Source organism: Leucopleurus acutus (assembly GCF_964270905.1).
Source record: "Leucopleurus acutus genome assembly, chromosome: 2".
Lineage (NCBI taxonomy): Eukaryota > Metazoa > Chordata > Mammalia > Artiodactyla > Delphinidae > Leucopleurus > Leucopleurus acutus.
In genome coordinates this window covers 97,298,755-97,366,306 of record NC_139143.1, presented here as the reverse complement: position 1 = coordinate 97,366,306, position 67,552 = coordinate 97,298,755, and the positions used below count along the sequence as shown (strand labels likewise).

The 67,552-nt window shown below is 41.2% G+C and overlaps 3 protein-coding genes across 3 annotated transcripts in view; 2 read left to right on the top strand and 1 right to left on the bottom strand.

Annotated features, from left to right (window-relative positions):
* Positions 1–10,745: 10,745 nt before the first annotated feature.
* Positions 10,746–12,101, top strand: GPR61 (G protein-coupled receptor 61; the record flags this gene model as incomplete). The annotated part of the gene is made up of 1 exon (XM_082834634.1): positions 10,746–12,101. The coding sequence occupies one exon, from the start codon at positions 10,746–10,748 to the stop codon at positions 12,099–12,101; it is 1,356 nt and encodes a 451-aa protein (XP_082690760.1).
* Positions 12,102–16,318: 4,217 nt separating this feature from the next.
* GNAI3 (G protein subunit alpha i3) lies at positions 16,319–54,379 on the top strand. Its single transcript, XM_082862728.1, has 9 exons — positions 16,319–16,542; positions 37,460–37,502; positions 37,615–37,756; positions 42,404–42,561; positions 44,586–44,714; positions 47,846–47,975; positions 48,541–48,694; positions 53,627–53,840; positions 53,931–54,379. The coding sequence occupies exons 1-8, from the start codon at positions 16,425–16,427 to the stop codon at positions 53,815–53,817; spliced, it is 1,065 nt and encodes a 354-aa protein (XP_082718854.1). The 5' UTR covers positions 16,319–16,424; the 3' UTR covers positions 53,818–53,840; positions 53,931–54,379.
* A 9,010-nt stretch (positions 54,380–63,389) lies between these two features.
* GNAT2 (G protein subunit alpha transducin 2) overlaps positions 63,390–67,552 on the bottom strand; it is a gene marked incomplete at its 5' end in the record, with an annotated part of 8,217 nt that continues 4,054 nt past the window's right edge. Inside the window, 4 exons of the mRNA XM_082832572.1 lie at positions 63,390–63,621; positions 64,160–64,313; positions 65,997–66,126; positions 66,358–66,486. Coding sequence (XP_082688698.1) covers positions 63,431–63,621; positions 64,160–64,313; positions 65,997–66,126; positions 66,358–66,486 — 604 coding nt within the window. The 3' untranslated portion in view covers positions 63,390–63,430. The remainder of the gene's footprint in view (positions 63,622–64,159; positions 64,314–65,996; positions 66,127–66,357; positions 66,487–67,552) is intronic.

Here is a 67,552-nt window from a genome sequence, read left to right as displayed (position 1 = left end):
GTGGCCTAGAGGCCCTGAAATGTAGCAGTTGGTGTCTTCTCTCCGGCCCAGGGTCCCCCGCCCCCAGGGCTGATTTTGACCCTCCAGGCCTACCCTTCCAGGCTAGGGCATCTGAAGGACTAAGCTTTCACACACCATTCTGCAACAGAGACCTCAGGTGGGTGATCGAGGGCTGACCATCGGCCCCACCCCCACCCCAAGGGGCCACTCACAGTCCATCTCTCCATCCTTAAGGAGCACTGGGTCTGGGAGTCTGGACCTTCCTTGGCCGTGGGGGCATGAGAGTTGGATGGGTTGGGGGGGGGTCCTGTGGGTCACGAATGCAGGGAGAGGACTTTGGAGGAAAGAACACTGTCTGGCAAAGAGGCCATAGGGCCCGTATCCCTGTGCTCAGCTGTGCCCAGCCTGGAGAAGGAAGGGTCAGGTTACCCTAGGGCTCAGTTGGGCGGGCGGGGCTGAGTACACGTTGCTTAGGGGGACTGTCCCAGAGATGTAGAGCAGGGGCGCCCCCTAGAGTCAGAGACCAGGCACTGCTGGGAGTGCTTTGTGGACCCCAGGTTGGGAAACCCAGCTCAACTCTTTGGTCTTAGGTCAGAGCCCAGGGCCTGACAATGAGCTGGACAGCTGGGCAGCCCGCTTCGGAATGAGCCGCTGGGTGGTCCAGGGTGCCCTGTCCCTGCAGATCAGGCTGGGCAGCTTCTTATGACACCATGAATCTAGAAGGGAGAATTTCCAGGCACTCAAGTTACCGCTCCATCCTTCACCTCCCCCACAGAATGGACATGCAGGTCACGAGGGAGAGCCCCACCTGGGACTCATGGGTATCATTTGGTCTCTACATCACTTCATCTCTGACGGCCCTGAGTTCACTCTGTCATATGGTCACAGGCACTATCTCCTTGATGACCTATGTGTTTTTTCTCCTCTCTCTAGGCCTGAATGATAAGGAAAATTCCCAGCCTTGAGTTCATCCCCTCACTCTGGAACTTGTGGATTCAGTAAATACTTGTCCACTGACTCACTAAAAGACCAGAGATGGGCACATCTGTGGCCCTATGTTTCCCTGATTGTTTTTCAGTCAAACCGGACAACTTATCGTGCCCTGTCTCCATAAACCTGCCTGTCTCCACGTTTTTGCTAGACCTGCTCCTTCCACCTGAACTGCTCTCCTCCTCTCCTCTTTCAACTACTCACAGTTTAAATCCTACCCCTCCTTTAAGACCCATGCCACTTCCTTCAGGAAGCCTTCCCATATTTCCTGAGGGAGTGGGTTCACTTTTTCCTTTGAATCTCCATGGCACTTTGACTCTCCTTTGAAGGTTATAACCTGCTTCATCTCCATTCTAGATTGTAAGCACCAAGAGGGAAATGTTTATATTTGTTTCACCTTCGTACCATTTCTCTTACCCCCTAAACAGAGCTTTGCATATAGAAAGTGCTCAGTAAACATTCTTGAATCGAGTAACATGAATCCTGCAGTTTGGGCTGCTGGGAGCTGCAGGAGGTGGGAATGGGATGCTCTGAGGCTTCAGGCGATGACGGGAGTGTGCTCAGGACAGGGAGGCAAGGACTGTACAGGGAGGTGAGTGGGGTGTCTGGGCCTCCTTGGACCCTTGCCTGGGGAGGAGGAACACTTTAGTGAAGAGAACAGGCAGGTGGGGGGGCCTTGGAGATGTGGTAGGTTGAGGAAGGGAGCCTGGTATTGGGGAAAGTTCAGGTTTGCCCCAGCGCCAGGTATGACAGACCTCCAGCTATCCTGAGTGACAAGCAAAAAAAAGGGGGGATAGAAATCTGGAGGCTTAGATTCTGGTCATTTCTCCTTCACCCTCTAGCTGTGTAGCCTTGGGCAACTTACTTCCTGTCTCTGGGTCTAATCATCTGTAAAATAGTTACCTGACCTCCTATGACCCTTGCAGCTCTGCTCTTCTGACTCCAGCTGGGGGTTCTGAAGTAGAGGGGTAATGATTAGTGGGAATTTGTACATGACCCCCCTCAGGCCTAAGCACCATCTAGGTCCTGGACCAGAGAAGGTGACAGAGTGCAAAGCCATGAAGAAGGAGGCATGTGGACTGAGTCAGCTGTGGCCTGACTCAGAGGATGTGGAGGAGGGCAGCAGGGAGAGAAAACACTCCTGACTCAGGGTAAGTAAAGTGTCCGGTTATCAGCCTCCAGGGAAGGGTTTTCAGGGACCCCCACTTTCCTTTGCTGTGCTTCCCTGTCCTCTTCCTTTTCCTAACCCCAGACTCAGTAAATAGAGATCTGGGATTTAAATCCCAGCTGCCCAGCTGTGTGGCTCTGAGAAAGTCACTTAACCTCTCTGAGCCTCAGTTTCCACGTGTATAAGTGGAGTTGTTAAAACTAACTCAGAAAATTGTTGTGAAATTTCTCCTGTGAAAGTGCCTTGTTCTAGGGCTACTGCTAGATCTCCCTCCCTCCCCAAGTCTGGAAAAGGGCAACTGGTACAGATCGGCCCTCAAGCCACAGGGCAAACTGTTAATGGCGCTTTTTAGGTACACCGGGGGTGGGGTGGGGCATGTGGAGGAGCAGGCTGATGCTGAGGAGGTTGGATGGTAAGAACAGGCAGAGGGCTATTGCCCAAGCAGCCCCTGATGCTAGAGAGGAAGGGCCACTCTCCCTGGAGACCTATTTATTGTGCAATTATCAAAGGCCCAGCAGCTCACTGGGAATTTTTCTTTGGGGATCCAGCATTGAGGCCCAGCTGATGGATGGGGGTGTGTGGGCAGCATGGGGGAGACTCCCCCGTCTCATAGCAGGCCTGGCCTGCACATGCACTGTGGGTGTTCCTGTCACTCTTTTGAGCCTGGTTCATCCAAGGCCCCCAGTTTCTAATCTGGTTGGGAAAGATTTATTTTTGGGTCCCTGTAACCTAGCAATGGGCTCACATGACCAGTGGCAGCTGCAGGCTGAATATACTGTTGGATCTTGGCTCCTGGCAGGGGGTGTAGGCCAGACTGTGGGGGAATAAAGGGAATGGAAAGGCTTTCACCTCTGCTTTCCTCTGACTCCCTCCTCAGCCCCTCAGCTTGGTCACAGATGGTGGGCAGGGGGGTGGCTGCCTGGGGAGCAGGCGTGGCTGGAGCTGGCACAGGGGGCTCTGGACGGCCGGGTGCGGAGCTGCGGTGGGGAGGTCCCAGCTGTGAGCCTGCTCTCCACGTGGGGAGGGTTGGGTGTCCATGTGGATGGCGGTGGGTGCAGGGAGGGCGCCATGCTGGCGTCCTGGGGGGCGAGGCCAGTCTTTGTTGTGGGATCTCAGGGACACCCCTGGTCGATGCTGGAATCCCAACATCCGGCTTCTTTCCTTTGTTCCCTGTTAAATTGTTAATATTCCTGGGAGAGAGAACACATTAAGCTGCTATCAGTGTGAATGGATTTGTCAGCCTCTTTCCTGAGAGCAGCCTTTGACAGATGCAGAGAGAGCAGAGGAGGGCAGTGCGTGCTACTGAGCAGGCGAGGGGCTGCAGGGAGAAGGCTGTGGGCACATAAAGACCGTTCAAGAGACTATTGAATACATGGATGGGCGAATGAAAGATAAACTTGGTCCCCTTCAAGGTCTCATCTTGAGGAGGCAGGAAAGAGTGGGAGGGGACATAGCCCTGTCAAGAGGTGGGCAAGGGTAGGGCAGGGCTGCACGAAGGAGAAAGTTTGGGATGGAGAAATCAGACCTCAGCACCAAGGGCTCCACCATGATCCTGAGGAGAGGGGTACCCCTGCCCCCAACCTGTAACAGGAGCCCACTCCTGGGTATGCATGCAGTACGGTGGGCCATGGACCTCTGATGTGGCTTGTGGGACCACCTCCAGTTTCTCCACCTTGGCCTTCCCACCTCCTCCACTGTGCTAAGTTCTAGAAGGAGGGATTGGCAGGGTGGGGTGGGAGGATGTAATGTCAATAGCTACTCCAAACCCTGAGTTCATTTAATGAGATATTGCATAAAAAGTCCTCCCCAGATTGGGCCCTCAAGAACTAGTATCATCATCATCTTTGTTATTCTTGTTATTATTGTTACCAGCTGCCTCCAAGCCAGGATAGACAGTTTTTCCTCTCCTTCTGCCTCTTCTGAGCCAAGATGACCTCCAGCAACTGAGAAGATGCTCTAGGATCCACTGCCTCTTTGCAACCACCTTTCCCAAAGGCTCTCTGGGAGGGGCCTCAGGACCTGGAGACTGCCCGCTGGCCACCACACCAGTTGTTTGACCAGCCAGGGTACTAGCTCCCCCAAGCCGGAGAAGCAGGCTAAGTATTATAGGCTTCCTATCCCTATTAGGTAAGCTAGGAAGTGAAGAATGTTTGTCCATTTTATAGATAGAAAGATTAAGGCACAGATGGCCAACTCACAGGCTAAGGTCTTACTATAAACCAATAGAGTAGAGCCCAATTAGAACCAAGGATTCCTGACCAATCCAGTGCTTTTTCTTTTTCTTTTTTTCCTTTGGCCACGCTGCGCAGCTTGCGGGATCTTATTTCCCCGACCAGGGATCAAACCCAGGCCCCAGCCATGAGAGTGCTGAGTCCTAACCACTGGACTGCCTGGGAATTCCCTCCAGTGCTCTTTCTATAATCCTGTTCTGATGAGCCCGAATTCTCTCTGGTTCTTTGCGGATCTTTGGAAGGGGGCCATGTCAGTCTGAGCTGGGCTTCTGCAGGAATGATGTGGGTGCTGATCAGGGATAGACTTTACCTGATCACAGAGGGTTTGACTGATGCCAAGATGATCTTGCCGACATGATAGCACAAGGTTTGATAAAAATCACTTTGCTGTCTTCAGGTTCTCATTTGACATTTTAATTAGATTTCCCTGTATTCAGGTATATCTAATTTTGTTTTAGGCTGTTTCCTAGAAGGTAGTGGCCATTTCTATGGAATTGGCTTTAGGGCCTCAGCCCAGAGTCTCATGTCAGGCCTCCAGGGAAGCCATGGGGGCAGGGGGAAAGGAGTAAACGCTCTGGCTTCAAACAAACCTGGGTTCAAATATTGGCTCTGGTATTTACTAGCTATGTGACCTGGGCAAAGTCACTTCACCCGGGGTACCCATTTCCTCATCTGTAAAATAAGGTGAGTAATGGCTGCCTCATAGAACTGGATTGAAGGTCTCGTATGTAAAGGGGCTGGCACTCGTAAGAGCTCAAGAAAGGGTGGCTGGGATATTGGAGATCACAGGGTCGGGTCTGGGCTGGTCAGTGGCCTCTTTGTTGTTGACCTGGGGCAGCCACCTTGCCCCCTCTGAGTTTCCTGGGTGATTCATTGTTCTTATGGCTCTTTGGGTTGGGTCTGGTAAACAATTCCAGAATTCCCTTTCTTCCCTTTTAGAGACAGAGGGAGTTCCCGTATAGGTGAGTCTCAGGGAGGAGGGCTCTGGAGTAGATATTATGCCTGAGTTCCTTGTCTAGGCTCATGGCTCTGCCATGCGTGGCTTTGGGCAATCTCTTGACCTCTCTGGGTCTCACAAATATGGGTGCCTTGGCCTGTAGGATGTCTTACAGCTCTACAATGTTAGGATCCTATCCTTGGGTGTCAGTCCTAATCCTGGGGGAGCTTTTCTTTAAGATTTTTTTTTTTTGCGATACGTGGGCCTCTCACCGTTGTGGCCTCTCCCGTTGCGGAGCACAGGCTCCGGACGCGCAGGCTCAGCGGCCATGGCTCACAGGCCCAGCCGCTCCACGGCATGTGGGATCCTCCCGGACCGGGGCACGAACCCGTGTCCCCTGAATCGGCAGGCGGACTCTCAACCACTGCGCCACCAGGGAAGCCCGGAGCTGTTTTCTTCATAGTTGGTGGGAAGCTATGCCCCTTCATTTCACCTCCAAAGACTCATCACCTGGCCTTGGACCTTCTGCCGATAATGTTCCCCAGCTCTGCTCAGTTCCGCAGATCCCGCAGATCCCACAGATCCAGACCAATCAGAGCCTTCCTGAGTACCTGCCTCCCACTCTGCCTTCAGGGAGCAGTGCAGTGCTGGTACCACAAGGTGGCTTATGAGGATGTTGGATTCCCCCATCTCCACCAGCTGTCTCAGCCCCACACCACATAAACATACAATCTAAGAAGACAATAGGAAGGCACTTTTTGAGGGGCAAGTGCAGGGTTAGGACAAGGCCCTTAGCTCCTCTTCAAACCCGACAGCCACTCCTGAACCTGTCCTCTCTATACATGCGGCAGCTTCCGAAGGAGCCAAACCTTGGGCCACGCCCTCGAGCCACGGCCCCTGCCAGACCTGACCCTAGTGCCCTGTGCCTGTACTGACTGGCCTGCTACAAAAGCACCTTGGTTCTGATGTCACAGAACCATGCAATGTCAGGGCTGTCAGGAACCTTTAGGGGTCATCTGTCCTATATTCTTTTTGAATAGATAAGAAACTAAGATCAGAAATGGCAAGTGACTTGCCCAAGGTCACACAGTTAGTAACTGCCAGAGCCAGGCCTTAAACCTGGGTTTTCTGACTCTGAGTGCTCTTTTTATGTCATCAGGCTGGCCAGGAGGGTCTCCCCCACCTGCCATCACCTGACCCCAACAGGTTTTTGAGTTACCACTCCAGAAGCCTGAGAGGAGGGGGAGGGGCTGGGCCCACTCCTGGGCGCCTTGCCTGGGGGCACTGGTGCCTGGCTCCTGGCTGCAGAAGTGGCTCCAAGGGGCTGGGTGGGAAGCAGGAGGCCATTAGGACCCAGAAGCTCTCAGCGCATCCTGCTCTGCCGGCTGCCTCTCACTGATCACTGCAGTGGTTCAGGCTTCAGCAGCCTTGGAGAAGCATCAGCTGAGAGGAGCTATCACATGGGAGCCGGGAGCTGCTCAGCAAAGGTAGGAGTTGCCGACTAGGCCAGGAATGGGGGCCAGACCCAGGCCTGGTGGTGAATGCTGAGGTACTGTACAGAAGGGTACAGCCCATCCTACCTTACAGTGGGCAGATTTGTCAGGGGATGGGCCCCCAGGTATCCCGAAGGCAATATTGGGGTGTGGGTATCTCTGAAGCCTAGAGATGGGGATTGATCTGCTGCCAGCAGGAGTACCCACATCCTGCAGGCAGACAGGATTCCTCATCTATCTTGCTCTATGTCATAGAAATGGGTCCCCTTCATCCTAGGAATGAATCCTTTGGCATCCAGGCTGACGGGCAACTCTGTGTCCTGGGCGTCGGCAACTCTCCTAGGGAGAGGTGCTGTAGCCCCCTGAAAATATTTCCTGGCTTAGGAGGGGCACGCTCTTCTCTGAAGGGAGGCCAGTCTCGGGTCCTTGGGATGGAGGCTCTGCATCTAAGAAACAGGTGTATGTGAATCCCAACACCACTGTGGCCTTGGGCTGGGCACTTATGTACATCTTGCATCCTGAGACACGGCTGTTTGTAACTTGACCATACCCCTGCTAGAGGCCCAGACCCCAGATGCTCGGGTGGCAAAGCCTTCCAGGTACTGAGAAGTCCTAGAGGTGAGGGAAGGGTTGCTGGAAGGGAGCAGAGGGAGGACAAGAGTGTCCGAGAAGGCATGATGATATGAGCTAGGAATGGAGTGAGGCTCCCTGGGCTTCCCCTGTGAAACCGTTACCCACAGCCCTCTCAGGCTTTACCCTGGTCCATCAGTGAGGAAGTGCTGGGGAGCAGGTATATTGGCTCTTCTGTTAGGAGGTAAATGGGAATACTGGAATTTAGGGGTCAGTGCAGAGATACTGGCAAGGCTGAGAAGGTGAAAAGGAGAAATGTCCAATGCCTTCTTGCCTAGGGCTCCATCATGGCTGCACAGCACCCCTCCATCTCCACGTGGAAACCATGTCTGCTTCCCGCAGTCTGGGACCCTGGGTAAGCCCTGCTGGCAGACACTTGATGTCCATGCAGACATGGTGGGCCTTGACTCCTTTAGCTTCCAGGGCCTCAGAGTCACGTCTTCTGGGCCCCACTCCCAGGTAGAAGGAATGCGGGAGTCATGGCATAGAGAGTAAGGGGCAATGTTGCCTCCCCTGGTGTTTCGTTCCACATTTTTTTCTGGCAGATTGTCTTATGAGAAGGGTCTGCATTTCTGGGCCCTCTCTTCACCTTCTCTGGAGACCCAGTGGCTATGTGACATGTGCTGTCTCTTATCCCCGGGGAGAGGCACGTCTCTAGGTAGTTGTTCAAAGTTAGGGCTGCCTCAAGTCCAGGAGCCCGAGTTACTCGTTCCAGAAGACAGACCCCTGGCTGGCACACAACTGATGGACTGAGTGTTCTTGGAGTATGTCCTAGGGGGCAGAGATTCAACTGATCAATTTGAGTTTGATTCAGGTCACAAAATTGTACTGAGCACCTATCGTATGCATGGCATGCTGGAAGTTAAATTAGTGCAAGGTTGGTGGTAACGCCAAAAACCAAGGTGATTGTAAGGCTGTAGCAATGGAGGGGCAAGAGGACCCATCTGCCCCAAGTGGGCCCCTTTACTGCAGTCAGAGAAATGATGGGTTTTTAACTGAGCAGCCACCAGGCCCTCCATAGCCCGGGAACTCACTGAGCCATCAAATGTTGTCATATATGGGAACCTTAGAGGTTGTCCAGTTCAAACCTCCCATTTTACAGATTAGGAAACTGACCCAGGAAACTTCTGGCTTGTCTGCAGAAAGCCCATCAGACTTGGCATGTCCACAGTTTGCCTCTAATTTTGATACATTAGTACATTATGTTGAGGGAATCTGGACTTCAAGAATGGCATATGGAAATCAAAAAAAAAATTAAAATTATATCTGACCCTTGAACAATGTGGGGGTTAGTGGTGCTGACCCGTTGAGCAGTGGAAAATCCAGGTATAATCTATAGTTGGCCTTCCGTCTTGAATTCTTCTGAATCTGCAGTTCCACATCTGCAGATTCAACCTACTGCTGATGGGCTCCTGTAGTACTGCAGTATTTACTACTGAAAAAAATCTGCATGTAAATGGACTCCTACAATTCAAACTCATGTTATTCAAGGGTCAACTGTACATTGAGCAACTTATTTCAATTCTGTGCAAACTCAGCATGGATAATGAGACACGTAAAACAGCTTTGAGCAGGAGAAATGAGAGACACTGAACACTCAAGACTCCGCCCCTTGACAGTTTCTTCCAGTTTTCCTCTCTGCTTTATGCTCACCCACCTCCACCCCTCCATACCTCTTACACAGATGCCTACTCCTCCCTCCTTGTTCTGGGACTGTGGTAACAGTCCAGGAATAGGAGGGTTTTGGCCAGGGGTCCTGTGATGATCTGCTCCAATGACCCAAAATCCAGGGTCCTGGGAAGTGGGAGGTTAGGAGCAGCTCCTCTCCCACCTGTGGGGGAACAGTGACCTTGGGAAGTTAATGAGTGGGTGGAGAAGGGCAGCTTTCCTATGACTTACGCCCTTCTGGCTTTGGGAGCAGTGGAGTCCGGATGAGCTGAGCTCCCAGTTTCCCTCTACCTGGGATGTTTTGTTTTCACTGGTCCTTCTCAACACTCCCAAAGTGGCAGCTCTTTGTCTTGGGCATGGTGATGTCCAAGCACACCAATGCACAGTCCTTCCCCCTTTCAGGTAATCTCTGTCTAGTGGTGAGAGACATTTTTAGAGACGGTTCAAATTCAACAACTATTTACTGAATGTCTGTTATGTTGCAGCCACTGTGGAGGGCACCATCAAACACAGTATGGCACAGTGGGCTGGAGTACTGGCTCGGGAGCCAGGCCTCCTGGGTGCGTACCTGGACCTTGCTACTTACTAGCTGTGTGACCTTTGGTAAGTTACTTTATCTCTGCAAGCCCCAGTTTTATCGATTGCAAAATGGGGATAAGAATAACATCTACCTCATAGGGTTGCATAAGGATTAAACTGAGTTAATAGGGGCTTCCCTGTGGCGCAGTGGTTGAGAGTCCGCCTGCCAATGCAGGGGACACGGGTTCGTGCCCTGGTCCAGGAAGATCCCACATGCCGCGGAGTGGCTAGGCCGGTGAGCCATGGCCTCTGAGCCTGCGCATCCAAAGCCTGTGCTCCGCAACGGGAGAGGCCACAACAGTGAGAGGCCCGTGTACCGCAAAAAAAAAGAAAAAAGAGTTAATATACGTAGAGTGCTTAGAACAGGGCCTGGTATGTGGAAAGCACCGTAGACATGTTACTACTTATTATTAGCATTTTTATTAATAAATCCTGCAGCATCTTCCAAACAGTTGTGAAGTAGGTATTATTCCCTTCATTTTACAGATGCCTTTATGAGGAAACTGAAGTTCAGAAGAGTTAGTAGCTCCCAGACCTAGGACTGGAAACCTGATCTCGTGCTCCTTCTCCTCGACAGCTGCTGCCATTCTGAGGAGACAAGAAATCAGGAAATTTACATAAGGAACCTTAAAACTGGGCACTATCCCAGAGCTCAGCAGGACCCTGGGAAAGGGAGACAGAGGATTTAGAGTCCCTGGATAACAGTTCTTGAAAGGGGAGAAGGGTGTGGAGAAGAGAGGAGAGGAGCAGGAGACCACTCAGAAGACGGAGTGTTGAGTGGGTGAGGCTCCTGCATCTCTCACGCTCCTGCTTTCTTGCAGTCACCAAGGTGGACCCGGAGCTGCCTCCCGAGCCCTCATTCCCCGGCCTTGAGGGCTGGCAACAAGAGCCTGCCCGAGAGGCTCCAGCAGGAGGCGCTCTCTCCCCACCCCAACCCGCACACACAAAATTGGGAAGCCTGGGCCTGGGCTCGCCATCCCAGGGTCACTGGACTAGGATGGGGGATGGGCCTGTGACAGGAGGTGCCCTGGGTGTCCTCTTTCGGCCCCATGGAGTCCTCCCCCATCCCCCCATCATCAGGGAACTCTTCCACTCTGGGGAGGGTCCCTCAAACCCCAGGTCCCTCTACTGCCAGTGGCGTCCCGGAGGTAGGGCTGCGGGACGTGGCTTCAGAATCTGTGGCCCTCTTCTTCATGCTCCTGCTGGACTTGACCGCTGTGGCTGGCAATGCTGCTGTGATGGCTGTTATCGCCAAGACACCCGCCCTTCGAAAATTTGTCTTTGTCTTCCACCTCTGCCTGGTGGACCTGCTGGCTGCCCTGACCCTCATGCCCCTGGCCATGCTCTCCAGCTCCGCCCTCTTTGACCGTGACCTCTTTGGGGAGGTTGCCTGCCGCCTCTACTTATTCCTGAGCGTATGCTTTGTTAGCCTGGCCATTCTCTCGGTGTCGGCCATCAACGTGGAGCGCTACTATTATGTGGTCCACCCCATGCGCTACGAGGTGCGCATGACGCTGGGGCTGGTGGCCTCTGTTCTGGTGGGTGTGTGGGTAAAGGCCTTGGCCATGGCTTCTGTGCCGGTGTTGGGAAGGGTCTCCCTGGAGGACGGAGCTCCCCGTGTTCCCCCAGGCTGCTCACTCCAATGGAGCCACAGTGCCTACTGCCAGCTTTTTGTGGTGGTCTTTGCTGTCCTTTACTTCTTGTTGCCCCTGCTCCTCATCCTAGTGGTCTACTGCAGCATGTTCCGAGTAGCCCGAGTGGCTGCCATGCAGCACGGACCGCTGCCCACGTGGATGGAGAACCCCCGGCAACGCTCCGAGTCTCTCAGCAGCCGCTCCACCATGGTCACCAGCTCGGGGGCCCCCCAGACCACCCCGCACCGGACGTTTGGGGGAGGGAAGGCAGCAGTGGTCCTCCTGGCTGTAGGGGGACAGTTCCTGCTCTGTTGGTTGCCCTACTTTTCTTTTCACCTCTACGTCGCCCTCAGTGCTCAGCCCATTTTGACCGGGCAGGTCGAGAATGTGGTGACCTGGATTGGCTACTTCTGCTTCACTTCCAACCCTTTCTTCTACGGATGTCTCAATCGGCAGATCCGGGGGGAGCTGAGCAAGCAGTTTGTCTGCTTCTTCAAGCAGGCGCCGGAGGAGGAGCTGAGGCTGCCTAGCCGGGAGGGCTCCATTGAGGAGAACTTCCTGCAGTTTCTTCAGGGCACTGGCTGTCCCACGGAGTCCTGGGTTTCCCGACCTGTACCCAGCCCCAAGCAGGAGCCGCCTGCTGTTGACTTTCGAATCCCCGGCCAGATAGCTGAGGAGACCTCTGAGTTCCTGGAGCAACAACTCACCAGCGACATCATCGTGTCGGACAGCTACCTCCGTCCTGCCCCCTCACCACGACTGGAGTCCTGATGGGCTGCTGGACACTTGGAGGGAGATGGGGCTGGGGGCTGGTTAGGACCGCAAGGAACTCCTTGTGGGATCACCTTTTCCCAGCTAGCTGGGGCTGGGGGTCTCTGCACACAGCTTTCGCTTAGTGTTTTCTGGGTCAGGAACAGAGCCAACTGGATGGATATGCGGCAAAAGCCTTGGACATGGCTGTGAGCCTTGACAACTGGGGGAGGGAACCTGGTGAGATGGTGACGAGAATAAAGGGTCAAGAAGGTGAGATGATGCCTCTCAACCAATGAACTTTCCATGACTCAGGAAGCAGGGAAACTATAAGGGTAGGAGTTGGAAGATATAGGGCAGCAGACCAGGCTTGGAGTTATTCTGGGGACCCTTTAGGACCTTTCATTTTTCAGTGTAATTGTCCAGGGAAGAAATTGCACTCAAGCAAGGTAAGAAAATGACCCATGTCTTCTCATTTCCTTGCTAGGTTTAAAAACAACTAAATTACAGCCAAGTGTTTCCTTTGAGTTAATAGATTTTTTTTTTTCTAGTTTTAAACCTGAGGTTTCCTTAAAGTGAGAGGACCAGCTGGGTATATTCCTTTCTTGAGTTTGGCCAAGCAAGGGGAAATAGCAATCAGGGCACACAGAGTAGAATAGAGGAAAGCTGACTGCAGCTCTCTCTCTCCCACCCTCCAGGAACAGCCGTTCTGTTGTATTTTTCAGTTTCTCTTTTGGACATGGGAGATCAAGTTTGGGGCTTGATCTTAGCAGAGGCAAGAATAAAGCAGGATGGTTTTTCTCTTTGTCTTTTAGGATGAAGAAGTGGAAAGACTGGGGGTTGGATGGCTGAAGGTGGGGGTTAGCATTTGAATCGCTAAGGTGGTTGGATACAGAGAGGCCTGTAGTAACCCAGACCAATAATACTGTAAATCTTTTTTTTCCAGAGCTGGCCTCCCTGATCTCTCTCCTCATGGCAGTGACCCATCGCCAGCCCTCTGGACAATCGGGTACAAGAGACTAAGGTTGGGAATGGGAAAGGTGGGGTTTCCATGGTTCATTAAATGCCTCCCTACTCCCATTCATCGCTCTCAAAATTAGCTTCAGTGACAAAGACTTAAACTCTCTCCTATCTGCAGCCCTGAGTTGGAGAGGGGGCACGGGAGTTGGGCTCAGCTGTTCACTGATTGAGACTGTAGGAACTGTGTTGGGTGGTCTTGGTGGTGGTATATTCAAGGAAGGGGGAAAAATCGCAAACTGGACAGGACACCCATCTAGGACTACCCGTCCGTCCACTTCCCTCAATTCAATCAGGTCACATTAGAGAGTTGAGGCAGGACCACATGGTGGTGTGATCTGTATTTGAACAAATTCCTGGCTTGACTGAGCATCAAAGAGGAAGATGGCTTGGTGGGAGTGGGACAGTTTCCCCTCTGAACAGTTAATAAATAATTTTTATTATAAAAAGTTATGCTGATATCAACATTGACTCCTTCAGTTCAACTCAGTGCATGATAGTTGAATACCCTATTCTCTGGGACTCACACAGAGGATTTGGAGTCACTGCCTTCAAGGAGTTCACAGCCTAATTTGATCAGGTACCTTGTATTTTGACAGAGCATTTACATATGGTAAAGCACTATGGAATGTGTTAAGAGAAATATATTGAGGAATATGTTCATGGTTCTAACTTCTGAGAGTTCAGCCTATTGCAGCAAGATACCTATATGGAGGCTTCCTGCAGATTGAAAAGTCTGGGGGCTGTAGATGAAACTCTAGTTGAAGAAAATAATTTATTACATGAAACTGGGCAGCTTCTCCTCCTCAGATCTAGGAAATTTTCCAGGTTTCTGTCTTCCTACCACTAGACTTACTCTAGTCCAGTGCTTATTACATTGAGGAAATCCCTTAGATGATATATACATCGAGGAGAGTCTTTTGCGATTGAAATGCATGTTCTCCTCCTCTCTCTCCTCCTTCTAAAGATAAATTCATAAGGGAGGAATCTCATTCCTAGATAGGGGGAAAACTTCTTCCCAACACCACTGATGAGCTAGCCGACCCTAAACATTGCCAGCAGGTGGCAGTGTGAGTCCAGTGGAGCTAGGAAAGATGAGTGCAGGTGGGGAGGGGGAGGGGGGACACTAAACACTGCCTGGCAGCCATTTTGTTAACTTATTTTGCCTTTTGTTTGACTTTGCCCTCCAACTCTTCCTTCACATACATCAAAGGAGAAAATCTTAAGTACAAGAATATGGCAAATTCAGGCTGAAGTTTCCTGACACTGTGATCTCACTGGTGTTTATTACAGAATTTGACATATGCTGGTTCATTTGCCATTTATTTTTCCCAGAGTGGATCATGAAGGAAATACAATTTTCTCTTCTATTATGCTGAGAACTTTCCCAACAATTTGTCATGACCACCTTCCAGTGGTTTTCTAATCACCAGGATCACTTGGTAAAGTTCCATATGTAATTCTTAGCTGTGAAAGCCATTTCTGGACAAAATTTGACCTCTAAATCCACTGAAGAAATCAACAGGTTGAGAAAACCGTGCTCTCAAGTTATTTTTTTCCTGCACCCTGGTGGTGTTGGGGTAACTTTCAATCCTAGATGAAAATCTTCTGTTGTCAGGTCGCCCAGGTAACATATTATAGTAGCATGGTAGAAAAGGAGTGAATTTGGAGTCAGATCTACTTACTCACTGTGTGAACTTGGGAAAGATGCTTAATTTCTCTGAGCCTATCTCCTCATCTGTAAAAATGGGGATAATATTAACCTACCTCACAGGGTTGTTGTGAGGAATAAAAGAGATGACACATGGAAGCACCTAGCCATACCTGGCAAATAGGTACTCAATAAATATTGGTTTTTCTTCCCTTTCCTCTTGCCCTTTTTCCCCGTAAGTATTGATTATGGGAAAGCAGTCCCTTTTATTCTAATGGTCACTTGGAAAAGAGTAGGAGACTTCGAACTTTAAAGAACTGGCAATAATAAATTATGGTGGATGAGGCTGTTTAAGGTGGCTCTCAAGAAATTCCTCTAATGATCATCAATCACCATATAGACCTTTCTGTTTGGACCGTATATTCTAAGGTTTAGGTTCTATTGGGGAGATAATATTTAATCGTAGGGAAGGGTTTTGGGGGCTACAAGAGTTCCCCTCCCTAGAATATATGGTGAGAGTATTTGTGGGGCTATTTGGAAGTAAAGGTAATTTAGGGCTACTTTCACCGTAGTATCCAGGATTATGAGTAAAAAGGCTATCAGTCTGGGGCTTTTATAGGTGATTTATCAACTTTCAGGTGATGCTATGGCTGAGAGGCAAATTTTACCAGAACTTTCCTTTTCATGTGGTACAACAGGTAATTTTAATAGGAGATTCACAGGATGCACTGGTTTGTTTTAGGGTGTGGAACTTTGGTTGACTAAACCTGGTAGAAGTCCTAAGCCCTTAACGCAGGACGATATGTGAGCGCTAAAACTGGCTTATGTTGGGGAAAGACAGCATGGAAATTTTATGGAGAAACTACACTCTTACCTTTCAAGTAAAGTAAGATCCGTTAGCGATTTCAAGTGACCCTTTACCAACGTAGTGGCTGGGCAACTCTCTAGTTCACTGGGTACATTTTGAGAGCAGGAGGCGGTGGGCCAGAGGAGAGAGCAGAAAGGGATAGATAAAGTCCCAGGCATGGTTGGTCTTACTAATTTCGGATGTAGAGCGTGGCCAGGGCCCAGACTCTGTAATTCTCATCCTATAGACCTGGCTGAGACAACTCCGGCCGAGAAAGTGTTCTACACTTGGGCAGAGGCCCCGGATCTCCACAGCCAGAGTCCAACTGGGTTTTCTGGCCAGTGAGAAATTCCCAGCAGAGATTTCCGTGTGGGCTGCGGCCTTTTATTTGGGAATCCCCCCACGTCAATCTGAAGCCGCCTGTGTGACCTCGGGAGGGTGTCTTGAGCCGGAGAAGCCAGTCCCTGGTTTTTCCACACTTATCCAAATAAGGCAGCCGAAAAGGTGAAAGGGGACTAAGGTCGAGCGGCGCCCGGCGAGCTCGACAGGGCAGCCCTACACCACGGAACGACCGCTAGACCTGCTCGTTCCTCTCTTCGTTCTCCCGTTCCCGGTTGTTCCTCCTTTACCCTAGCCAGACAGGGCCGAGAAGTAACGGCCGCGGGCGTTGCCGGAAGTGTCGTAAAACGCCGGATATCCGGTTTCTCTGGGCGCTCAGGGAGCTGACGGAGAGGGCCACCGCCCAACAGTAGACGCTGTCTCCGCCGGCTCAGCCGCGGTCTCCGGTGTGTGAGTGAGCCCGGGCCTGGTCCCCTCTCCCTCCGCCGCCATGGGCTGCACTTTGAGCGCCGAAGACAAGGCGGCGGTGGAGCGAAGCAAGATGATCGACCGCAACTTGCGGGAGGACGGGGAGAAAGCGGCCAAAGAAGTGAAGCTGCTGCTACTCGGTGAGGGGCTGGGGGCGGGGCTGGCGGGGTGTTCCCGAGGGCCCAGGCACTTAGGAGTCCTGGGCGGGGGGTCAGGCCGGGCCGGAGGAGAGGACCCCAAAGGATCTGGAGGGCGTGACGGACGTGGGGCGGGGTGTGGGGGGTTGGTGGCTGAGGCCGGAGGGCGTGATGAGGGGGTGGGGTTTTGGGGTGGTAGGAATTAGGCTGGAGAGAGGGTGTGCCTCCATGCTGGAATTGGGTTCAGCGAAGAGAGCTTGGAAGTGTGGTCCAGTAGGACATTGAGACTGTATTAGGAATATGGGAAAAGCTCATAAAGGAAGAGCTGATGTTAGGGAAGGTTTTGCAAGGGAGGGGTTGGAGTGAGTTGGTAGCGAGGACGGGAGAATGTGTTGGGCTTGTATAATGGCTTGTGAGTTTGGAGCGTGGTGGTATTTTATGACAGGTTAGAGTTAGGAGGCTTGAATAATTAATATAAATAGAGAGGGGGGGCAGGGACAGAGTGGTCACATAGGACCTTGTCATTTATTAGAGAGTGGGCATTTTGAACTATCGGTAAGGTGGAGGAACTCTGGGTTATCCAGGAGCAGGAAGATGTGTGGTTGAGATAAATGACAAGTTCTCAGGTGTAAAGGAAAAGAGTTTGGGTGCAGAAGCTGTGTGTACTTATCCACCTTTTTCTATTATTTTTACTCTCTTAAGGTTTTATAACTCCTTGTTTTTATAAAGTGGGAGGTTGTGTGAGCTGAGGAGATTTAAGGACTTGCTGGTTTGAGGTTTGTGGCATAAGATGTGATGATAATAGATTACACAGTGGGAGTTGCTGAATAGTTGCTAGGGATGATGTGCAGTGGGACTGCAGTTATCTTAGGATAAGATAAATATTGGACATATTTACTGTAAAAGGTGTGACAATGACAGATTTCTGGTGAGCTGTTCTTTTTTTTTTTTTAATATTGGCTTCAGGAATTACTTTTAGTTTACCTGACATTTGTTTTAAGTAGCTTTTATGTACAGTCAGATGCATTTTACTCAGCATGGTTAGTTTTAGAATTTTTGAGAGACTGGTTTCTAGAGGCTCAGTAAATCACATAAAGTACCCTGGCATCAGCTTACCAAAAGATCAAGCCACATTTCTTCACCTTTAGTATTTTCTAGGGATCTGTCAGGGAAGACTAAATAAGAGTAATGGTTTCTGTAAGCAATAGAACTTTACTTTTTAAAACAAGTGATTTTGGGGAAAAAGAAGTTGCTTCAGGAGAAGTGCCAAATTTTTATGGTGTAAAGCTCCAGAGGACACAATGCACCGCCATAACCCAGGGTTTATTTTGTACTCCAGGGTGTTCTGGGTGGCCACGCTAGTCTTTTCATATTAACATGTTTGATGGTTTGTAGATTGTAGAAGCCCTGGTAACAGCTTTTTGGATAAAGAGGGAAAGTTATGCATTGGAGCTTGAGCTTTCAGTTTGAATACCCGATCTTACAGAACATATGAAATAAAATTGAAATTCCAGACTGCCACTCTCCGTATAACAGTATCATTTGTGAATGAGCGTGGTCCCTGGTACATAGTAGGTGCTTCTTAAATATATACTGTTAACCAGCACGTGCCAGCTAATGTTGGACATTGCTCCTTGGGGCCTTTTAGATGTTTGATATAAACCATAATACGCAAGGCATTAGCATTGTCTCGATTGATTAGTTATGAAAGTAAAGGTGTATTTTCATCTTCTGTGGTTATTTTGATTTACATTCATCATTAGAGATCCCCTCAGGACATTAGCCTATTGTGATACAGGACTTTATAAATAGTGCATTTAATTAAAAACAAAATTAAACACATGATCACTTAGGGAACTTCAAAAGCAGTAAGTAAAAACATTTGCTTTTACTTTTCATCAATTTCATTGTTTTAAGTAAGATTTTTTTATATTCTTGAGCAAGTTAAATCAACAAATTCAAATAGGTGGCAGAGAGAGATGTTCTTGCTTGAACCATAACATAACACACTTATGAAATTAAAGTTATTTTCCTTGCTATTTCTGTAAGCAAAATACACCCATCACTGTATACAAATAATTTTCTTTTTGCTGTCGAATACCTCCTTTGATGTACATGCAAGTCATTTTTACCTCATTACTGTAAAACTATCAAACTTGGTCTAAGTTGAGATCTATTTACTTACTTTTGGGTTTCCTGGCACATAATAGGTGTTCTTTAAATATTACTGTATTTCCTTCCTTGCGGGGATGTAATTTAGCATAGTGATTAACAACATGGGCTCTGAAGTCAGACAGTTTCAAATTCTAATTTCCAATTACCAACTATAACCTTGGAAAGTTGTTTACTCAATTTCTCTCTGCCTCAGTTTCCTCATCTTTAAAATGGAGAAAACAGAGGTACTTCATAGGATTGCTCTGAGGATTAAATATGATTATAATGTGAAATAGAACACAGTCTGGCACAAATATTAGTGTAATGAATATTAGCCACCATTGTTATTATTATATCAAAATGAATGTTACAGATTAAAGGTACCATAGAAATTCAGATTAGTTAAGGAAGAGTGCAGTATTATAATTCTTTGGTTACCTTTGGTTTAAATTTCTTTTAGATGTGTTATTGAGAAGCTCTTGATATACCAAATTAGTGTTTAATCATAATATTCTACAGAAAAACAAAATTATGTTATGCAGGGCTTCCTAACCAGAGTGTAGTGCATAGGAAGGCATACAGTGTGCTGTTTGCAAATGTTTTATGGTTTTGAAATTTTAAATCATTTTTATGATTTTTAAATCATATTATGATTAACTTTTCAAAATTTTACAGCAGTTGGAATGATATTTGAACATTTTTGATATGATTCCATCAGTAAAGTCTGAATTTGGCAATTGAAAATATTTGATTTGGAAGGTTTATACCAATTAGTATTTAATATCATCTGTAATATTTTGTATTTTATTTTTCATGTCATAATTTTATAATATTAAGAAAATATGTATTATTTTCACCAAGTCCCTCCAGCTTACCTCAGTAAGCTTTACAAGTATTACCATTTTCAGTGCGACATTATGTGACCAAAGTTGGGAATCACTGGGATAATGCATAAGAGTACTGCTTTTGGAGTCTCATAAAACTGAATTCAATTCCCACCTCCATTTACTAGCTGTGACACCCAGAGCATGTAACTTAAACATATGAGTCTTAATTTTCACATATATAAAGTGGGGATGTGATGCTTATTTCAGAAGATCAAATGAGATAATGTATGTGAAATACTTAGCAGATAAATATTCACTAAGTGGTGACTTCTGTCATTACAATGATGTTTGGAAAACTTATCATTTTAGCTACTTTTTTCAAGGGTGTTTCAGACAGATATTTGATTATTTTTCAAATATTAATGTACCCTTTTCAAAGATCTTCAAGGAATTTTAATATAACTGTTTTGTGGTAAGAGGAATTAAACATTATCATTTAGTTTTGTAAGTTATTGAATGATCTACTCCTATGCTATCTCTGTCTATCCATTTCTTGATAGTTCCCCTTAGCAGATCTTGAGAAAACATTGTTATACAAAATGAAGTTAATGCTTTGTTCTTTAGGATTTTGCTGGTAGTGGTATGGCAAAGATTAAGTTGCGGGCTTCCCTGGTGGCGCAGTGGTTGAGAGTCCGCCTGCCGATGCAGGGGACACGGGTTCGTGCCCCGGTCTGGGAGGATCCCACGTGCTGCGGAGCAGCTGGGTCCATGAACCATGGCTGCTGAGCCTGCGCGTCCAGAGCCTGTGCTCCGCAGCGGGAGAGGCCACATTAGTGAGAGGCCTGCATACCGCAAAAAAAAAAAAAATTAAGTTGCATGCAGAGAATTGGAATCATCTAATTCACTTAAACCCTATATTTTATATTTGATTATTTACATTTAAATATCTGCATGTTACTGGCTGAATATGCTTGTTATTGAAAATCAGACTGTCCTTTGATAAATATGCTATTATATTGTCATAAGATGATATCCTTTCTTTATAATGTTTGGTATTTATTTGGCTTGAGATTCCTGGACAGTTATTAGATTTCTTGTGGGGATGCATCTCGTGCCTGGGCAAAAGAAACTGGCATAAAAAACAGAAATTCACAGTGCAAAAATAGGTTTGTTTCTTATAAGCACTTATTATTCTTTGTGTCTTTTATTTGCATTCATCACTTCTGCAGTCTGAAAGTGTGGTATCCTTTTCAGGAATTATAGTATTGTAATCTTGCCTGAGTATGCTAATTATGTAGTAAGTACAGGGATGACCATAGAGTTGGGTGCTTAGTACTTAGTAGATTTGACAGGACATGTAACTCTTTAATCAGGGCTGCAACTGTGTTTCTTTAAAAATTTTAGCCTATTGAATGTATTTGCACTATTACAAAAAGTCTTTTAGTTTTGGAGCAGTGGTCTCTGATAAAAGTAGTTTGTTCTTTTAGAGAAGTTAGGTAGAACCTCAACTTTATCCCTCCCCCGTGGTGCTGAGCTGCTTCATCCTCTAGTTGCTTGGAAATGAAAAGGGAGTGGTTGAGTCTCTACAGATATTTCCTCTTTTTTTCTGAACCCTGTCTCTTCTTTCACAGTTTTTTCCACATCATGCCTTTAGAAAAAAACAACCTGGGGTGTGTGTACCCCTTAGTGCTTCAGAAGATCCATGAACTTTCTAAAATTTTTAGCGAAATTTGTGGTTACATGTGTTTTTCTGGAGAGAAGAGCCATATTTTTCATCAAGTTCTTCTTCCATGGTACTGCCTAACCTCCTTAAAGTCCTTCATCTTTGGACCAGGAAAATCAGTAGCTAGGCAAAAATGGAACATTCAGAATGAAAAAGAAAAAACCTAGACGTTGTGAAAAGTCTTTTACGTCTTTTCTCTAAAAGTTTTTTCCTTGGAATTTTTGAGAAAACTGTTTTCTGTACTTGAGATGGCTCCTCTTTCTCCAGTTCCCCCAGTGACGCTTGCCTCAAGTCAATATATCCAGTACAGAACTTGCCTCCCCTCCTCACTTCTCTACCCCAAATCCACCTGTTGTGAACTTTTCTGTTACGGCATTGTCATTCTCAAAATCATCTACACTGAAAACTGAACTCGTTTTTTTAACTCCTGGCTTGCTCTCATCCATATAACCAGTCAGTTGCCAAGTGCTATGACTCAGTTGTTACCAGATTTTTGTATTTCATGGGCCAGTAAAATTAATTTTTTTGTTGTTGACTTAGGATTCTGACATTTTATTTTTCTTAGTAAATACATTTAAAAAATATCCCAAGGTCCATCTATTATTTCTATTTTAGTTCCCTTTCCTCCATGAAACCTTTTTGATGTTCTGAATTGGATATGATCTGTCCCTCTTTTTGAAACCTCATAGTACTGTTTATGCTTACTGTTTACCATATATTATGGTTATTTGTATACTTAGCAGCTCCTCACTATATATGGTCCTTGAGGGCCAAGAGAACTAGGTATTTCTTTCTTTTCTTTTTTTTTTTTTTTTTTTTGCGGTACGCGGACCTCTCACTGTTGTGGCCTCTCCCGTTGCGGAGCACAGGCACCGGACGTGCAGGCTCAGCGGCCATGGCTCACGGGCCCAGCCGCTCCGTGGCATGTGGTGTCTTCCCGGACCAAGCACGAATCCGTGTCCCCTGCATCGGCAGGCGGACTCTCAACCACTGCGCCACCAGGGAAGGCCAGAACTAGGTATTTCTTATCTTTATATCTGCTGCAGCACCTAAGATAATGCTGAGGTGTTTTGCCTGAAAGGAATAGAAATTCATACTTCTTCCAGTCAAGGAAGGCTTTGTTGAAAGGACACAGTAGGCACCTTCATAGGCATCAGACAAGGATAGATAAGAAATGCAATACAACCAGGTTGCATGCACATGGAATGTAATACATGTCCCCTCCCCCCATTTCTCCTAGAGTAGACTGGTCACTTGCTCTGCTTTGTTGGTAAGTCACCTCTTCAGAACAGCTTTTTCTGTTCACGGGACTTCTTTGCCCCTACTCCCCTTACCCCAGTCTTCAACTTTGACTTACTCTCATACCTCTGGCTCTCACACTGCCTAACCTGGTAGTTCAGGCACTTCATGTCATCTGACTCAGGTTCCCAGGATTCGCATTCCAGGTTCCTGGGAAAGAATATCAGATTGGCCCATCCTTGTCAGGTACCTACCGCAGTCTAGTCTTCTGTGGTGGGAATATGGCAGGGCTGTGGGGTATCATGAGTTTCATAAGGCTGACCCTTTCAGGGACTAGGTGGGTCAAGTTCTCAATTTAAAAGGCATGGCTAGAAAGTTAATGTTTAATAGATGACAGTGCCTACCACCTAGTAGACACTCACTGAATATAAGTTGAAAATAATGGAATGAGATGGAAATATTGAAGAACTAAACATATCATTGCTTTAGTTTTTCTTTAATTCACAAGAGCATGCCTGCTAATTCTCAACATTAAGTTGTCATTTTGTATGGTTGGGAGATGTAATTAAATTCAACTTGAGGTAGGTGCAGGATTTTAAACTCCCATTATCAATGCATCCAACTCAGAATAGTTAATGTTACCTGATTTTAATTACCTTCGATTTTAATTCAGGAATTAATTTTCTTAAATGCATATAATCAGTTCAGGGTCTATGTTTCATTGTCCCTGCTTTTTTCCGGTTAATTTTCCCCCCTATTATTTTTATGAGCACCAGAAAATTGTCCAGAGCTAAGGGAAGAGGTAAAATGGACCATTTTGCTCCTTGTTAATAACGTTGCTTAGAGGTTTTTGTTAGGGAGTAGGTAAAAACATTTGGCAAAGAGATTGCTCATAGCTTTTAGTTATCCATGCTGTGTCTTCTCCTGTTTAGTTTAGTTTTGTTTTATTGCGGGGTGGGGCTTGTCGGGGGAAATGGGGAGGAAGAGATGTTTTAAGTATTCAAGAGCTAGAATATTAGCAGTAAAGACCAAAAAATTTAAACGTGGGTCTCATAAGAATTGTCTAGAGCAGTGGACACTAAATTTGTTCAGATTACTGAAATTTGTTTTAAAATTTGTTTTGTAGTCAACAGAATACAGTAGACTAGCACTAATAAAATCCATCTATTTGAACTAGTAACTCAATTCAGAAATAGGAGATACCATGTAATGTAGGGCAAAGAGCAGAGACTGAAAACTGGGAGAGCAGTCCTAATTTCTGAGCTTCATTTTCCTTTTTCTGTACAATGAGGTCTGACCTCAGGGGTCCCTTGTCTGTGAAGTTAATATTATCAACTAGATGGAATATTTTAGCAAGTTATAAAGCGGGCTATTTTTGTGTTATTTCTCTTGTTCTTGAGTTTGATTGAAAGTAGTTTAACTTAATAAACCTGTTTAGGAAGATAGTTAAAAACTGAAGTTAAAAACCTGAAAGACATAAATTCACAAAGTACCCTTATGTAAATGTTCAAGAGAATATAAAGAAGTTCTTCTAGTATTTGATTTCTCCACCAATTTTAATGATCTTCACTTTGGTACAATTCTTTATCAGTGCTGAGCAAGTTAGAGTTATCTTTAGGCCTTTATCTATCCAGGCTATCCTTTTACCTCCTTGGTAATCATGTATATCGTTTCTGTAATTCAGGCTGCTTGAACTGAATAACATTGTGTTAGGATCACTGTTTAATTGTTCTAGTTTTGGTGCAATGCTGTATGTAAATGAAATATACTGTTTTCGATGTTTTGCTATTAGGTGGTAACAGAAATGAACATATCTGGTAAGAACCAAGCAAACAAAAGATACCAAAAAGACCAAATTTGTTTGACTTGTACCTGAATAATGGCCTAGGTGATCTTAGAAACAATTTTCAGGAGGGTATAGTTTTTTTTTTTTCTTCTTCTTCTTTTTTCTTTTTGGCTGAGCCGCATGGCTTGCAGGATCTTAGTTCCCCAACCAGGGATTGAACCCAGGCCCTCGGCAGTGAAAGCACGGAGTCCTAACCACTGGACCACCAGGGAATTCCCGGATATAGTCTTTAGACATGAATTTCCTTTGATTTCTAAGTTAGACTTGGAAGATACTTAAAATTTAAGACTGTTAAGGATTAGCTGAGATGTTATTGTATACATTGTTCCATTACTATTTTGCTGCTATAGTCATCAGTCTAATTTTCGAATGGGTAAATGTTTTAACATTCCTACAAAAGTCTTAGTTTTTTGGATAATGTTAGTATTTTACATCTCAAAAAGTTTTTGTCGCTTAACTTAAAAGTAGATCGTATTCTAAATTTTTTCTAGCTGCTCATGTAAATCTACAGCTGGCATGTCAGGCATCTCTCACCAGGATTAAAATATGCACTATTTGTATATTTAAATTGTTCTTGTATCTCCTGCTTTTATTCATGTGGCCTGCTGTTAACACTTATTACACTGGTGATTTAGGGACCATTTAAATCAGACCTCTTTAAAATTGGCCAGGTAGCTGGATTCTTGTCATATTGTAATTAATCTTCCTGTAGTGGTTGATTGTGCAACCTATTTACACTTGGTCAGATACTCAAAATTTCCTTTATTCTTTCAAGTTGGATTTGAAAACTAAAATAGTATTCCATTGAATTCTAAGAACTAACGAAAAGGTTACATTGTATTTGGATTTCTGTTTTAGCCATGTATTGATATCCCTAGTTTTTATGTTTTTATTTAATGGATAGTGTTGTATATTATGATATGATCTTGGAACTTACCAGTATGATTTTAGAATCATTAAGTTTAAAATATTTTAAAATCAGTTGAGAAACAGCAAAACTCCTCTTTAGTCACTGCTCTTGAGCTAATGTGGAAGTGAATTTTGCCCACGACTTTGGAAGTTATATTTTACAAATTACTATAAATTATAGAAGGATTGTTTTAGAATGAGATACCTTTAATAGAACATTTCCCCCTCTATCTCCTGCAGTTAGAACATGGGAATCATTAACTTCAAAACAGGGCTCTGTTTGAAGTAATGATATAAATACTATAATGATTTATGTAGATAATGTAGTTCTGATGTATGGGATATGATAGCACAGTCTTAACTTTTCTATGCAGGTTATTTCACTATTGAGTTATTTATTTCCGAAAATAAAAATTGAACTACCTCAGTTTAATGATGTAAATCTTTTCACTATTTTGCAATATTAATAAATCCTGACATGTTTTGGTTCATTTCAGATTATTAAAAATAATTTCCTTCCTTTCTCTACTTCTAAGAAGAGAAGTATATTTCTTATTCTTTTATTTTTGTTATTATGGTTGCAATTAAAATCCACATTCATGTTCTCATTGATATTTGTAGTTCTTTCAACTTTTTCTAGACTACTTAAAAGTTTTTTAGTAAGCTTTTTGTTTTGGAATAATTTTAGATTTGTAGGAAAGCCGCAAAAATAATGTATGGAGTTCCTGTATACTGTTCACCTGATTTCCCTTAGTGTTGATGTGTTACATAGCTGTGGTGTATTTGTCAGTACTAAGAGATTAATATTGGTGCATTAACGTTAACTAAATTTCACACTTTATTTGAATTTCAGCAGTTTTTCCATTAATGTTCTTTTTCTGCTCCGGGATCTAATCCAGGACACTGCATTGCATTTAGTCAAAGCCACTTTTTATTAAGCTTTTTGGTTTTCAGTGTTCAGAAGGAGGCTCATTTATTGACTTATTTATGATTAGGTATCTCTGGTTGTCTTATATGTACACAGGTCCTTTCCTAGCCTGGAAGTATAAATGAGAAATAGACAAAACTTTTAAGCAGTTCAATTGTGGAGATATACAAGTAAACAATGGTAATGGAATGTGGTTACAGAAAGAGTAGCTAGTTTTGGAAGGAGGAAGAGAAGGAAGAGACATATCAGGGAAGTCCTCCCAGAGGAGGTGACATTTGAGATGGACCTCGAGGGATAAATAGGAACTCTTAAGGCAGAGACTGGAGAGAAGCACATCCAGACAGAGGGAATAGTATGTACAAAGACTCAGAAATATGAGTGAGCAAATAGATTTGCCCTGGAATAAAGGGTTGGCACGGGAGGAGTGTAGGAGGTAAGGCTGGAAAGGTTTGCAGTGGATTTGGAGAGTATTGATTTGAATTTTTAGTAGCTGTATTTTTAAAAAGCCACATTTTATGATAGATAGATAAAGATAAATATAGATATAATGTGGGGAAGCCATCTAGAGACTTTGCTTTCTCCTCCCTCTTATTACCTGCCTTTTTTGCCATTCCACTACCATTTGCCATTCCAAATTCCATTTGGGTTTTGACTTACAACATTGGTGAGCATTTATATGGTAAAGGAAATTGAAATTGTAGGCATCCTTGGGAATGTGGAACTGAATTTGAATTGAAACTGAGTTGAAATTGTAGGCAACTGAATTTATAATATTTTGTTATTGGTGAATTTTTAAAGTTGGTATTAATTTACATTCAATTAAATAGGCATGTAGAAAAGTGCTGTATGCTGCTGTCAATGTTTGAGACTTAGATGGGGATATGATTTTAATATTTTTAAATGTAAAAATTTGATGAATGGATTTAACATTGCAGTTAACTTTGTAGGACATCTCCACTACATATGAATTATTTGTGTGGGTTAAATGTATATTTTACATTTTTATCTCACAAAATTTCGAGGCAGAGCTAGTAAGAAATGTACCTATTCAAAAATAGTTTTCAGTCAGGTCATATGTACATCCCATAATTTAGCATTAGCACCATAGTGACATTTTGTTGCTCTGCTTTCAAAGAAGTGAAGGGAAAGTTACCAGAAGCCAAAATTAGAACATTGCGGGAGCCAGAGAATGATCCCGCTTCTTGCTCGCAAGTGATTGATCCCTTAAGCATTCTTTCTATATTCCACAAAAGTGAGGAAGAAACCCCTCTTCTCCCTCTAAATTGGCCAGTTGCCCAAAGAGAACACATGATCCTTAGCAACACTCGAGTTACCTTGTTCATATTCTCAAGTGAAAAGATTTTGAGGAGAGCTACTTGGCTGAGTGAGCTGCCTCTTTTTTTTTTTCCTGTTTAATCAAACCAACATTTTCCTTAGGTGATTTATGAATGTTAAAATGGCTATTAGCTTTCTACTTTATGGTTTATAAGGCTTGTAAAATGATAGGATCATGTCCATGAAAGATGTGAAACTGAATAAATGACGCACTACTGTGTAAGCCGGACATATTTTGGTTGTTAGGGAGTTAAAAAAATTTCTCCCCCTCCCTTATTGCATATTCACCTTCTGGAAATACTTAATGAAAAAGTAATTGATATTGGGGAGGAACACATAGGTGACTTCAGAGATAACTGGTAATGTTTAATTTTTTATATTGGGTGATAGGTACATAGATGTTTGTTTTGTCACACACATGTCATAAATATCCCTTTTTGTATTCAGTATTTAATTGAAACAACTTAAAAAGTTTTAAAGGCTGAAAAAGGGGTAATTGATTCTAATTAATTTAAAGCCAGTTCCATTCAAGGTGGTTTTCCTTTTTGTTTTGTTTGGTTACAAGGAATAGAAAACTCACTCAAACTAGCTCAAAGACTTGGAGAGGGGAATTATTGTTAGAATAGAGATAGATTTTATGAGAATGAGGAAGACCTGAAGAATCAGGCCGCAGAAACTGAGGCAGCTCTGGCGTTGGCCAGGCTATTTTCTCTGCCTTTCTTCTGTTTCCTTCTCATTGTCTTCATTATTCACTATTTCTGCCTCTTTTTACTTTCTTGTCTTTACTTGTTCTCCTTGGTCTCTTCCTCTCTTTTTTGTCTCCTTGGTCTCTTTCCTCACTCATTTTCTATCTCTTCTTTTGTATGGATTCTCTTCTCTCATGACATCTCTAAGTCTCTCTGTGCCTTTGTCTATTCTGTTTTCTCTCCAGATCAACTTCCTCTGAATTCTTTCCTTTATGGTATTGATGTGCATGAAGCCCTATAATGGTAACCTAGGTTTTCACACATAGTGACTTTGTAGTTTAGGATGACTTTTTCTGTATCTTCCAGTACAGATTCCTCAGAAAATCTGGCTGGTCTTACTCATCTTTCGGAGCTAGATCAGGGTGTAGGCCCTCTGTCCGCCTGTACTGGGTGACTCCTGTGTCAGGTATTTACTCATTATCCAGCCACAGAGAGGGGCATGGCCCAGATCCTGTAGGCCACCCACCCTGCAAATGAAATAGGGATTTCTCCAGAAGAGGTTATGGGCAGTCAGATACTCTAATATATCAATTAAGTTTTATCAAAAATTTCTTAATGCATTTTAAGCCTCTTTGGTGATTGGTATGTGATTGCTTCCTAGAAAAATCTTTTTCAGAGAAGAGACCCATTATCTTTGTCCCAGTCACAACTCATTGCTATCTTTTATTAAGATATTCATTCATTCACTGAACAAATATTTAATGAGCACTCACAATGTTTCTTGCACTCCTTCAGGTATTAGGATACAGAGTGGGCAGGACAGATTCATAGCAGTTAATTTCACTGAAACGGATGGTGGGCACAAGGGAGCTGGGACTGGGTTTTGAGAGTAAGGTTTAGAGGGGAATAGGGAGAACAGGAGGCTTGTGAATGAGTCCAAATTTATTGTCAAGTATAGTTGTGAGATGAGAGTTGAAGGCATAACCAGGAATGGGTGTGGGGCTGACTAAAGATAGCAGAGTCATGGAAATCTTCTGTTTCTGTTAACTGCCTATATCAAAAATTCCATCTCTTGCAATTGGCGTTTGCGAAATGTAATTAGGCAACCACTGGATCTCATAGAAACTCAAGCCATTCATTCCACAGTTATTAATGTGTCTACTCTGTCCTAGACTGTGCTCTAGATTGCGGGTAGAGGCACAAAAAGAAGGCACTATTTTGTGCTTTCGAGGAGTGTGCTTTTGAGCTTAGGACTAGTGGAATACTAAACAGGCACCAACCCAAATAATTAAAATAATTTGACCAAGTATTAGTGTTGTGGTGTTTGATATTAACCTGTAGGATCAGGTTGAATCTGGTCAGAGTCACCTTGAGGGAGAATTACATAGATGTGGAAGGGTTTTCAGGTTGTACCAAAAAGAGTTTCGTTACCATTTTAATCAAAATCAAGAAAACCCGTTAGCAGTTTATGAGATTAGGAGCTGGAAAGAGAGACCAAAAAAAAGTTTATTTTTGAGTAGCCAGAGCTGGCTAGAGATAAAATGAGGTAAGGTGACTGGGAAGGACAGTTTGGGACTTGATTTTGGAAATTAACCTCTGGGACTGATGCTGAAAGGGAATAATCTGTGCCAGCCAACAGAGCGGGAGTATTAATTGTGTTCAGAGGGAATGGGGAGGCTTCAGCAAAGATTGAAGTTCGAGTTGAATAGCATTTTCAAAAATGTTTAAATGCAGAGGCTTGGCATGCTTAGAGGGACAGTGGGCTGGGTGAAAAAATTATTCTGTTATTTTAGGTTAAGGAAACTTGCTAATTTCAAAAGAAAAATATATCTAACTTCTCCCATGAGACCATAAATTCCTAAACTTATTTGTATTTGAAGTCTCATTGTCTAGCAATGCCAGGCAATGCAGGATGTGTGTGTGTCTGTGTGTGTGTGTGTGTTTTAAAGGCTGAATAACAATTTTTGTTTGCTCTGTGACATTTTTCCCATCTGTAATTTTGCTAACCATTTCTTTTACTGAATTAGGAAGCTGGAAACTGGTTTTTGTGTTAAGTGTGGTACCTTGAAAAGCATTTTGGATGAAATGTCATTTTTTACCTTAATCTGAGTTTTTATTATCTTAGCTACTTATACCTCAATAGAAAGGAATCAGTGGGAACAATAGATAATCTTATTTTTGGAAATAGCAGGAACTGTGCTCCTGTGATCTTTAGTTATAGATATTCACATATTTTTTTTAAGAATAGCAATCTAACTTGAATGTTCTGCTAGTTTAAGACTGTATATAGAATATCCTTGAGCATGAATATAGGAGCTTGGCTGCCAGACAACTCTTACTTCCTTACTGTTGCTACACTCTTAATTCTTTCTGCTCTTTGTCCCTTCTTGATCAGTAGTGCGTAATTGAAGAACATGCTGATCACTGTACTATGGTAGTATTGTGAATTGTTGGGTTAATAGGAAGATGTGGATCCATGATTTGATTTGAAGCCTCTGTGTGTCAGAATTAGAGATTTAGTCTGCCTTTAGCATTATAATAATTATAATCATCGAATATTAGAATGCAGCCATAAAGCACATCTAAGCCAAACTCCTTCACATTTTATGTGTAAGGAGACTGGTATTAAATTAGGTGACTTGCCCAGGGTCACAATCTAGTCATGGCAGAGCTAGGACCAAAGTTTCCTCTTCCATAGAGTTTGTTCCTACATGGTATCCCTAACTAAAAAATCTTTTTAAGTGCCTGAGTTGTAAATGAAAGGTGAAAATAAGTTAGAAAGAAAAATCAAAGTTACTGACTAAGCTTTCAATCTGCTGTGGGAGAGAGGCTGATCTGTGCCTATTGCAGTCATATGTTCCCATATATTTGATTTTGCAGGCCTGTAGAGAGACCATGAGCATGTGTTTGTCTAGCACTGGCTAGAGGGTTATCCAAAAATAGTGGCATATTGGGGCTGTGAGACTTCTAGAAAAGGGGGTGTGCTGTAGTTATAATCCTGGTCTTTTAGAAGTTTCATGACTTCTCTACAGAAACAAGTATTTAAAAGGAAAAGGAGGTGTTTCAGGTGCCACTGGAATAACTACTAGTACATGAGGTAGTGGTGCAGAGACCTGTGGGCAAACTTAAAGGAAAAGCTGCAGAGGTGCAGATGGGTGAGAAGTATGGGAGAAGAGGTAGCAGACAGGAGTATCTAGGGCTGAAAATAGATTTAAGGAAGAAAGTGTTTTTGTTCTTCAGGGTGGGGCAGAGAAAATGACTAATGCTTTGATGTAGTTTGCTGTAGCTTTTAGGTTATAAGTTGCTGACTAAGTGTGTGAATCCAGGTTCTATCCACGGTATTGTTATTGTGAGACAGCAGCTAAGTAGTTATACCATTTCTACTCAGGTTTTGAACCAACATCAGTATCCAAGCAGTTTTTATTAAATTAAACACTTTGGGCCTTAACATTACTTGGTGGTACTTGGAACAGAGAAAACAGCATTCACAAATAATGGCTGGTTAACATTTACTGAATACCTAGTATGTGCTAGGCACTGTTCTAAGAATCTTCTGTTGACCCCTGTTTTACAGATGAGGAAATTCATTATGCCTGATGGCACAGAAGTATGAAAGAGTGTAATATACTCATGTACCTTCTTTGGGCTGGCTTTAAGTTTTCTTTAGTCAAAATGAGAGAGAAAAAAGAGGAGGCATCAGGTGATACTGTGGTTTTGAGTGTCAGCCATCTTTCAGGATAAATTTTTAAAATCAGTGTGTATGTGAGCTGAATGTGTTTACTCATATATAATAATTTATACTAGCAATTCACTGGCCTTAAAAAAATCTTGCAAAGAAATCATCACCATTTCTTGTTTTTCACATTCATAATGTAGTATATGTTATGGGAAGAAATAGGTGGGCCTGTGATATGGTACCTGCTCTCAAGGAGCTCCTTAAAAATAAAATTTAGAGTATATTTAGGTAAAACAGTGGTTCTACAGTAGAATATAAACTGGTAAATTGTTTTTTGTCTAACAGTATTGGTGATTCTGTGTGCTAACCTGTACACACATTTCTTTCTTGTTCTGTTTGACTGTTTATAACATGATTTTCTAAATTAATTCCATTCCTTTATTCTCTGCAGATTGCCTTGTTTCTTTTGTTGAGAGCAAGACCATCTAACTTAGCTACTTGTCTTCCTTTTCTCTCAAAAATCTCTGTAGCTTTAGCTCTCATCCTTTTTTCCTATTTATATTGGATATCCTTTAGATACATATCGTTTTAAGGATAAATCTTTTAAGTCGAACTGATCCCATTCCCTCCTGTCTCTGGAGCCTTTCAGACTATTCTTCCCTATATGTCCTACCGCCTGCCCAGTTCCACCCCTTCTCCCTACAAAATCATCTTCAGTTCCTTCCTCTTCAAGCCATAGAGTCTGTCTTTGCAATTCCTTTATGTCTATTCCATTCTTTATATCCTTATTATTGAAGATTGAAGATGGGCAAATGAATCTCTCCTTAAACTTGTGATGAATTTTGAAGGAAGTTACATAAAAAGATGTACGTAAAATTAGGAAGTTTCAAACACCACATGTGTATTGGGGAAGGAAGGTGAGACAAGGGTAGCAGTTTGGGGAAAACCTAAGAGTGAGAAGTTATTAGAGAGACAACATACTACTGAAGCAGTGGAGCACAGAGGACTGAGGTAAAAATAAAGAGTTCAGACCTAATAAGAAAGGGTTATAGAAAATGTTGGAAGAATTTGGAGAATTATTAGGTAAACTGATGGTTTTTTAAAAAAATTTATTATTTTTGGCTGCATTGGGTCTTCTTTGCTGCGCGGGGGCTTTCTCTAGTGTGGCGAGCGGGGGCTACTCTTTGTTGCGATGCGTGGGCTTCTCATGGCGGTGGCTTCTCTTGTTGCGGAGCACGGGCTCTTGGCGTGCGGGCTTCAGTGGTTGTGGCACATGGGCTCAGTAGTTGTGGCTCGCGGGCTCTAGAGCACAGCTCAGTAGTTGTGGCACATGGGCGCAGTTGCTCCGTGGCATGTGGGATCTTCCCGGACCAGGGCTCAAACCTGTGTCCCCTGCATTGACAGGCAGACTCCCAACCACTGCGCCACCAGGGAAGCCCTGATGTTTTTTTTAATAGTGCCATTTGGAGATGATGAGAGGGAAGAGGGGCTTTGAGCTAGAAGTTTGAGAAAATTGCAGCAGTAACATCCAGTAGGTATACGTCAGGCTCAGATGTGTGAGTAGTAGAAAGGATTAATTTGAGAAATGCATAAGAAGAAGATTTTGTTACAGCTTGATGTAAGGAGAGAAGAGTGAGTGGGTTCCAGATGACTCTTAGATTTCGTACCTGGAAGGAAGGTAAGATGGTGGCACTTTTCATGGTGATCTAGAAGCTGAATGGGTCAAAGGCTTGGTATAAAGCAATTCATTCTTTATTTGTATGAAATGCTATGGTACACCCACTGAAACAAATCCTGTATTTAGTTCTGTGGTCAGTAAGAGGTGCTTTCTTTTAAGAGATAGAATTGGATGCCTAATAAAAACTTGGGTGAATATATGTTGTGTGATAATAAAGAGAAGGACAAACTGACATTTTATCAGGGAGCCTTGGAAAAACGAGAGAGAGAGAGCAACATTTTTTTTTTTTTAATCAGCACCTTCATAGGGTAGAACTTAATGAGATGGGTAAAAATTGATTCTGAGATTAATAAACTTATTATTTCACTCAAAATAATCCAACATCAATGGTAGAAATGCTGTTTTCAATATATTAAAGAAGGTGCACATTACTTCATTAATCTCTACTTTTTGTAGTTAATTTTGTAGTTGCTGCTAACATGGGATAATCTGGGAATTGTGTGTTATAGACTATTTTAAATGTAAGTGGTATGCTTTCGTATTCTCTTCCTCAAAATTGAATCATTAGGGGTTTTTTTTTAGATATGCATGGGAGAAATCACTTCTTTCTCACACTGTCATTAGGAAGTTCTTTGTGTGCTACTTGAATATTAACTGGTTTAGTGCTACCCCGATTATCAATTAAGTGATAATTGATAGAATCTCTGTTCTTAAGTTTATAAGAACAGAGATAAAATCATATATAAATGTCCTTTTTGATTCTCTAAAAATGTAGATGTTTGAAATTATAAAATTATTATTATTATTATTTTTTGAAATTATAAAATTATTTGAACTTTATTTTAACTAACGGTTTTGGTTGATAGAGTTGAGAAATATTAATAAAGGATCATTCTTATTGAACAATAGTCATTCATCTGTTCAGCAATATTTACGTAACCAGTTTACGTCAGGCACAGTTCTAGGCCCTGGGAATACGAGGTTAAATAAATGTTCATGGAGCTTATATTTTGTGGAGAAGACAGGAGATGAAATCTTTAATGTGAAGAAGTGATATGTGCTTTTAAAAATATAACAGAGTAAGGGGAGAGAATGTGATTGGGTGGGGGCTGTTTAGATAGATTAGTCAGGGAAGGCTGTTCTGAGGGAAGCAGAAACCTGGGTGAAGAAGATCTTGTAAAAACTTATTCCAGGCAGAGAGAATGGTAAATGTGAAGATCATGAGACAGGATCTAGCTCATTGAGAACCAGTTTGGTATGTTGGAGGAAAAACAAGAAAGCTGGTCTGACAAGTGCAAGATAACGAAGTGGAGAATAATAGGAGTTGAGGGTAAAGGGGTAGACAGGGGCCAGAGCATATTGGGCCTTATTGCCCATGAATTTTATTTTGAGTGTAATTGGACACCATAGGAGAGTTTTGGGACAGGGTTGTGACACGATCTGATTTACATTTTACAAAATTCATTCCAGCTACTGAGTGGAAAACTGACCATAGGAAAGGTGAGGTCTAAAGCATTGGACCATTTAGGAAGCTTTTGCAATGATCTAGGTCTATGGTTTCCAGTATGCTCATGATCATTGTGGTGCAAGAAGAAACTGTTAGAGCTATATTTAATTCTATTTTTAAAAATTAAGCTCTACTAATTCAGTATACATATTGGTCCCGGCACCCACATTCCATCTGTATGTTAGCTACATGTCACTTACCAGTTTTGGCCTGAGCAACTGAGTGAATGTTGAAGTCATTTACTGAGATGAGATACATGGTGGAGCAGGGTTTGTTTGAGGGTAAGGGTGGGGAAGCAGTAACTTAGTTTGGGCATTTTAAGTTTGAGTTGTCTACTAGAAATATAAGATTTATCAGGTAAGTAATTTAGATATATGCGTCTGGAGCCAAGGTTAGAAGCCAGGGTATAGATTAGAGATCTAAATTTGGGAATCATTAGCACAGAGGCAGTGTACAAGAGCTTTGGAGCCAACCTGTGTGAATTCAAATTTCAGCTTTGCCACTTACTGACTATGTAGTGGTGGACAAATGAATTTGTCATCTGTCTATAAAATGGGGATAGTAATAATATCTACCTCACTGGGTTATTGTGAGGATTAAAAGAGTTAACACAAGTAAAGTGTTTAGAATAGTGTCTGGCATGTAGTACTCACTAGCTGTTAACTCTTATCAGTTTATGAGTGGTGTTTAAAACCATGAGGTTAGATGAGATGACCTAGAGAATGAATTTAGATAGAGAAAAGGTCCAATGAGGGAGCTCTGAAGCAATACAACCTTTAGAATTCAGAGACAGGAGGGAGGGCACTGAGAAGGAGTGGGGTAGGAGTCAAACCAGTAGGATGTTGGATCTAGAAGCTTGCCTAATGAAGAAAATATTTCAAGAGAAGTCATCAACTTGGACCAGTTCTGCTTGAGAGTTTGAGTAAGATGAGGACTGAGAATTGACCATTGGATTTGTTAAGATGGAAGTTGTTGGAGACTTTGAGAAATGGGTAGAGTAGTGCATATGAACACCTGATTGGAGTGGGTTAAGGAGAGAATTGGGGGAAAGAATTGAAGAACATGTATATAGACAACTCATAGGGGTTTTGCTATGAAGAGGAAGAGAGAAAATGGAGTGGTAGCTAGAGGAAGATTTGTGGAGTCAAGGAAAGGTAGGAAATGGGGTGTGTTTGTGTTGATTTTAAGATGGATAGTATAGCAAGTTTGTATAACGAAGAGAGTGACCCAGTGGGTAGAGAAAACTTGATGATATTTGAGTGACATGGGACAATTGTAGCAGCCAAGACCTTGAATAGGTAAAATGAGGTGGGTGAGTGCACAGCCTCCAATTGTGAACTCTCTCCAGCGTTAGTCTTAGACACTGGCAGAGATAGTTAGTTCATCCACTGATAAAGGTAGAGATTAATGGAGGTGCAGATAGATTGGTGGGTTTGGTTATGGGAAAATGAGATAATTTTTTCAGAGTGCTTTACTTTTTCCAGGAAGAGGGTGGCAGGATCATTAGCTGAGAGTCAGAGTGGGTAGGGGTTTGTAAGGTTTGAGAGAGAGGAGGTAGTGTCAGATAGGCATCTTGGAAGGTGGGAGAATGAGTTGACTAAGGAAGTGCAGGTGGAATGTCAAGGAGTTCAGGGGGCCCATCTGACATTTGTGGTTGTTAAAGTGATTCCAGCTGGCTGAGGAGGGAAATGTGGTCTTGAGTGTGTATACAGTGGAAAAGTGATAGGGACATTGCCTCCTCTGTTGTGAACTCTTTAGTCTCATGGCTGAGAGGATTGCTGCTTCTTAGGTCCATGGATGTCGACAGAGGAATTAATAAAAGTGAATAAGCCAAAAAAAATCATTTCATTTTTGCCTGTGTTCAGTGTCTATATCATTCATGATGTTTCATGTAGAGCAGTGGTCCCCAACCTTTTTGGCACCAGAGACCCGTTTCATGGAAGACAGTTTTTCCACGGGAGGCAGAGGGGAGGCAGGGGGATGGTTCAGGTGGTAATGTGAGCAATGGGGAGGGGCAGATGAAGCTTCACTTGCTCGCCACTCACCTCCTGCTGTGCGGCCTGGTTTCTAACAGGCTGAGGACTGCTGTCAGTCCACCGCCCAGGGCTTGGGGACCCTGGATGTAGAGGATGAGTTCCTAGAGGTGTTTATGTTGCCGTATCTCCTTTAGAGTGCCTACGTTACACAGGTGATAATCAAGATGGCCCTGGAACACTTTCAGTGAATTATATTTGGTTGCTGTGTTATAGAAAGAAAGTAAAATCTCTACTGGAGAAGCTTTGTAGTTTTTCCTGACCAAAGTTTTCCCTAGGACCTGTGGTTTCTGTTAATCTAGAATTATCACTTATGTTGATTTCATACTTTTGAGCTGGATTACAGATGAATTCAAAGTCTGGTTTTCTTCTGTTTCAGGTGCTGGAGAATCTGGTAAAAGCACCATTGTGAAACAGATGAAGTAAGTTGGAACGTGGTCTTTTGTAAAACATTTACTCATAATGCATAAAAGTCCATAGTGTCTTTTCATTTTAGGTCCATGGTAATGATTTGTGGTTTTCTTCTTTTTAAAGAATCATTCATGAGGATGGCTATTCAGAGGAAGAATGTAAGCAATATAAAGTAGTTGTCTACAGCAATACTATACAGTCCATCATTGCAATCATAAGAGCCATGGGACGGCTAAAGATTGACTTTGGGGAAGCTGCCAGAGCAGTAAGTGTATCTCATTTCCTCTTTACTTGCTCTTTTTCAGTAGATGCAGTTAAGCCCAATTTGCTTCATGTGTTAGGGAAATAAATTTAGGCAACAAGCTAAGTTGTAGTAAAGTACTGTCTGCTCATTTGAGACATGTTAGCAATCTACTTTAAGAGATATTAGATTACTACCACAAAGGTAAGTCTAGGAAATGGGATTCTGTGGATATACTATAGGTTTTTGTGGTAACTGTTTTATTCACTTGCTTCTTTTACAGCACTGTTGACTTTTATAGTAGTAAATTGAAATAATCTAAGAGAGGTTGTCATGATATGGAGCTCTGCTTTCTGAGGTGTAGAGATTAAAGGCAAATATCAGTGTCGCAGAATAAACTTGGTAAGGACATGAACACTAAGTCGCAATTTTAGAGGCAAATTTCCAGTATTCAAGAATAACTATATCCCTATACTATGTTGTACTATAGGCTATAGAATTGGATTATACCATGTCCTAGTATAATTTTTGCACCTGTCATACATTCAAAAGTTGTATTGATTGATTATAATACTTAGTGGGCCCTGAAGGTCTAGTTTATAAATTAGGATGTTTGATGCAGTGGGGAGAGAGCCAAAATGAAAGTGGGTGATTTTTTATATCATCATCAGCTAAATTCCAGGAGAAGGCTGGGAATGTATAGAACGCTTTCCTAGAACTAAGAGAGTCATCAGCTGTGTTCAGTGTCATACTTAGGTGCTATGGGCAATAAAAGGAAGTGACTTGGAGAGACTGCCTGGAAAAGCAAAGCCTATATGTCTGTGAAGTAGCTTAGGAACTCTTCTAAGCAACTCTCAATTTCTCAGATGTAAATTAACATTCAGTAAATAAGTGAGGAAATTCTTGGAGGGAAGAATAATAGAAGGATGGTTCTAATTGGATAGTATTAGATTAGGAAGACTAGAGGTGCCATAAAGGAAGGGCAGCTAGAATAAGGGTTCTAAAATGATTGGCGAGAAGAGGAGCAAAAGAAGAAATGAAGAGGAATGTGTGGGGCATGACTTCTATGTTTTTGTAAAAGGGTTCCATATCACAAAAAATCAGAGACTATTTTTCTAAGCCTCTGAGCAGGAAGAATGTGATAGCTAAGGCAAGAATAAACAAACTCTTATTTTTGTCTTATTCCTTCTATCCCCTCTCGCAGCTGCCTTTCTTCTTGCTTTTGCCTCCCTCTTTCTACCAGCTCTTTCTTGTGTTCTTACTTTTTTCCTCCCTTTTCTCATTCCTTCCTATCACCCAACTCTTTCTCTGTTGTATTTGCTGTATCCAATAATTGGTTAGTAAACTGTATTTATTCTCTTCCTTCTCTTTGTTGGCTTTTTCTCCATCTCAGTTATTTACTTATTTTCTTAGTTTCTTCCTTTTTGACTTCTCACCCTCTGTCTGACTGCCTTTCTGCCTTTTGGCCATCCTTCCTCCTTTCCTTTGTTTCCACTATCAAATTAGTTGTTATTAATCGTTGGGTCCTATCATTCCTTTGTCACCAGATGTAGTTGTCATATTCTGCCTTAGTCTGTTCAGGCTGCTGTAATAAAGTACCACAGATTTGGTAGCTTATAAACAACAGAAATTTATTCCTCACACTTCTGAAGGCTGGAAGCTGAGGTCTGGGTGCCAGCATGGTTTGGTTAGGGCCCTCTTCCAGGTTGCAGACTTCTCACTGTGTCCTCACTTGGCAGGAGGGGAAGGGATCTCTCTGGGGTCTCTTTTATAAGGGCACTAATCCCACTCATGAGAGCACCACCCTAATGACCTAATTATCTCCCAGAGGCCCTATTTCCTAAAACCATCACTTGGACATTAGGATTTCAACATAAGAATTTGGGGGGGGGACACAAACATTCACACCATAGTATCCTTCCTCCTTTCATTTCTCTTTTATCAAATCAGTATCATTAATCTCTGGGTCCTAACACTCCCATGTCACCAGATGCAGTTGACATTATTAATTCCTCTCAGGCCTCCTGAATCACCTAGCCTAGCCCTCCAGCATTCACTCATCCTAATCTACAACCCTGTTTTTGAAGTTTCTCTTTTCCTTTTTCATATGTAAGGATTTATATTTATAGCTCCTCTTTTATCCTCCTCTAGTTTTTTACAGTTGTCTGGAGAGTGAATAGAAAAGCATAAAGCTGGGTGTGGGATAGGTTGCTTTTTCATATCTGCTTAAGGGTGGAGGTATGAAGTTCACTGTAAAGAGGGGCCTCTTTATCGACCTATAAAAGAGGGTTTATTATGGGCAAGCAGGAGTAGGTCTGTAGAAGGGGTTAAGTGGTAAGGGAAAAATGTTTTGTCCTAAAACTTTACAAAGTCAGGACAGCAAAAATACGTAGCAGTAGCTCTCTCTCTGTTTAAAAATTTCTAAAATTAGAATCATGGTATTAAAAAAAACAAAGCAATACTTATTGAGGTTTTGAATACCTGCATGTGTATAGATCAAATTTCAGAACCAAGGGACTGTAAAGTCATTAAATGTTAAATAAAGTACTATTCCATATGTGTAAAAGGACATGCCCACTGTTGAGTACATTGCCAGTTTGTGTAATTTTTCAGCTTTTCTCATTTGTTCCTTTATCAAAAATTTTTATCTCTAAAAAGAGACGAGGGGAGTATAGATATTAGATGAAGTTTCTTAGAGACGATTGGGTCTAAAGTATTCCTAGGAAGAATACTGGAAAGGATCTCAAAGGAAGAGAATATTACTCAGCAAAATCTATTAAGGCTGAAGATCCTGGGTTCGGCAAAATTAATTGGAGTGCGCTATGGTTAGTTTTGGTTTCTTTTGCTTAGGTGGATGCACGAGTTTTGGGAATACACAAGTCTTAGGAATTTTTGTTTGCAATTTCACCTGTGGTCTGAAATGCTTTTTGCGTACTAGTTTATTGTCCTAATGACTATTTATAATACAATTGATTGCTCCCCTTCCCCCTTTACTTCTTCTTTACCCAGTATATGTTTTTCTTTAGTAGTTGCATTTTTATGGTTATTTGGAAATCTCCTGAGGCAGATAAATATTAGATTTGAGGTGGGAAAATCATCCCATGAGACCTATGTTTATTTTTATAAACTATCTGACAAGTAGTGGTGGGTAGAATAAAGCAAAGCAATCACAATTCTCAGCCCTTTCTGTCCTCTTTACCTCTCACATATCTTAGTTTTAAAAAGTTTTAAAAACAAGGGCTTCCCTGGTGGCGCAGTGGGGAGCGACTGGGCCCGTGAGCCATGGCCGCTGAGCCTGCGCGTCCGGAGCCTGTGCTCCGCAACGGGAGAGGCCACAGCAGTGAGAGGCCTGCGTACCGCAAAAAAAAAAAAACTGTAACCACTTATAAAGCTATGTCTGTGACTCACAAAGTTTTGATCAGATCTCTGTGTTACTTTCTTCTTCTCCTTCTGCCTTTCTTTTTCTCTCATTTAGAGGATTATTATACCTTTGGGGAGCGTAGAGACTGAATTATTCCCTTAGGGGTTTATTTTCCCTACTAGATTTCCAGACTTCTTAAATGCTTCAGTCTCTTCTTCTTCCTGTTCCTCTGAGATTAAGAAGGAAAAAGAGAACAGTTTCCTTAAATTTGATTAATGTTTTACTCCCTTTGACGTGTTTAGACTTTACCTCTTATGTGCTAGTCTTTTCATTTCTATTTTTATTGTAGGCTTCCTTTTTTTTTTTTTTTTTTGCTGTATGCAGGCCTCTCACTGTTGTGGCCTCTCCCGTTGTGGAGCACAGGCTCCGGACGCGCAGACCCAGTGGCCATGGCTCACGGGCCCAGCTGCTCCGCGGCATGTGGGATCTTCCCGGACCGGGGCATGAACCTGCGTCCTCTGCATTGGCAGACGGACTCCCAACCACTGTGCCACCAGGGAAGCCCTGTAGGCTTCCTTTAACAGAATGGGGATGTGTTACATGTGCCTGTCTCACAGACAGATCGGTTTTTTTTCTGTCAAAAAAAAAAATCATGGGCTTCCCTGGTGGTGCAGTGGTTGAGAATCCACCTGCCAATACAGCGGACACGGGTTCGAGACCTGGTCCGGGAATATCCCACATGCCGCAGAGCAGCTGGGCCCATGCGCCACAGCTACTGAGCCTGCGCTCTAGAGCCCGCAAGCCACAACTACTGAAGCCCGTGCACCTAGAGGCCGTGCTCCACAATAAGAGAAGCCACCACAGTGAGAAGCCTGCACATCGCAATGAAGAGTAGTCCCTGCTCGCCACAACTAGAGAAAAGCCCGTGCGCAGCAACGAAAACGCAATGCAGCCAAAAATAAATAAATAAATAAATTTATTTTTTTAAAAAATCATGAGTAACCAGGATGGGGATTTGTAGGACAGTCAGAAGAGATCTTTTCAGGGGATGGTGGTATGTGAAGAAGTGGTGGTGGGAGTGAAATCATTCCTCAGCTCTGCTCTGCACTTCTAACTGTAGTGGAGAGAGAAGGGGGACAGACTTCATTGTAAATTCTCTCAGACTGCGCTGCCAGGAAAGGCCTCTTTCATACCTCTTTTAAGTAATATAACATATAATGTATATCTGTGTGTGTGTGTTAAAGAGACTCTTGTCAATTCTGTAAGAAATGGAGAATCATCTGTCTCTCTCCTTTAACTGCTTTCTTCAGGATGATGCCCGGCAATTATTTGTTTTAGCTGGCAGTGCGGAAGAAGGAGTCATGACTCCAGAATTAGCAGGAGTGATTAAACGGTTATGGCGAGACAGTGGGGTGCAGGCTTGCTTCAGCAGATCCAGGGAATATCAGCTCAATGATTCTGCTTCATAGTAAGTAATTTTTCTCTGTGAAATGAAAACAGAAAATAACTTGGTGACCCTAGTGAAAGTTCAGTGCCCATTCTTAAGGAAATATTTAAGGAAGAGACACTTAGAATTCTGTAGGATCCCTTTATAAAGGTTGTTTCAGTTTAGGGTTATAGAGCCCTTGGTCATTTTATATGATTTGGAGAAAAGTATTTCCTCTTGGAGTGTAAATGGGAGACTTTGCATCATGAAAGTAGCTCCGTGGTCATTTATAGTAAACAAGTGAAAGAGGAGAGAAATCTATTGCATCTGAGTCCTGGATCTCTTCCAACTCAGTAGGTTCCCTCTGCATAAGGGCTTTGCATTGATTGCCAGCTAGCAAGGGAAATTAAAATTGTGATATCCCTTTTATGCACAACTCTCTGTGGCTGGGCTGCTTTATGGATTTCTCTGGTACTGGTCACCACTTATAAATCTTTTGCCAGATCACAATAGTAGACTTTGTATAGAAAGAGAATGTTGAGTCTTGGAACGAAGTTGAAGCATCTATTTGTTAAGGAAATTCTCTAGGGTTACATAGTTTTAGAGAATTTGTATTGATAATTAATACTTCTGTGAAGCTATTACATGTTGTCCTATATTGCTTCTTTTACAGTGTGTTTATTTATAAGACCTATATTCAGAATGTGTGGGGTTTTTTTCTTAACGTGCTTTTGGGGGGCTTGGTAAGTTCTTTTTACTTGTATCCATCTCCGTACTAAATGAAGGCAGTTCTAAGCGTTAAGGTATTTTCTCCAATATTATATTTTCCTGCTTTTCCTATTATTCTAGCTCAAATTATTATAAAAAGATTAAATGATATTTGAAAAACTTAGCTTACTTTTTAAATGAAAACTTGACTTTAGAAACATTTCAGGATTCTTGCCCATCTCAATAATATTTTTCAGTTGCAGATGTTGGTAGTTTAAATAATTCTCCCAGTAGTCATCAAGCTAGATTGTAATTTCTTTTAACATACACTCAGTAAGCTCTGAATCCTCTAACTACACCTGAAGACACATGATTTATAGAGTTTTTTTCCATAATTGTTGATCTGAGGTTGACTGATTCCTTAACATTAATGATGGTACTTAGTTTTATAGAAGATCATTAAAAATTCAATTATTATGGTATCACCTATTAAAAAAAAATCTTTGGGAGCCCTGAAATTGTGAAGAATTTAATTTAGCTTTGAAGCAGTTTTTAAATTATTCCACTAAACAGATGAAGTTTCTTTGTAGGTATTAGTTTTTGGCTTAGGTTTAAAAAAAAAAACAAACCTGTAACTTTTCTGTTTCATGAATGAAAACAGGAAATACTCATTCTTATTGAGCTAAGTAGTTCTTGTTAATTTTAGTAATTCAAACAGCATTTTCTAATGTCCTAGCAAATGTTTAAACATACAGATGACCCATTAAATGTCTGAGGGCTTTTGTTTTGGTTAGGTTTTTGTACTGTGCAGTGCACAGTTGATTTAGTATTAAATTTCAGGAATCTTTATTAAGAATAGCATTTCTATGTTTGTTTGTTTTTAATTGGCGTTCACAGTTTAATTTTGGTAGAATTAAAACCACCTTTTTTTTTTTTTTTTTTTTGCGGTACGAGGGTCTCTCACTGCTGTGGCCTCTCCCGTGGCGGAGTATAGGCTCTGGACGTGCAGGCCCAGCAGCCATGGCTCACGGGCCCAGCCGCTCTGCGGCACGTGGGATCTTCCCAGACCAGGGCACAAACCTGTGTCCCATGCATCAGCAGGTGGACTCTCAACCACTGTGCCACCAGGGAAGCCCAAAACCACTTTTGTGTAGTCTATATAAAACCTACTTTAATTGTCCTATGCTAGGTTCATTTTTTTCTCATTATCTTCTGTGATACTGAAGATCTGATTTGTTCTGCTACTGTATGACAGGTTCAGAACCTGCTTTTGGCGAGGAACTAGTTTAGTCTGTTGACTTGCTGTGCACATGGTTGGCTTCATTAAGTAAAAATAAATGTGTATTTTACTTACTTAGCTACCTAAATGATTTGGATAGAATATCCCAAACCAACTACATTCCAACTCAGCAAGATGTTTTGCGGACAAGAGTGAAGACCACAGGCATTGTGGAAACACATTTCACTTTCAAAGACCTGTACTTCAAGTAAGTCATTAGCCTTTTTCTAGATATGCCAAACACAAATATCTTTCCTTTAGTTAGTATCTCTTAATCAGGGTAAAATTTCTGTAGACAATATTCTTTGATTTAGAAACTTATAATTATATTCATTAGCCAGTATTTGTTTAAACTGAATGGGGGCCCAAACGTTTCTTCTTTCTCCAAATAGCATCAAGTATATTTTCCATTTGGAGGAGCTTAAATTCAAAATTAAATTGTAACTTACATATCAATAAAAGTAATCATATGGTTACCAATTTATTTTATTTTATTTTCAGCTGCTTTTTTATTGGAATCGCCAAAACATGTGTTGAATGTTTGTTGTTTAGAAGGGTAACAACAATACTAAAAGGATAGAAAGCTAGTGTTTTGGTTTAGTTTATATGGCTTTGTTCTGGCATTTTGATATTAAAATAGAAATGCTTTTCTCACCAGTGTCCTTTCTTACTGGATTGCACTTCTCTCTCAGTTTACTGGAATGAAGCTAATACTGTCATGGCCTTTGACCGATTTGTGCACAGTATCATGCACAACTTAGTTCTTAATACAGTACAGAATGGAATATCGATCTAGGGATAGAGGTATTTTGTGGAGGTATCATATAATATAAACAATTATTGTTTTAGAGAGAGAAGATTCTAGTATTCTAATACAGAGGATTTTCTCATCAGCACTAGTAATTCTAGAATACGCTTCAGCTTGTCTCTGTGTTAATGGTCTTTTGTAAATAATAGAACTGTCTTTTTGGTTCTTGTTTTCTGCTTTTATGACCTTTGAGATTAGGAGTAAACTTTCCCCCTTCAGTATATGATGTCCTTTTTAGCTACTTCATTATGCTTGTATGTAGAATGTGATATTCAGCATTGTTGCATGCAAATGTAACTTCTAGTTCAGATTCTCTCAATTTTTTTTTTCTCTGAAAAAAATTGCTTCATAGGTTTCGCAAAACCCACACAGCGTTTAGGTATTACTACATAGTAGTTGAGGTCTTGAAATCTTAATACACCAAAACAGATTTGAAGCCTGATGCAGGAAAATAGCAGTTCAGCTGAATATTTTTAGAATAGACGAGCTGCTTATCATAGTACTGATGAATTTATTTAACAAGAATAGCAGAGTCTCCATGGATTATCACCCATGAAACCATAGGAGTGAGATGTCTCTTGGTGTGCTATAAGATTAGTAATCCATTCATAATTATATGTCATGACCTTTATTTATTTAGTGTGGGAAACTTTTTTGTTGATGTCATAGATTGATCTTTAGTTAGGTGATTCCTATTGGTCATTTTATGTCAGGATCAATAGCCAGATATAATTAAGGTGCTGCACCCACTTTATTGTTGGCATGTAGATATCTTGTTATGAAGTACTATCACTTCTTCCTTTTCCTCTTCTCTCTAGGCAAAACCACTATCCATTTATTCAAACATTTATTGAGCATCTCCTATATGCAAGGCATTGTGTAATTGCTTACTTGCCTCTCAGTTATGAGGTAATGTCTATAAAATGTTGATCTGTTAGTGAATGATACTGTAAATGTTAATATGTGTGAAAAGCCCACTTTGGGAACTTCACAGTGTTCTGCCAGTTTTATGGACTTTATAGAAAGAAATGGTGGAGCTAATTCAAATTATGGTGTACCAGTGTGTTTCTGCTCTTGAAAGGTCCATGGTGAAATATGTGATGTTAGCTTTCTTAAAACCTATAATATGGCCTTGTATTAGAGCCAACTTGTGATTGCCTCATTCCAGGTGTCAGGACTAAAGGTTGAAAAGAACTGGGGAAGATCAAAAGACCAAAAGAGAAAGTTGGGTGATGAAGAGATGAGATGACTGTTCTCTTTCAAACATACATTGAGAAATTACTCAACTGTGTCTTATCTCTCTCAATCTCTAGGGGGAAAATTCTCTGGAAATAGATCCCTAGTCACTGTAGATCTGACACACTGAACCAGCTTGGCAGAGTTTAACCCTAAAACATTTTATCATTGTCATCAAACATATATCTTAAGAGTAGCTAACCATTTGTATGCATACCTCCTCAGACTCTAGTACCAGTTAAAAAACAAAGCCGTGCAGGTCCTCCTTTTACTATAGGTGGTAGATGAGGACACTGCTGACAGAAGTTCAGCAGTTGACTCAGGATATCAAGTAAGCACCCCAGAAGGGAGTAGTGGTCTAAAACTGATCTGAAGTGGAACATAAAATGTGTGAACCATTGAGGCTTTGTTCTTTTTAATTAGGTTAAATAAGACTTGGAGTTGGCAAATATTGGTTAAATTTTGTGTTTAGGTATTGGGTTCTTAGAGTCCTACCATAAAGTATAATTTACTTTTTTCTGTAATTAATCTCTAAAATGTTTTCCTTAAAGAAAAATGTATCTCAATTATACCTCAATTTAAAAAAAAGAAACAAACAAAAAGTAAGGAAAACAAAGTTTTGAGTCAGTAGAGTTATGGAAGTAGAAGGCAAGTTGGGGATTTATTGTTCTTTTTTTTAGCTAGAGAGGTAAACCCTTTTGAGAGGTAGAGTAGTGTTGTGGGTACCAGGTTGGGTGCTGGAGTTAGAGTTCCAGTCCCCATTTGTTAGTAGTGTTCCCTTGGGCAAATTTTTTAACATATCTGTGCCTCAACTTCTTCATCTGTAAAATGGGGATAATAATAGTACTGACAGGAGTGTTATGAGGGTTAAATTAGTTAATGTACTTTAAGGTGTTTAGTGTCTGGTAAATGTTAGTTATTGTTACTATCTTAAGTTGTATTGTTCAGCTCTTCATTTTTCCTGTCTTTTTTCCCTCCTTCCTTTAATCCATTTCAGTGCTTACTCTGCTGACTTTTGGCACATCTGACACAAGCTTTGATAGTGAAGAGGCTCAACTGTTTATCTAAAATGAGAATTTTAATTGTTCCTAAATTTTATTTTCTCATATTGTTCTCTTTTACATTTAACCACAGATAATTATTTTGACTACATTTTATCTGCTCCTTGTTTGTCTTTTCTATTATAAATGGGGTTTTGAATATGCAATAGTGGGAAGTTCCCTAACCAGTTCAGTTTAGGGAGATGTGTGTGTGCATGACCTTGCTGAAATTGTGCTTTCTTTCCCCTTACTCAGGATGTTTGATGTAGGTGGCCAAAGATCAGAACGAAAAAAGTGGATTCACTGTTTTGAGGGAGTGACAGCAATTATCTTCTGCGTGGCCCTCAGTGATTATGACCTCGTTCTGGCTGAGGATGAGGAGATGGTATGTTGGAGCTTCTGGTAAATAAAAGGCCTGTCTAATGCAGGCAGGAAACGGAAAATAGCTCTTAGGAAGACTTTGTTCATCCATTTACTCATTGAACCAAAACTTAAAATCCTTAATTTTTCTCCTTGTCAGTGTGATTAGATTTTTCAAAATATTGATCCATGCCCTCTTAAACTTACGAGATAGGACAGCACATTGAGTATGTGGGCAGGATTAAGTCCTCTTGTTAGCCAGTCCTTATTCCCACCTCTCAACCTCTAATAATTATAAAAATGAGGACTGACTCAGCTTTTGTGTTATCAGTGTCTGACTTCTTTTCATGATTGCCCATCAGCACTTTTAAAATTTCTTGGTCTGGGACTTCCCTGGCGGTCCAGTGGTTAGGACTCTGTGCTTCCACTGCAGGGGGCATAGGTTCAATCCCTGGTCGGGGAACCAAGATCCTGCATGCCTTGTAGCACACCCCCCCCTCAAAAAAAACCTTTTTGGTCTGTTGTTCATTAACAGTTAATCTACTTTTACTTTTTTGCTACTGACCTATCATCCTTTGTTTCTTTTTTAGAACCGAATGCATGAAAGCATGAAACTGTTTGACAGCATTTGTAACAACAAATGGTTTACAGACACTTCGATCATTCTGTTCCTCAACAAGAAAGATCTTTTTGAGGAAAAAATAAAGAGGAGTCCATTAACTATCTGTTATCCAGAATACACAGGTAAGGGATCGTGAAAGATTTTGTCGGAGGTATACATCTTGAGTCAAAACTTTAGTGACCTTCCTACAACTGTCTTTTGTTTTGAGCATTGTGTGTATCTCCTTATGGAGAGTGTTCACTGGTAGTGGTATCAACATTAAGCATGTGATTAAGACCCCTTAAGTCTAAAGTGTTATTCTAGACATAATTGAGTTTACTGTGTTTATTTTATATTTCTGTCCTCCTCATTTTTTTTTTACATCTTCATTAGAGTATAATTGCTTTACAATGGTGTGTTACTTTCTGCTTTATAACAAAGTGAATCAGTTATACATATACATATGTTCCCATATCTCTTCCCTCTTGCGTCTCCCTCCCTCCCACCCTCCCTATCCCACCCCTCTAGGTGGTCACAAAGCACCGAGCTGATCTCCCTGTGCTATGCGGCTGCTTCCCACTAGCTATCTATTTTACATTTGGTAGTGTATATATGTCCATGCCTCTTTCTCGCTTTGTCACAGCTTACCCTTCCCCCTCCCCATATCCTCAAGTCCATTCTCTAGTACGTCTGTGTCTTTATTCCTGTCTTATCCCTAGGTTCTTCATGACATTTTTTTTTTCTTAAATTCCACATATATGTGTTAGCATATGGTATTTGTCTTTCTCTTTCTGACTTACTTCACTCTGTATGACAGACTCTAAGTCTATCCACCTCATTACAAATAGCTCAATTTTGTTTCTTTTTATGGCTGAGTAATATTCCATTGTATATATGTGCCACATGTTCTTTATCCATTCATCCGATGATGGACACTTAGGTTGTTTCCATGTCTGGGCTATTGTAAATAGAGCTGCAATGAACATTTTGGTACATGACTCTTTTTGAATTATGGTTTTCTCAGGGTATATGCCCAGTAGTGGGATTGCTGGGTCATATGGTAGTTCTATTTGTAGTTTTTTAAGGAACCTCCATACTGTTCTCCATAGTGGCTGTACCAATTCACATTCCCACCAGCAGTGCAAGAGTGTTCCTTTTCTCCACACCCTCTCCAGCATTTATTGTTTCTAGATTTTTTGATGATGGCCATTCTGACTGGTGTGAGATGATATCTCATTGTAGTTTTGATTTGCATTTCTCTTGTGATTAATGATGTTGAGCATTCTTTCATGTGTTTGTTGGCAGTCTGTATATCTTCTTTGGAGAAATGTCTGTTTAGGTCTTCTGCCCATTTTTGGACTGGGTTGTTTGTTTTTTTGTTATTGATCTGCATGAACTGCTTGTAAATTTTGGAGATTAATCCTTGTCTTCTTCATTTTCTGAGGCAAATAAAGAATGATAAAAATCAAAATTTTGTATATATATATTCACAAAATACAAGAATAAGGTGCAGTTACTACACTCAAGAAACTGACATTGGTTGTAGAAAGAGACACGCTTGAAGAATTTCATTTTAGTGTAAAATGTCATTAATAGAAGAGCAGAAGAAGGGGTTACCTCAGTGGGATCAGTGTAGTCTTTTTCTAGAGGAAATGACACTTGGAGTAAGATAGTAAGAGGATGAACTGTAAATCATCAGGCAGACGGGGGAATAAAAACATTTTAGGAAGAGGAAACAGCATATATGAAAATATGGAGTTAAAAATGACATGATTTGTTCTGAAACCTAGGAGGAATTTGGTATTGATGGAGCTTAAAGTGGTGGGGAAGAGTGGTTGAAGAAGTGGGCAAGGATGCTCGTGGAGGGCATTGTATCGCATGCTGAGACAGTGGGGAGCTATTGAAGGATATTCATTGGGGTACATGATGTAGTAGAAACTGATTTAGAAAGATAATGTGATAGATGTCAATAAAGATAGATAGTAGGGGAGTTGAATTAGTGAGGACTCTCTTAGGATGCAAATAGAAACTTTTGATGAAGATACAGGGATATATCATAGAAGTCAAGGACAAGAATGCAGACAGTTCTCAAGAATGCAGTTAGAATTAGGAACCCTGCAAGCACTGTCAAGAACCCTGGGAGCACTTCTTTCCCCATCTCTGTTCTCTGTTCTCTGTGTCTCTCTATTCTTCTCTCTTTCCTTACCAACTTTCTCTGCTGCTCAGTTTATGTGATAAAAGATGGCCCTGCCACAGTTTCTATATCTCCTCCATTTAAAAGACCAGGCTAGACTGGGATTGTTTGGCCCAAGGTTCAAATTCCTAAAAGAGAGAGATTCTGGCCAGGGTTAAGTCAGGCAGAAACCCTTAGTTCAATCAGATGAGGTTAGGGACACAAACATGAGTGCCAGAGCTGTATCACTATGACCTTTAGATCAGAATTGAGTATTTCTAGGAAAGGGGACCTCTTGTTAGCTGAGCAGACATGTAAGTGCTTTATATAGTAAGGTGAAAGGGTGTAGCTAGGGTAAGGAAGTGGGACAAGTCAAAGGTACTCTCAGAGTTCTGTATTAATTGGGTGTCAGTACTGTGATCTGAATTCATATTTAGGAATGTTGGTTTTGAAGTATCTATGGAACATCCTGATGCAGATATCTAACAGATAGTTATATATGTGGCCTTGGAGCTTGGGGAGGTTACAGGTTAGTAACAGATACTGATTTGGGATCATGTGTAAATACAACATGGAAATGGATGAGATGACCTAGAGTGATGATATAGAATGAGGAGAGAATAGAATGAGAGTGAATACCAGCCTCTATTGGCAGGAGAAAAAGAAAGGTTTGTATAGGTTACAAAGAGAAGAATCTGGAAAGCCAAAGTATCAAAAACTAAGAGGAGAGTTTAAATAGTGAGGAGTGGTCAACAATGTCATATGCAGGTACGTAAATACATTTTGAAAAAAATGGCCTCTGGAGTTAGCAGTCAGGAGATCATTGACTGTTATGGAGAGCATTATCAGTGGAATGATGAGAGCAGAGCCAGGATCAGTGAGTTACTGAGTGGGAAGTGAAGAAATGAAGACAGGTGTAGCCTCCTCTTGAGCAGCTTAGATTACAGGGGAAGGAGAGATCTTTAAATGTTTATGAGCTTAGAGGTAAGATCCTACAGCAAAAGAGAAGTTACAAAAGTGGATGTAATTGATGGAGCAAGATGTGTGGGAAAAGAAGGAAGCAAAAGTCTAGGTAGGATGAATGGATAAACAAATTGGTATATCTATACAATGGAGTATTATTTAGCTATAAAAAGGAACAAAGTACTGATAATGCCACAACTTTGATGAACCCTATAAACTTTATACTAAATGGAAGAAGTCAAACAGAATAGGTTACGTTTGTGTGATTCCTTTTATATGATCTATCCCAAATAGGCAAATCCATAGAGACAAAGCAGTTTGGTTGTTGGTTATTAAGAAATTGGCACAAGGGGAATGAGGAATGATTACTTAATGGGAATGGGGTGTTTTTCTGGGGTGGTGGAAAAGTTTGAAACTAGAGAGAGGTGGTGATTGTATAGCATGTGACTGCGCTAAATGCCACTGTATTGTAAACTTATTGCATGTTATGTGAGTTTCACTTCAACTTAAAAAAAAAAAGTATAGATAGAGCAGTTGAATTTTGAATCAAAAGGAAGACATCTCTAAGACCAAAGATACAAATAAGTGCAGATATAGATAACTTTTTAAGTGAGGTGGTGGGCTAAAAAGATGAGATGTAGTTTAAAGCCCCGTGGCCTCTGTTTTCTTAGGGAATTTGGAAATGTCGTCATCTGTTCAGAGGGAGGAGGGAGGTGAGAGTTGGGTAAGTTGATGGAAAGTATCCAAGTTTTAGAATGGGAGAACAATCTTACTTAAGACAAGTAAAGGATTGACATTAATGTTTCAGCTGGGAATCTTCACACATAGCAAAGAGTCCTCAATATCATGTCCATTTTTGGGTGGCGGGGGGTAGGGTGAACTTCCAAGCCTATCTTCCATTGACTTCATTCTTAAGGATTCTCACAGTCCTGATTTCCCAAGTATCAATATCTGTTCCTACCAGACAAAAATCTGGTGTTACGTGTTTCAAACATCTGTCTCCTTTAATTTACAGAGGTTCTGCACATCTCAGTAAATCTATTTCAAGCACCTACCAAGCTATCTTCCTTCTGTTCTTTAAACAGTCTGTTTACATAATAGTCATTTCTTTAAGCTTTTCTTTGTTATTTAGTCATCTTTATATACTTATTTGTTGATATATTTTTGTCATGCTTAATGTCACTGAAAATAGCCCCTAGTTCACAGGAATAACTGTGTATGCTGTCTTTGTTGAGTTTCCCTGGCTCTGCAGACAGTTTCTAAGGCTGTTCTAAAGAGTCACAAGTAGACAAGATTGTGTAGGAAGCAGGCGATTAAGAGTGTTAATTACCAATGTTGTTGAAATAGGGTTTAACTTTCAGGTCCCCCTCTTTGAAGAAATAACAGATTTATTAGGGTATAATTCACATACCATAAAATTCACCATTTAAACATATACAGTTCAGGCCCCCTTTCCCTTTTGCATCTACTGGTTTACCTTTGGTTATTTAAACTATTTCCCTAAGGCTCTGAGGCTAAGCTCCGTTAAAATTGCAAGGATTTTGAAAAGAAGCATGACTTCCCCTTTTGAATTGTTTATTTCAGCACCACTCCAAGGAGCACAAGCTCTCTGACCTTTTAAACAGTTACGTTCTTCTAGAAATGCATCTTCCTACCTCCCTAGTTTCCTTTTATGCTTTCTAGATTTTTTAGCTAAAAAGTCTAAATAAAAGGGAAAGAAACTTAAAGTTTTGTTTTCCTGGATCTTTGTGATAATTTTATTTTACTTATAATGAGATTCTGCACTCAAGAAACATGTAATGATTATAGAAAAATAGATATCTGTTTATTTCAGTTGTGTTATATTTCCTCTCTCCGTAAGTAAATTGTGATGGCCTGACTTAGTTGAGTCCAAGCAGCTGTTTTAATTTGAACTGAGAATATTGGGTGTCTGCCTCAGGTTCCAATACATATGAAGAAGCAGCTGCTTACATTCAGTGCCAGTTTGAAGATCTGAACAGAAGAAAAGATACCAAGGAGATCTACACCCACTTCACCTGTGCCACAGACACCAAGAATGTGCAGTTTGTTTTTGATGCTGTTACAGATGTCATCATTAAAAACAACTTAAAGGAATGTGGACTTTATTGAAGAGTGTGGATGTTAAATAGAAGGTAAAACTTTGAACAGTTTAATTATAGTGCTGTACTGATGTCTCTTGACTTTGTAAACTTTTTCTAATTACAAATGTTCTTCTTTCCTAGTTATTACAGTGTGGAGTGTTGAGACCAGACTTCTTTTGCTGTCTCATTGGGCAGCTGCAAGCATGAACGGGACCAGGGAATGGCAGCGGCATGCAGAATCTTAGTACTCTTTAGCACAATCTTCTGTATTAGGGAACTCTTAATTGACATGAGATGCTAAAGTCAGACATTGGAATTGGAACAACTGTAAAGTATGATTTGATCATGAAGACATCACTTGGATTTCACAATCTCAAATGTTTAGGGCAGATGTCAAGTTGAGGTGCTGCATTCCAGAACTTCAATATGTAGCTTACTCTTTTTTTTTTCCTTCTTGACAAACCACCAGTAGTTCATTTTTTAAGTTGTTTTTTGTTGTTTATTTTTTTTTATCAAGGGAAGGATAACTTCACTAAATTTTATTTCTTTGTAAAAGAATCTTTATTAAAACACAAACAGTCTTAACTATGCACATGATGTGACCAGATCATCTTGAAAATTTTCCTCTTAGTAGGAACTCTTTGTTTTTAACTCTTGGTATGGTCAGAATATAATATTTCCATAATTGCTTAATTCTTTACAATTATTGGGGCTCTAATTATAGCTTTTTTGGATGAAGTTTATGTTACTATTCCTGTTCAAAGTACCTGTTCAAAGTTCAAAGTACAATTATTGGGGCTCTAATTATAGCTTTTTTGGATGAAGTTTATGTTACTATTCCTGTTCAAAGTACCAAAGTACCATTATGTGGTTTCTAAATGGTAATTACATTGAAGAATTCTGTAGTAAGATTCCAGCTCTTTTTTTAAGCTTATGGTTGAAGGTTAACCTGGTTTATGCTGATTACCAAATTACTAGATAAATGCTGATGGAGTATGATAAAGTCAGCTTCTTGGATACAGACGCACCCAGGGCAGCTGCCAGTTAGAAATGCAAATTGCTAAATTCCAAACAGAACCAGTGACTTTGCTGCTACACATCTGCTAAATTGACCACTTCAATTCTTGCTTGTCCGTCTCAGTCATAGGGAGTTCTGTAAAAGATGCCCCTTGTTTTCCATCTTCCATTGGCTTTTTCTGTTGGGAAACATCTGAAGTGTATTAACAGTGCATGCCTTTACTTTGTAAACATGGTGCCAAATCCCTGTTTGCCATTGTTTTTACTGTAGCAATGTTCATTGTAGTAATCCTTAGTCAGTACCTTCTTTTGCTGAAACTATTGATTTGGGGACTTTTTTTCCACTTTGTTGTGTGTACAGATTTTAATCTGTTATAGTTGGCAGCAGTATTAAAATGGTGAGTAAAGAGTCCAGGTTTGTTCCTGTTTGTAACTAGTCCTTTCTGGAAGTATTTTCTTCTGTTGCTTTTTGCCCCTGCTGTGTGCTTAGGCCTTTGTCTGAGAATGGGTTTAGGTAGAAGGGTTCCCTGAAGGTGTTAGTCTTTTGGTGTAATAGTATTGTTGAATCTTGGCCTGACTGAGCGTGTTATGTCATATCTGTGTTAGTGATATGCAGTCAAAACTCATTTTCCAGATTTACATTTTGGTTGTGTGGAGAGCTCTATTTACCTCAGCCTGCAGGTCCTTTTGTACAATGTACAGCAAATGTCATTAAATACTGAATGGTCCATTAGGGGAAGGCAAATGAAGAGAATGCATTTTGAGCATTCCAAATCAGTAGTTTGAGTAGTGCCTTTTGGGGTCTGATCTTTTTGGATTGGATTCTATTTCATCTTTTGATGTGACCTTTCACTAGTTTAAAAAAAAAATGGTTGGTGGTCATCAAAGCTGGTTCAGAAAGCAAGCCACAGCACTTCAGTGCCTTTATCAGTAGTTTTTTTTTTTTTCTTTCGTGGGAAAAATACAACTATACAGATGGTGTAACCGTATTATCTAACAGTTTTTTTTTTTTAGGATTGGCAAAACTGGATCTAAAAGAAAGAAAATTATCAGCTTCAATTGGTGATTGACTTGTGCCCACAATGTAAATAGGGATAGTTCTTGTTCATTTTGAATATATCTTTTCCTTATTGTATTGTGTGATATAGGATCATCTGGAAATGAGAACTGGTAGAATGTTGGTTTAACTGTAGTCTTTCTATAGTCTGGGCTAATGGGAATGCGTTGATAACACAAAATAAGGGATAATGCAAAAAAATTAATACTTTGAAATGCATTTTGTATTTTCATTTGAATACGTCTGTCTGATATGTTAATTTTTTAGCCCTTCTGTCAATGAAAAACAGTAGTTCTCCACAATTTTGCCTCTATACCATTTACATTTGTCCTGCGTTTACATGAGGATCACCTCCTACCCCCCCCATGCCAAATAATTTATCAAAATGCACATTCCTTAAGGACACAGGGACACAGTTTCAGTCAGTGGTTTTCAAATATGCCTTAAGTCAAAATCACCTGGAACCATCTCGGAGATTGACTCTTGGCTGGTGGGCTGGCATTCTGTAATTTTAAGAAGGTGATTCTGATCATCAGCCTTACAAATCACTATTGTATCAATATTTTGAATTAAAAGGTCTTTTCTTACAGCAGAGCCAGAATGTGGGAATGAAACCTCATATCTATTAGCCTGGAGAAAAAGGATTGATGTTTGTAATCAAAGAAGTGAAAAATTGCCTGTGTCTTTTTGGTGGAGAATACTGGAGATCTGTGATGGATCATGTTTCAGAATTTAGGTGCCCAGTCTTTGGACCACTTAAGAAATCAGCACATCTAAGAAAATTAAATTTTAACAAATAACGAACAGTAAACAGACACTAGCAGGAAGGATTGTAACAGTACCTTTATTTTGTTGACAGTCACATCTTCCCCACCTGATTAAAACTCTGGGCTGTAGAATTGCCATCCATTAGGCTCTATGTAGAGAGGAAGTATTCTGCTCCTTAATGGCCAGTCTTCCCTAACCTTATAATTTCAGCCTTGCAATAGGTTTCACCTCCTGGCCTGAAAATTCCAAGAATTTTTACAGTTATTCATAAGTGGATCTTGAAATGTCTTTTTCACCGTGGACAGTTTGAATTCTAAACCTCTAGTTCAGTGTATCATACTGATGGGTTGTTATTTTTCACAAGGTGCTACATTCTAAGAATAGATGGACCAAATTTTTAAAAGCTGTTTTCTTCCCTCGTTTATGTTTTATTCTCTTATGTATTATATTTGTGTTTTATTATATGCACATTATGGAGTATTTAGGAATAACTGCTGGTTCTTCTAATTTATTTGCCCACCTGTTATTCTTATATCCTGGCCACTGTTCTCTGATTTGTAGCTGTGGCTTTCTTTGGGCATTGCTTGCCTGACCTGACTAGTTACTTTTTATATTTATCCATTGGCTTAGCATAGTTCTGGAGTTTCCTGTTGCAGAGCTCCTTGCTGTATTGGCAGTTACATATAAGGGAAAGTTAGTCTCTTATCCAATTAAAAACCTGTCTTGATTTTTTCCCCTTCTAGATGTTCAAAAAACAATAGCCCTCTACTCACTGATATTACCTGTGAAATCTTTCATATGTGACACTGACTTTAAGAACAAAATTATCTCAGTTTCCACGTACTGCCAGGTAATTTTTGTGTTCCAGTTTATACTTCAAAGTACAAATCAGAGCTCTGACCTGGACCAGCCACAGCTCTCCGTATAACTTTATGGCCACCAAACACAAGAGAAAACCAGGCTGCTTAGAGGCCTGGAACTGAAAGTTGCTCTTACTATGAACTAATAGAAAGTAAAAGATTTAAGTGAGGCGTACTGGAGAACTAATTTCCAGGATGGTCAAGATCCTTGTTCCTTTACCTTTGTTTAGGTTTTAAATCCCCATTCCCACCCCCAGTTTTCTCATAACCTTTTATGAGTTACTTCTGCTGAGGAAAGCATATTTCAGAACAAATCAGGGCAGGATGGTTATTTTCTGATACTATGTCAGGCCTACACCTGGCTTTACTCAAGTCTCTCAGGAATAAGAGATAATATGGAATATTATGCAGCAGTAGATACCTGAGGTGCAAGATTAACATACAGATTCTCTGGCTAAACTCTACTCAATTAAAATGTCTGAGCCAGGTCCTGGGAATATGTATTTTTAAAATAAATTCCTCAGGTGGTTCTGATGCAGCTAACCTGGGCCAATATTTGGGGACAACTGAATAGACCTTATATTAAAGATCAACCCAAATAGTAGACAACATCAAAATCACTAGTGAATGACTAAGTTATTTTTTATTTGCCATTAAGTATAAAGCACCTACATGACTTAAAGTGCCTTTCACCCAGAAAATTAGTATGAGGACTGTTTGGTCAAAGAACATTCCTACATTTTAGACAGAGTATTTCGTTTTTATAGAAAATTAAGGCAAAACAAGAAACTTGGGGTTTCCAAACTTTTATTTCACTCCATTTATTTATTCAGTGAAAATTGAAAGATATACCAAAGTAAAGATAAAATCCTATGACAAAGGTAACTATGTGTAGTAACATGAATATTCATTTACAGTTGGTAGATAAAAGAGCAAAGCTAGCTATAGAATGAAAGTCTTCTTGAGAGGGTTTGGGAAGGGGTAGGTAAGGGGAATGATTGAGGAGTCAAATATAATATAAAATCTTTGTATGCCCAGTGGTATATGTTCTCCCTTCCTGAAATCTAGTGGGAATCAACATGGTAGTAGAAATAATCAAATATTAGTAAACAAACTTCTGAGGTACACCATCTCAGTGTGTTAGTGTTCACTAAGCTGTGAGATCTTTGACAGCTGGCATATTAAGTTCTGTACAACCTGGTTTATCCTGTCTTCTTACCCTCCACCCCCACCCCAAAGCCATATTCCTTTGGGTTATCCAAACATTTTTACCGAGAGGCTTGTTTATATGTAAGAGAAAATCCCAGTAGACATAACAAATCATAAGAAATTACCTGTTTTTTCTTGCTTATGTAAGATGAAGGTCCTCACCCTCTTATGAAGTCGGAGAGTTGCTTGATGTGCTGGGTTCTGGTCTTTTCCCTGCTTCCAGCTAGCTATGAAGTCTTTCAGTCTTATATCCCTCATCTAAAGACAGACTAAATTATTTCTTCTAGCTGTGATAGTCTATGGTTCTGATCAAATAGAAATAACACATTTAAAAGTGTTTTGTACATACTTTTTGTGATACTCAAGATTGTACTCCACTGCAAAAAAGGTAACCTAAGACAATACCAACAAATGTATTCATTGTAGCTGGTTGTCTTTTCTCAGCATCACTTTTCCCATATTCATTTCGAAAACTTGAAGTGAAGTTCAACTACAAATTACCCTATATTTTGCGAAGCAGGGTGAAAAGGTCTTTGTTTTCAATTTAAATCCAGTTCTTTATTTTCTATTCAAACTGGTGCTTACTTTTCCATGACCAAAGGAAAGAAAAGTTCCTGCAGTCTGCAGTATATCTGTTAGACCTCACAGAGATGTCTTCACGCGTTTACCTAGCAGGATCACCAGAGGCTCTGGCACACTTGCAGTCCCTGGCCCAACACTGAAGTCCTGCTGGAATCTGTGCTCCGGGGGCTGTGCCGGGTAGAGAGGGAAGTGGGAGGTAAGAGCTCTTCACCCTTCACCACCTTCTCCACCCAGCATGGCCGGCACACTTTGGTCTACGGCACATCTCCAAGTATAGAGTGGTTTTTGAATGCTGTTATTTTTCACCTTGGGGATGGGGCCACCCAGATTTGGACTATTTGGGGTACGTGGTTTTTTTATCAGAGTAAGAACTGTTACAAGTAAATGTGTCTTTTATAGTTATACTGAATTTTTAGACTGAATTTTTGTGCTGCTTTTATTCCTCCTTTAATTGACAGAAACATAAAAGCACATTTCCAATTATATTTTTTCTATTTTTTTTATTGTGTTAAAATATACATAACATAAAATTTGCCATTTTAATTATTTTTAAGTGTATAGTTAAGTAGTACTAAGTACATTCACATCATTATACATCACCACCATTCATCTCCAGAACTTTTCTCATCTTCCCAAACTGAAACCATACCTATTAAATAATAATTCCCCATTTCCATGCTACTTTCTGTCTTTATAAATTTGACTACTTTAGGTACTTCATATAAGTGGAATCATACTGTATGTGTCCTTTTGAGTCAATCATATTTTTATAAGAAAAAAAAGCAACTGTAATCAGATTTATATGAAATGGAACTTAATTTACATTTGGCTTACTTTCATCAGTGTCTAATCATGCAATGCAAGGGAAGTGTGTTACAGTCTCTGCCCTCTAAGAACAGAAAATTATACCTTAAACAAAGCTATTTATACTTTTACTGTTTTATGCTAATTTCACATTCCATTTTGAGACCAATTTGTATTTAGTGTGGAGATTATTTTGTTAAATATCTATGATTTAGAGATGGCATAATTTAAAAATGACCAAGGATTTGTTTGGGAATAGAAGGAGCTTAGGAGAATGAAAAAATTGACTTTGATGTTATAGTGTATGGTGGGCTGTTGGTATTACGGTGCATATAGAAAGACCACTGGCTTTGGATTCAGAAGACCTGTTTTGGAGTTCTAGTTCTGCTGCTTCCTAGCAGTGTGATCTTGATGAAGACTCTCCACCTCCCTTGGCCTCAGTTACTTATCTGTAAATTGCTAGTGGACCTGGAATATTTTAAGTTTCTTCTAGCTTTATCGTTCTAAGAATTAAGATTGCAGTATGTGAAAATAGGATTGAGTATTAGTTTCTGACCTATCTTGTTATGAAAAAACAATTTCTGATGATATAAAATTCAACAATATAGTGTAAATTTAAAATGAAACAAAAGAAGACAGATATAGACAGCAGAGTGAGTATATGGCATAATTTTGGTTTTAAGCTTTCTAACAGCTGTTTTATGCAAAGAGAACTTTTCATCCACACAATCAAAATGTCCATGAGATAAAAATAAGCCAGTTGGGTAGGAGAAGTACCAGTGGAGTTGTCTCTAATAGTATGAGGTTTGGGAACCATCTCTGGGCCTGACAAACAGTGAAGCTGCGGTAAGGATTAATGCCTTTTTTCGGAAGCTTATCCAGAACATTTGAAGTCCTCTTACCTTTACTCAGAGAACATCCCAGTGTTGGCTAAGAGCTTCAGGAAATTGTTTTGACTTTGTTCTAAGGGACAAGAGAATGGATGACCAAGGCCCGCTGTTTTTATTCTGTGTAGACTCACCAGAAAAGTTTTAGCTTGAAAATATTGTAAGATGAATAACCAGATCCTAACTTCAGTAAAGCAGCTGTAGAAGTGTTGCTTTTAAGTACTGCTACTTCCCCATCCAGCCTCAAAGGTAACCTTTTTGCAAAGTGCATATAGGGTGGCTTGTGTGAATTTGTTTATAAACCAGTTAAAAGTTGGGATGTCTACCAGAGCAAAAGAAAACTAAAATACAGCCGTGTTTTATTCTGCTAGAGATTGTTCTACCAGAAGACCTGTCCCACTGGCTTTGTTTTCATGCTAGTACTGTAGGGCAGGTTCTATATGAACATTAATAACCGAGGAGCCTGGGTTGGGCTTTTACAGTTTGGCCCATAGCCAATTCCTGCCTAGAGTCAAAGATCAAGGAAAAGTGAATAAAAGAAGCAAATAATCTGGCATGATTTGGGGGTAGGTGGGGCTACCCTACTTGAAGGTAGAATAAATGGGAAAAGTTACATCTGGGCCCTGAATAGATAAGATCATAGCTATAGCAAAGATTCTTAACCTGGGTCTTCAGAACTCCAAAGATAAAACTGGGTTCAATATGTTGGTTTCCTTTGTAATTCTCTTGAGTTTTATTTTATGCATTTTTAAATACTCTGAGAAGAGGTCCATAGGTTTCATCAGACTGCCAGAGGGATCTATGATACCAAAAAAAAAAAAAAACTCAGAGCCCCTATATGTTGAGTTAAAGCAAAGAGGTTAATCTTTGGAGCGTGCCCTTTAGTATAGTCCCTGAACAGTGCTTGGATGCAAGAAGTCTTACCCAGATTTTTTTCTTCGGCTTAAGTTTTTTAATCGGCAGTGGGCAGAGTAGTTTTCCTTATTTTTCTGGTAATTCTCCCAAGTTGGTTTCTCTTCAAGGAATCAGAAAGACTATTAAATGAATCCAATTTTAACAGCTGCAAATGTATTCTTCAGTGTATTTCAAGCTCATATGGCTCTCTAGTATCAATATTGCTAGTAGTAGCCTAAGTGTGAATGTGTATTTTTGGCAAGGAGCAGATATTCATTTTAATTGACACTTTCTTTTATATACTAAATCTTGGATGCCCAGAGCTTTCCTCACTAGTAGTTGTAAATGCTAAATCTATACTTGACTTCACCACCTCCTGTCAAGATAAATACAAGCTTTGTTTCCCCCCAAAGGAGTTCAGGGAATAATTTAATTGTTGGCCTGTTTGGGGAGATGTTGCTTTCAGCCAGGCATCTCATGGACCCAACTGCGAAGATTTTCGATGCCTAAAGCAAAATCAGCTGGCTTTTTTGTTCTCCTGAAACATGTAGTGGTTGAAACAAGGATTTTAGGATTGCTCACTTATTCTAAATTCTGTGATAGAGAAGTGGCAGCAATAAAATCATTAATACTCCAAGTGGGAGTGTGTTCTGTCCTCCAAGTTTATTCAGAACGTGTCTTGTATAGCTGATAAAGTTACTTACAGGGATAAGTATCCCTATACTTACAGAGATATAGGGAACACAGTCTTTTTGGCAGTTTGGGAGCAGAGGGATAATCTGTGCTTAATAAAAATCATTTTTGGGAATCCCCTGGAGGTCCAGTGGTTAGGACTCTGAGCTTTCACTGCCGAGGGCCGGGGTTCAATCCCTGGTCGGAGAACTAAGATCCTGCAAACAGTGTGAGCGACCAAAAAAAAAAAAGAAAGCCTTTCTGGATGTGTACCTTAGAAACTAAGAAACTCACATCTTCTATCTGGTGATTCAGGTCTCTGAGCTAAGGCACATAAAGGTCTGTTAGTAAAAAGGGGTGGTAGGTTTAGTGAGGTTCTGTTTTTAATTAGTTTTTTTGCAGACTGCAGGGAAGGTTTGCTTTTTTGTTTGGGATAATTCATCTAAAAACCTGGTGTTGAATTTCATACATGGGAGCTTTTATATAGGATTTCTTTCTGTCACTAACCACACAGCTTTTATGTGCCTTCCCCTCCTTCAGTTATGTTTGTGATCATTAGAATAACCCTGTGAAGTAGTATAGAGAAGTTATCTTCATTTTATAGATGAGGAACTCAAGGCTCAGAGAAATGAAATATTTACATTTTTGTAGTAAGTTGCAGAACCAGTACTGGAACCTGGGTCTTCTGACTCCTGGCCTTGCATTCTTTAAACTGTACTAGCTATCCCACTTTTAAAAGAACATATGAGACACAATTGCAATCATACCTACTCCATCTCCAAGGGAGAATGGATGTATTCTTGTCATGGTATATTGACCTAAAATTTTCTGCTTGATATTACCCAGATTCTGAACCTGTTTATAGAACGTATACTTGAGGAATGGTGAGAATTAGAAGAGTCCACAGTCCTTGAGGTTTTCTTTGATGATAATATCTGTAACTGCATCAAATACAAATTTGACATTCTGGGTGTCTGTGGCACAGGTCATGTGACTGTAGATTTCTTTGACATCTTTTCTCATGTTGAGGTCAAGGAATTGACTCTTGATATAATTCCCTGCATCCTCGTAAGAGTTGTTCCCTGGTTTTCCAGAAAAATAGTGAAGAAGTGGGATAAATTAACCCTTCTTAGTTGCTCACTTTTTAAGTGACTCACTTGATCCTCGAAATGTTGTATTAGACAGCTGCAGTTGGGGGCCTATTTTTAGAGGGAGGGCCCTCTCCTTTATTGCACTCCAGTGTTTCCCACTTGAGTTGAGCAAAGAAATTGAGGAGAGAGGTGTCTCTATGTCTCCACCCTTGGTTTCTGGCAGTTATCATCTGAACAGTCGGTGGGTCTCCTGAATCTAATGTCTGCTCTATTCTGGAGACATCTGAATTTAAACCTCTAACTGAATGCTCAACTTTCTTGGGTTAGACATCCAAATATCACTTGGACATTATAAAGCTCATAAGAGGAACTGAATATTAAAGGGATAAGGGATCATCAACTTGGCAAATCAGAGGAGTTTCACTTACTACTCCTTGAAGACAAGTTCCTTTATGTCTCCTTGGTATAGGAAATGAGGCAGCCACCTGTCATTACTATGAAAGAATTGTCTCCAGCCCCTGGCACTTACCATCATACTCTGGAAAACAAATGCTGAGATGGACTTTCTTGATTTTTTCCTCAAAGAGGTCCTTCTTGTTGAGAAAGAGGACAATGGAAGTAGCCGCAAAGAACTTGTGGTTGCATATACTGTTGAACAGGTGCAGTGACTCATGCATACGATTCTATTAAGAGGAAACACCATCAGAGATATCAGGTTGGGCTTATGGGATATCTGTCTACTTCCTGTTCTTGCTCCCCTTGAAGAAACCAGTGTTCCAAATGTAAAAGGAAAGATGGGGAACAGCTTATCTCTTTTTTAGTGTGGTAGAGTAGAGCCAAAGAGATCTGACTTCCTTCTAATCCTCTTTATATCACAACTGTATGATTTGGGGGAAAGTCCTGAGCTTTTCTGAGTCTCAGTTTCCCTATCAGGATTATTATGAAGGTTAGATGAGATCATGTATGCATAGTGTCCATGATAGTAGGTGGTGTATAGGTGTACAGTAAATGTTATGCAGATCTTTGGCAACCAGGGCACAGCTTAGGATTTTGATATCCTTAAGGGCTGCTGATTCAGGGTTGAAACTGGGCCCAAGTTAACATGTCCACATACATCTCCAGGATGATTTTGATAGGCTTCTGTTATAAAGTCCAAGATCTCAGTTCAGGCAGGAACATAATAGGGATTATTTGGCCCTTGTGCCAAATGGTAAGGGCTAAAGAATTTCCCAGTGCCACAGCACAAGCACTTCCGCCTTATTTCCTTCTCTGATTGCCACTTTCAATGAGTGAGAAGTAGTGCTGTAAACTGCAGAGTCCAGAGGTTACCCAGTGCCCCAAACCAGCCTATTGTTAGGGAGTAGACCTTTAGGGTCTTGAAGTGTGCTATTAGCTGACTTGGGCTCAGTCTTTTCACCTTATAAAACTAATTAGTAGCCTTTTCTCATTGCTAATACTCCTATAAAAACCCTTTAAGGCCTTCTAGACTTCAAGGTTAAAGATGGAAGAGATCTTGGAAAATGCATGGCCCTCTAAGACATTTTGGCTAGAAGATATTCAGAGTGCTCTAATGTGAACCTGAACTACTAAGGAGAAGGGAGAAGAACTGGAGCAGGAAATAGAAGGATAGAAGCTTTGTCTTCTATCAGTAAACTGTGGGCCTCCATTTATAGAGCAGATGCATTTGTAAAATTGGCATTTTCCATGCCTTTGACATGCCCTGTCTTAAACTTGGAAGGTACCTGGGTGGGCTGACACCGTTCCTGCAGAGCTCCTGTCTTGTAAAACTCCACAGGCTCAAGAGAACCACCTTCAGGTAGTTCTCCAGCTGCCAATTTAAGTGGCATGTGAGAAAACTGGTTTGCCAGTCTCTCTGTAGTCCTGTTGACACTGAGTATATATTTAGGCTTCCAAGTGAGGTTAGTATGCAACCCCTCTATCATGTTGCATAAAGATACACATCGTACGTTGTTCTTTCTGCTCTATCATTTTCATCTCCTATCCTTTACTTCCATAGGCAGCCTGGGAGACTACTAAGTAACTCCTTTGCCTTGCGAAGTTAATGATCACTTATCCCTTTAATACTCAGTTTCTCGTGAGATTTTTGATGTCCCAAGTAATACTTGGATGTCTAATTGGAGACCAAGCTCTCAGTAAATCTGGAGCTCTAAAGTGCTAACCTAGAACCTGCAGAAGAAGAGGTTTTCTTAGAATTATTTGCTGGAGACATTGGTCTGCTAGAAGACTGCTAGACTATTAGTGTTAGCTGAAATCACCCAAGTTGGGGTAATGGAGTGACACAAAGTTTAGAGGAAAGGTCACAAGGGAATTATCTATCAAAGCTGCTTGGTGCAAAGGTCACTCACCACTTCGTCATCTTCCACCAGCACCATATCATAGGCACTGAGGGCTGCACAGAAAATGATGCAGGTGACTCCCTCAAAGCAGTGGATCCACTTCTTTCTCTCTGATCTCTGCCCTCCCACATCAAACATCCTGAGAGAAGAAACACCTGTTTTCAAACGTATACCTAATGTGTGACCCACATGCACTTGGTGTTTACCCCACAGAGGTGGCAACTTTGGGGCCAGTTAGCAGTAAGATGGGAAGTGGAAAGGAAAGGGGGAGAAGTAGGAGGAAGTCAGACTGGGCTTTTGTGAAAGCCAAGAAGCATACCTATGTCCCTTTTTGGGTATCTGACATGCTCCCAGGGAACCGTGTACTCACCTGAAGTTCAAGTCTTTGACAGAAAACTTGGTCTCAATGATGCCTGTGGTTTTGACTCTGGATCGTAGCACATCTTGCTCATTAGGGAGGTAGTCAGGGGCTGTAATTCGGTCTAATTGATTCAGGTAGCTGGAAAAAAGTGATTGGCATTGATAATATTAAATTTTCCACAGCCAAAGTCAAGGAAGGTGAAGGGTTTTACCCAAAGGCATATAGCTAACTTAGTGATAGAACCAGCCTAGAATTCATATTGTTAAATATAGGAGTCTTTCCTTCAAACCCTCTTGTGTCCTTACAAAAGGAAGTGTGGGATGGGCTGAGGGACAAGCCCATTTGGGGCAGAGGTTCTGTCCCATTTAAGTCAAGTCAGATAACTTTTCCTTGTGTTTCACCTGACTACAAGGTTTTCTAGACCCTTGAATGAGACTTGGTGGTTTAAATGGGTGCCAAAATTCCATCAAGAAGCAGGAGTAGATTAAAAGAGATTTTAGAAATATATGAGATGTGAACCAGTGCAATGCATGGACCTTGTTTATATCCTGAATCAAGTTGAAGGGAAAACATTCAAGATAATTGGGGAAAATTGAATGAACACTGACTTGGCTATTTGATGACATTAAGGAATTATTAAATATTTAGATGTGATGATTATGTTGTGATTCTTTTTTTTTTAAAGAATCTTTTATTTTTTAGAGATAACATAGTGAAATTTTTAGGATGAAATGATATATCTGGAGTTCACTTCAAAATATTCCAGTGGGAAATGGAGATAAAATGAAACAAGAGTGGCCATCGGTTGGTAACAGTTGAAGCCAGGTGATTGATTGTATTATTCTGCTTTTGTATTTGTTTGATAGTTACCATTAAAAAGTAAAAAAAAAAAAAGCAGATGTGAAGTGAAAGGACTGAGAGAAAGAGGGAGGGCAAATTAAGTATATGCCAAACATTTTCACATTTAAATTCTCATTTAACCTCATAAACCTTCAAGTTTCATATCCCATTTTACAGATGAAGGAAAAATCCAGAAGAGTTAAATAACTTGTCCAGGACAAGAGACATTGTGCTATATTGTAAAAAACATTCAACTTTGTGGACAAATAGACCTGGATTTCAATCCAGCCTCTGCCATTTATCTATATGACTTTGGGCAAGTTAATTTTCTTCTCTGAACCTCAGGTTTTCCATCTATAAATAG

Excerpts from the sequence above, each read along its gene's own strand:
- GNAI3 (XM_082862728.1), top strand. The coding sequence starts at position 16,425 with ATGGGCTGCACTTTGAGCGCCGAAGACAAGGCGGCGGTGGAGCGAAGC. Across the intron at positions 44,715-47,845 it reads TTCAAAGACCTGTACTTCAA|GATGTTTGATGTAGGTGGCC; the intron begins GTAAGTCATTAG and ends CCCCTTACTCAG. Across the intron at positions 48,695-53,626 it reads CTGTTATCCAGAATACACAG|GTTCCAATACATATGAAGAA; the intron begins GTAAGGGATCGT and ends TGTCTGCCTCAG.